Raw genomic sequence first — 72,089 nt, 5'->3', positions numbered from 1 at the left:
GCAGTGACAACAGATAGGTTACAACAGTCTGACAAACAGATCCACAACCTTATTACGCCACTTTTGAGTCACTTTTAACACGGGTAAAGTGATGCAAGAAACTAGTAAATATACGTCTGACATGTCAAGAAAAAATCTAAACTCCAGACTCTGCGACACAGTTTTAATGTTGTTTTCTCTCTCTCTCTCTCTCTCTCTCTCTCTCTCACTCTCTGTGACATCATTTCTCTTAAACTTTTAGACACTGTTGTCTGCTTGGACGTGTAGAAGATTTTTTCAAATGAAGTTGTGAACTCCACTTTCTTATGTGTTTGGCCGCAAGGTTTATACAACGGTAAGCACAGAGGCCTAGATCTACAAATCCTTCATAGCAATGCATTAGAAATAAGTTGGCATAACGGGCGTCAGTAACGCAGTAGGCACTTCCATATAGACACCACTTGAACACAGCACTATAACAAGTGAAATGTACCAGGTACACTGCACTCGCAAAACTGTAGTGTAACCTTTATTTGTGAAAAGAGAGAGGGCCATATTATCAAGCCTTGGCAACAAAATTATCGCCACTTTATCAGCAGCAAAGTGCCGCTAAAGTGGCGAAAATGAGTTTGATAATATGCTCTATGAAATTCCAATCCAAGCTCATGTTAGATGTGAAGGACAACTTTGTTTTACTGTTTTCTTGTGACTCGGTTCTAGCGAGGCACAAGATGGCTGCCAACACTTCCTGGTTTCGAGTGTTGACAGACAGTTCACAGCCAATCAGCATGCAGCTCGTGCTCGTAATTGAACAGATTTCCGTACGCGTGCTGAACTCCGTCTCTAGATATTGCTATGATTTTACTTGCAATTTTCTCAGATACTACTGAATGGATTTACACCATTTAACAAAAAGCACAATTTGCGAACAGAGCTCTACCTCTCTGCCAAATTTCGTGTAATTCCATTTAGCCGTTCGGGCTGTAGCCCTGGCTAAAGGTCCCTATGGAAAATTGCATGGGGAAAACACGTTTTGGGACCCCCCTTTTTTCTCGGCCCCCACTGGACGAACCACCCCCAACCTTTCAGGGAAGGAACGGAACCGAGCAGGCCATTTTCTTGGAGAAATTCACGAAGATTCGTCCACCGGCGCCAACGTTATTCCAAATAGAATGCTGTGGATTTCCTATGGAAACTAGGTCCTAACTATAACTACCTACTGGCGACCGCCAGTAGGTAATATATATATACATATATATATATATATTACCTACTGGCGGTCGCCAGTAGGTATATATAGTTAGGATTTTTTCTCTATGGGATTTTTGAAAATTCTATGTCTAACAACTTTGGCGTTTGTGGACGGAATTGGCTGAAATTTTCTGGAAAATGGAACATTTTGTTTCTGAGCAGCCCCTGAAGATTTGGGGGGGGTTCGTCAAGGGGGGGCCGAGAAAAAAGGGGGGTCCCAAAACATGTTTTTAACATTGAGTTTTCCATAGGGCGGTTGGCCTCACTTTTAGCCCGAACGGCTGAATGGATTTGCACGAAACTTGGCAAAATTGTAGGGACTGGTAGCCCGATGTGCCTTTTGTAGGTCTCAATATATGTGCTCCAGTGGATTTTGAGAAATTAACGTTTAAAAAAAGATATATATCTGTAACAGCGGACCGGGCAGCGCCCCGGTTCGCGGACCGGGGCGCGTACCGGAACTTCGCGTAGCGAAGCTGATTGGTTCTCTGGTGTCTGTCAACATTCTAAACAGTCCGGAGCGGCCGCCATCTTGTCTCTCGGTAGGATTGAGAGACAAGATGAGGCCAAAACAAAGGGGGAAATAACCATAAGGGGGCATAGTAGATCCTCCCTGACCCCCTAGGTTTAATGTGGAGGCTTTAAAAGGGCCCCGCGGGGCAAAAAAAAATAAAAAAAAATTTTGTTTTTTTGCGTGGGTAGCGCCCGGTCCGCGAACCGGGAAGCGTTCTGGGCAGCGTACTGCAATGAAAAATGAATGATAGACTTTTTAAATGCTGTATGTTAATTGATTGTTGGTTTTGTTGATTATTTTTTATTTTCTTTATTTTTTAAGCATTTTTTTTATTGTGATTGTGTTTCATAATTTATTAAACTTTCTAACATTTCATTGTCAGAAATTTCATAATTATCATTGAATATACATTGTAGTCTCTGAGGGTGTAAAATGTCCTCATTTTCAAGGAGGTTATCTACTGCTTGTACACATTGCAGTAGTTCTTTGTCCCAAGTTTCATCGAAAAATTCAATATCATTTTCATCAATGATTTCTTGGCTGCTCTCTTGCAGGACAATTTGAAATTCAACTTTCTGTTCGCCTTCCATTTTGCCTGAAATTTAGATTAAAAAAATATATATTAGTAGAGATAGGGCACTGTTGGGATTAATTTTAGATAGGCAGTTTTTATCAGTGAATTTATCTTTGGGCAGTGTATAGTATCAGAGTGGAAGTAGGAATATAAAAAAGTGTATGTGATTTAACGTAATTAAATTCATAATTATACAAGAGAAGCCTAACTCCATCCATAACTATAACAGAGAAGTCTATCTAAATCTATAACTACTACAGAGGGATAGTATATAACTATCAGAAAAAGTTTACCATATTAACTTATAGTGCACAATATACTTCAGTTTTAAAAATAAAAACTTACCTTTAGAAAGAAGTTGAAGGAATTAGTGAAAATACTATTGAAATGTACACCAAGAAGTAGTAGTCAAAATGGCTGTGTTTTCTTCTCTTCCTTTATATATATTCAGGTATATAACCAATGAAATGTCAGGTAAAAAAAGTAGAAAATGAAAGTAAAATATTAATTGGTTGTCAATTCCAACACTTCAGATGTGTTTTGTGAAGTAATTTACCTCAGGGTATTTAGAGAGGTCTACAGGCTAAATGGCTAAATGGAATTCCAATCAAATTTGTGAAAATGGTAGGGATTGGTATGTAGTATGAGCTAATCTATATTTGGTGAAATTGTCTCCAGTGGCTTTTCTGTGAACTACTTTCCCACCTTTTTTGATGGTGCGCTTCCCAGGGAGCGACCCGGTACGCGAACCGTTGAGCGCCCCGGTTCGCGAACCTTAAGCGTTACGGGAGTCCACCATTTTGTGTTTCGGTCGAATTAAGATACAAAATGGAGGGCAAATAATGTTCAGAATGGGTAGAAGGGGGCACGGTAGACTTATCTTGACCCCCTAGGTTTTGTGAGGGTGGCTGAGGAGGCTTATATGTGCGAAAAAAAAACATTTTTTTTAAAAATTTCGCGAGGTTAGCTCCCGGTTCGCGTACCGGGTAGCGTCCCAGGGAGCGTACTTTGTTGAAAATTAGTGAAAAATGTTAGAGTAAAATAATAATTGTGAGTGATCAGATGTAGGGTAGCTCTGAGAAGAGCTTTTGGGTTTATGGTACATTTAGGTACTTATAAGTAGGTACCAATGCACAGTCTTAAATTCAGAGTGAAAATTCTGTTGCCCTCATCTGAGAAGTGAACTCCATCTCCTCTGTAGATATCTTGCATGTAGTAACGCAAGTTATTGTTGTACAGGGAGCCCATTCCATGGTCTCTCATGTAAGCTGAAACAGATTTGTTTACATGCTTCCTCGACTTCTCAATTTGTGGTCAAAATTGGTTTGACCACCTCCATTTCTGTCTTTGGCATATATTTGAATATACCAAGGCAGTCTGAGGAAAAAGTGCCATCAATTGCTCAAAGGTGTCCTTTAAAAGCATTTCCAGACCTACACCAGTCAAAGTGCCCAAATCATTACCTCCACAGTGCACAATTAACAGGTCAGGTTTGGGCAAATGCATAAAGGTTTTCACCAATGGTATCAATTGGTGACATTTTAATCCTCTGTGGCCAAACCACTTAATTTCCACATCTTGTAAATTGAGGTTAGGTAATTTTCTGTTCTCAGCATACCTGTGAGCCCAGTGAATATAACTATGTCCAACAATCCAGACAGAAAACATGGTGAGAGGAGGTTCTCCTGCAGTCAGATGAAGTGTGGCAATGAAATGGCAGTTGAAAAAATGAGAGTTTAAAATGAAAAAAACTGTGGAGTTTCTGTGTTCATGAAGCAGTAACAGTGATTGGTGGATTTTGATTGCTGAAAACAGAAAGTTAGGGTGCATGGATGTGTTCTTTGAAAGATGTATTTTGAGTGGTCAATAAAAAATCATTAAATGAAAGATTGCAGTGGATACGCAGGTGCACTGAGAGTTCAGAGTTCAATTGCAACATTGTTGTGTGAACTTGCAAACACCAGAGGTCTTCCAAGAGGTGGTTGCTATGCAGAAAAGGCATGAAATGGCAGAGGGGGGAAGGGTTTTCATTTGAAAAAAAGTGAGGGAAGAGTTTTGATTGGGTGACATGAGAGATATGTGTGAAGAATTACAGCATTTCTGTGCTTTTGATAGCTGCAGACTCTGGAGTGCATACCTTTTGCTCTGCTGAAGACAAATTGGTGTGTTTCTGAGACTGTTTTCAAACTCAAAGTATTTGCTAAGGTGAGAAAATATTTCTTTAATTTAGATAGAGAATAGTGTGCTTTAAGGAAAAAATTATGCATTATGTGGCGCAAATTGCTTGTAAATATGCTCCCATCTGTGCATGGAAAATTTAGATTTTGAATGTTTGTGTTACATAGCCATGTTAAAAGTGATACAAACATGCTGCAAAGGCAATTAAAAAACGCTTTTATGTGTCTTAAGGACATTTTAAGTAATTTTCCCATGTGCAGTGTTTTGAAATTATGATTTGAAAATCGTTTTTGGGGAAAAGGAATTGTTTTTAAATTTATGACAAGGACATAATGGTGTATGCTTCTTTATACGGCAATTGACTGTCCCTGATGTTATTTTTCCCATTTTAATGTAAGACCTTTCTCTGTGGCGCAAATTGCTTGTAAATATGGTCCCACCTGTGCATGGCAAATTTAGATTTTAAATGTTTGTGTTACATAGCCATGTTAAAAGTGACCCAACGATGCTGGCAAGGCAATCAAAAAACACTTTCATGTGTCTTAAGGACATTTTAAGTCATTTCCTCATGTGCAGTGTTTTCAAATTATGATTTGAAAATCGTTTTTGGGGAAAAGGAATGGTTTGTAAATTTATGACAAGGACATAATGGTGTATGATTCTTTATAAGGCATTTCAGTGTCTCTGATGTCATTTTTCACATATTACATTAAAAGACCTTTCCCTGTGGAGCACATTCCTTGTAAATATGCTCCCACCTGTGCATGGTAAATTTAGATTTTGACTGTTTGAGTTACATAGCCATGTTAAAAGTGACCCAAAAACTTGCAAAGGCTTTTAAAAAAAACTTTCATGTGTCTTAAGGACATTTTAAGTAATTTCCCTGTGGGCAGTGTTTTCAAATTATGAATTGAAAATCGTTTTTGAGGTAATGGAATGTTGTTAAAATTTATGTGCGCCATATGCCCCCAAATTTATTTTTCAGGGGTGCAGCAGGGTGTTCTTGAGACACCCCTGCACCTTTGGAAAAATTCCTAATTTGCGATGAGCTAATTGCTAATCGCAAATTGCACCTTCATTCATATGGGCATCCTGGCCCATGGAAATGAATGGGTAATTTGCAATTAGCAATTTGCTCATCGCAAATTTGGAATGGTAAAGAATCGCTATTTATTCCTTAAAATTCGCTATTTAGCAAATAGTTTGATGGTACATATGGTGGTTCATCTGTAACAAGATAAGAAGCTTAGGGATACATTTATGATGACTGGCGAAATAAAGTGGACATCACTTACTTCATTGGTAGGCCTTTACATGTATTATCTCTTCTGTATTCTTCATCAAGCGTAACTTTAATCTGCAATCCTGAGTAGGCCTCACCTTAAACAAACCTCTGGATAGGCCACACCTTATCGTCTTCATGAATTAATCATTTAAAATGCTAGGGACAGATTTATGATAGGTGTATGACTCTTTTGCGCCACTTACAAAACACTGTCCACGGGGAAATGACTAATGTCCTTAAGACACATGAATGTGTTTTTTTAAAGCGTTTCCAATTTTTTGGGGTCACTATTAACATGGCTATGTGACTCAAACAGTCAAAATCTAAATTCACCATGCACAGGTGGGAGCATATTTACAAGGAATGTGCTCCATGGGGAAAGGTCTTATAATGTAATATGGGAAAAATGACATCAGAGACACTGAAATGCCTTATAGAGAAGCATACACCATTATGTCCTTGTCATAAATTTGCAAACCATTCCTTTTCCCCAAAAACGATTTTCAAATCATAATTTGAAAACACTGCACATGTGGAAATTACTTAAAATGTCCTTAATTCAAAATTTGCTATTCTTTATTTTGTGATTGCACTGAAGGATTTGCAAATTTTGCGATTACTTAAATGCAATGTATCGAACAAAAAATATGTAAAAAATAACATTAAGGATTTGGAAACTACCACCAACTTCTAGTTTGTGGTAATTTGCAAATTCTTTTCAAAAAGCATTTTTTTCCAAAAAACAAAAGGTGCCATATGACGCCAATACATGTCCTTAGGGCATGTATGTGCGCAATATGCCCCCAAATTTCTTTTTCAGGGGTGCAGCAGGGTGTTCTTGAGATACCCCTGCACCCTTGAAAAAATTCCTAATTTGTGATGAGCTAATTGCTAATCGCAAATTGCACCTTCATTCCTATGAGCCTCCTAGCCCATGGAAATGAATGGGTAATTTGCAATTAGCAATTTGCTCATTGCAAATTAGGAATGGTAAAGAATTGCTATTTATTCCTTAAAATTCGCTATTTAGGAAATGCAAAATAGTTTGATGGTACATATGGTGGTTCATCTGTAACAAGATAAGAAGCTTAGGGATACATTTATGATGACTGGCGAAATAAAGTGCACATTACTTACTTCATTGGTAGGCCTTTACATGTATTATCTCCTCTGTATTCTTCATCAAGCGTAACTTTAATCTGCAATCCTGAGTAGGCCTCACCTTAAACAAACCTTTGGATAGGCCACACCTTATCGTCATCCTGGATTAATCATTTAAAATGCTAGGGACAGATTTATGATAGGTGTATGCCTCTTTTGCGCCACTGTGCGTCACTTTTATGATGCAGCGGCGGTGCAAAAGATTTGCTATGAGGCGACAAAATTACAAATTGATGCATTTAGGCAGATATGTCATGGTGTAAAAAAAACGTACCACATGAAACCGATGCAGCAGTGATGCAAAAGATGCACCATGTTGCAAGACAGGCCTCACTTGGGGCCATATGTATCAAGCTAATTAGCATTCGCAAAGATCAAAATTCTGCGAATTTCGGCCTTTGCGAATGTTAATTAGACAAATGGTATGTATCAAACAAGTGTGATGCAAAATAAGGAGTAGCAAAATTTGCTATTCCTTATTTTGCGATTGCACTGAAGGATTTGCAAATTTTGCGATTACTTAAATGCAATGTATCAAACAAAAAATATGTAAAAAATGACATTAAGGATTTGGAAACTACCACCAACTTCTAGTTGGTGGTAATTTGTGAATTCTTTTCAAAAAGCTTTTTTTCCCAAAAACAAAAGGTCCCATATGACGCCAACACATGCCCTTAGGGCATGTATGTGTGCCATATGCCCCAAAATTTCTTTTTCAGGGGTGCAGCAGGGTGTTTTTGAGACACCCCTGCACCCTTGGAAAAATTCCTAATTTGTGATGAGCAAATTGCTAATCGCAAATTAAACCTTCATTCCTATGAGCCTCCTAGCCCATGGAAATGAATGGGTAACTTGCAATTAGCAATTTGCTCATTGCAAATTAGGAATGGTAAAGAATTGCTATTTATCCCTTAAAATTCGCTATTTAGGAAATGCAAAATAGTTTGATGGTACATATGGCGGTTCATCTGTAACAAGATAAGAAGCTTAGGGATAGATTTATGATGACTGGTGCATCACCAGGGATGTGTCAGTCATCCTGCGCCGCTGTTCCGCCACCCATGGTGTGCTGCATTTACAATGCGGGGCATCATGGGGCAAAAATGGCACAGATGCGTGACGTATCTGTGCTGTAAAGGTAGTGATTGCTGGAGTTGTATCGCAAGTGCGATGCAGCTCAAGCAAGGCTCAGGTGTGCCCCATCTCCACAATGTTGCGTCAAGACCTATGCCTGCTTAAAGCAGGCGCAGGGTTTTGACGCAGCTTTCTCCTATCTGATTGTAAATACGGCACACCATGGGTGGCAGAGCAGCGGTGCACGTTAACTGGTGCATGCCTGGGGATGTGCCATTTAACATAAATCTGCCCCTTTACATTTAAGTATGTGCAGGGGACACAGAGTCGGTGAGGCTTATCCAAGGTTAAGAAGAGATGAGTCCTGTTCACTGAAAAATTAGACATAGTCTTCACCTGCTCAGCATTGCTGGACATGGCTAAATAATAGCTGCAAAATATTACTCTTGTTAAACAATTTTACTATTATAATCTCTGAGATTTGTCTCTTACTCTGCAACATCTCATTGTTGTTATCTTTCTTTAAAGATAAAGACAACATCAACATGAGCGACAATCTGCAATCAGTTGATTTTGACCTCATCATTGAACTCGTAATTGAAACATCAGTGGATGTTGATCCCTTGGATGATTTAAATCCTGAGGATGAAGAAGAGCGTGATGAGGATGCAGATTTGTCCGAATTATATGACATAGGGTGGGAAGCTGACCTGCTTGAGCCTATGGAACTATAAACATTTATTTTTAAAATTTATAATTAATAAAAAGTAAAAATGTAAACCGTTTAATTTAAAAATAAAGACACCTTCAAAAACAGGTTATGTGTAGTGTCTTCAATAAAATATTAAAATATGCTCATAAAATTAGATCAGATTCACATATAAAATAGCACAGGTAACATAAATATAAATGTCATTTCTTTTCTGCTATTTCTGTATTGTAAATTTGCCAAGGACTAAAAAATCTTCTATTTAAAATGTCAAGTAGTGTGTTAAGTTTTTGATCACTGTTATTGATTTACTGTTTGGTAATAGTGGTTAATAAACATTTTTATTATATTTTACCACAGATTCAACTGCAGATCATTTCAAGATTTCACCATGCCAACAATAGAAAGACAGAGAAAGGCTGCAAAACGTCAAAGACAGCAGGTGAAACAAAATAAGCAGCAGTCCTCTAACAAAAAGATTTGTCAAGTCACGAAGAAAGCACCGGGTAAGAGCACAAAATATTTCATAAGAAATATGTGTAGTAAAAAAAATATTACTACAGAAAATGTTTCAGTCCAGAAAAAGAGAACCAATTCAAATGGAAAGGAAAGGCCAATCAAAAATGTTACTGCTAGAGCAAGAGATAACTCTGTGCATGATAGTAGAAGGAAACAACAGTTTAGGGACATTCGTAAACGAATGTTCCGCAACAGGATAATTGGCAATTTGTTAAAAAATATTAAGAAAGGTCAACAGAAAGTGGTTTTTTATAAGAGAAAAAAAAAAGTTGAGAAAGTTATTGATCAGGCATTTGAAATTAAACGTAAGTTATTTATTTTGATAATCAATAGAATTAGGAAGCTAAACAAGGCAATTTATGATTTCAAAAGAAATAGTAGATGGAAGAGAATAGTTAATCGTAGTAATTTTTGTGAAGTTTTTTCTGGAGAATGGATGCATAGTTCAAGCTGTGAGGCATTTTTTAATGAGGAGAGTTATTTCCAGGATAATGATTTGGTGCATGCAGTTGACACCAGTGGTCGTGCTTATGAAGTGAAAGATGGTTGTCCAGTTGAAAAAGAAAAACTTGTGACAACAGAGACAGAAGAGGTGTTAGGTAATGAGGTTTTAGGAAGACGTGCTAAGGGTCCTGTCTACACCTGGAAGTGTAGTAGTATTTGTAGTGTGCGACAGGATTCCATCAATTTGCTTTGTGATTTTGTACGGTCATTTAATAAGAAAAGTTTGAAGCAGAAAATAAGGTTGTTGCAAGAATTAGATCCTTGCAGAGTGAGAGAAGTGACAGGTTTGCATGGTCATTCACTGGCTTGTCTTTCCAGGAGAGTATGCCAGAGTGTTTTTCATCATTTCAGGATGCTAGCAGTGCATCATAATAAAGTGAGGAAATTAGTTAGAATGTTGTATTATGCTAAGAGTCCAGCAATTATGCTTAAACAATTATGCGCTGCTCTTTTGCATGGTTCTGAAATAGATGTGAAGAATATATGTGAAGAAATTGAGTTTTGTTACTTTGGAAGTAAAGAGGAGAATGTTGAAATTGACCAAGAAGAAGAGGGTAATGTGGAAGATAGTGTACAGGTTTCCAGTACAGATAATTTTCAGAAGGAAATTGCGACGTTTCAGGTGAAATCAAGTGAGAGGCCTAATTTCACTTGTGTGTGTTGTCGACGCACTTATTATAAGAATCAGACTAAGTTAGTGGATTTATATGCAAAAAGTGAAAGGGAAAATAATAGTGAATGGAAGGATTTCGCAACATACTTGATGGTAGAAAATTGTTTTGATTTGGGATTGGATCAACGTGTGTGTACTTATTGTTGTTGCAAATTAAATCAAAACCAGATGCCTGCTAGAGCAGTTCATAATAATCTGGAATTGGTTGAGATTCCTTCTGAATTGAAGGATTTAAATACTTATGAATCTATTTTGATTCAAAGTATCCATCCCTTTCAGGCTATTGTAAGAATGGAGCCAAAGACAGGGAAATTGCCTCCATCAGATTTACAGAGAGGATTAAAGGGAAGAGTTGTTTATTTGCCTCTAGATTTGAAGAAAAACATTAACACAATTGGAGTAGAAAAAGTGGAAGAGGAACCTCTTGTTATCTTAGTTAATGGGGTTCCGACAAAGAATAAGAAAATATGGCAAGATTTAGTAGATGTTAGGAAAGTCAAAAGGGCAACATTGTATTTGAAAAAATATAATAAATACTATAAAAATGTATATGTTGCAGAAGAGGAAGTAAGTGAGGAAGAGGACAGCGATTTGTGTGCTGGTCAAATTGAGAAAGTAGAACCCTGTACTAGTGAAGAAATATATGAACATTATAGTGTTCATCCTTTGCATTCCAAGGAAGTCATGGGGAATGCTATTGAGTTGTTTCAAATGAAACAAGCGAAAGGGAGTCCCATTAGTGTTTGGGAGGAAAGTTTGGAAGCTCGGTGTTTCCCACAGCTTTTTCCAACAGGTCAGGGAGGAAGATATGATGAGCGACCTCATCAAATTCCTGCTTCTGAATACCGGACTTTGCGATTGTATGCAGGAGATGCTAGGTTTCGACAATGCATTCCTTATTTGTTTCATCTCCTGTTTGAAAGCGATCTGTCTGGACTGTCATATGCAGTGAACCACATCTTGAAAAGTGGTATACACATGCAAAACATCTCGGCAAGTGACTTTATGGATAAAGTCAATGTCCAAGACAGTATTTTGGATTCTCACCTGATTAATCTCATGGCGTGTCAGCGTGGTACTAATGAGTACTGGTACCGTCGTCATGGTGATTTAAAATGTATGCTGAGGAACTTAGGTACTCCCACATGGTTCCTCACTCTGAGCTGTGCCGAGTATGGCTGGGAAGACTTACTTGAATTTCTACGAGAGGCAAATGCTAACGTAGATAACATCGAATTCAAGACACCCGGAGAACTGTGCTCTTTGGATCCAGTCAATGTATGTAGGTACTTCAATCATAGATTTGAAGCTATGATGTCTTTCATCATGAATAAGAAGAATCCACCTCTTGGAGAGGTGTTGGATTTCTTCTGGAGAAAGGAGTACCAAGCAAGAGGTGCTCCTCATATACATATGTTGCTGTGGATCAAGGATGCACCTAAATTTGGAACGGATCCAGAAGACTCAGTGATGAGTTTCATCCAACAGTATTCTACGTGTGCTGTTCCAAACGCAAAGGAGAAGAAAAGCCTAAGAGAAAAAGTTCTGCGTTTCCAAAGCCATCGATGTGGAAAGTACTGCCGTCGTAAATTCAGAAACAAGGACAAGTTCTACACCAAATGTCGTTTCGGCTTTCCACGACCGGTGATCTCTAAAGGAAGAGTAAACAGTTTGATGTCTTCGCTGCGACATAATGTGATGAAGAAATCACCTAAAAACACATACAATTTGAAAAGGAACGAAGAGTCCAAGTACATCAACGACTACAACCCAGTGATTTTGTCCATGTGGAATGCTAACATGGATATACAGTTTGTGGCTGATAACTGTATGGCTGTGGCTCGGTATGTGACATCTTACATCACCAAAAAAGAGAAGACAGAATTGAAGGATATGTGGGAGGACATTTCCCATGAAAAGAGCCTCAGCAAGAAGTTGTACAGTTTCAGTCTGAAGATGTTGTCGCATCGAGAAATCGGATCTTACGAATGTTCTGACCGGTTGTCTTCAGCAAGTCTCTATGCCAAGTCCAGGAGTATTGTTTGGGCGAGTCTTGGTCTTGCTGCAACGCGTAATCGAGTTCTCAAACCTGTGCGGGAAATTGAGTATTTGGCAGAAAAAGGAGCCAAACAGTACCGACATTTTGAAGACCAACATGTTGGATACATATTATCCAAATCGAAGCAGTCACCTCGAGAATGTTTGTCTGTATGAGGTTCTTCAAAATTACATATTCAAGAGGAACATCAAAGAAGATACTGAGAAAGGAGTGTATGCTGTAATAGGAAGTGAGGGATGTCTGGTCAAGCAAAGAAAATGCCACTTGGTAAACCATCGAAAATTGAGTGGCGAATCTCCTGAAAAAAAGGAGTTTTTCTATTTAGCACTTTTGCAACTTTTCAAGCCTTGGCGTGCAGAAGAGGAACTGCTTGGAGATTTCCTCTGTTACGAAGACTCTTTCACTGCCGCCAAGGAGACCATAGAATGTCCTGCTTTTCCCAAATATGTAGAAATGTTGAATGCGGAAATCGAGCAGGAAGCAACGATTGCAGCCGAGATTGCCAGAGACAGTTCTCAGGACAGTCAGAGTTCTGTTTCATTGAGTCAGGATCCACTAGGAGGACCTGTTATCGAAAATGAAGCTGCCACTGCCATGAATGAAGTGGAAAGAGCCATGGCACATGCTCAGGAGGATGCGGTTAACTTAGAAGACTTGGAAAGACAACTCAACGTTGAGCAGAAGAAAATATATGACGAAGTTACCAAGCAAATTGATCATGGATTAAGTCATGAGAAGAAAGAGTGCTCATGTACGTCGTTGAAGCCTGTCCGACTGTACGTGAGTGGAGAAGCGGGAACTGGAAAAAGTTTCCTTATTAAAGCAATTTCATGTTATTTGCAGGAAAGGACAGAGTCATCGCTGTCTTGTGTTGTCACCGCTCCAACTGGACTGGCAGCACATAACATTAAAGGGATTACTTTACATCGTTTACTGATGCTGCCAGTGGAGCATGACAACAAATTACAATATCACAAGCTATCTGGAGATGCTTGTTTTGAAGTTTCAAGAATCTTGAGGAAAATGAAACTTCTTATCATTGACGAAGTAAGCATGGTTTCCAATGTCATGCTTGCCTTTGTGCATTTGAGAATGCAAGAAGTTCTCAAAACAGAGTATGATGTGTTATTTGGTGGCAAACACATCATTGTTTTCGGAGATCTTTTGCAGCTGACACCAGTGAAAGGGCAACCTGTGTTCAAAATGCTCACGCATGAAGATACCAGGAAGTGCCTAGGGAGCATTGGCAACGTCAATATATGGTTAAACTTCAATTATGCTGAACTGCATGAAAATATGCGTCAGGCGAAGGATGAAGTTTACAAGACTATTCTACAAGATGTTAGAATTGGAAAAGTGACCGAGCATGGGAAAGAAGCTTTACATGCACGATTACTGTCAAATTTATATCCAGAACAAGATGTTGTGCCTGAGAATATTTTTCCGAAAATTACTGAGAAGAAATCTGGAATATGTTTGATGCCAACTCTTGCAGAATGTGCCAAATTCAACAACAAAATGTTGCATTTAGAAAAGCAAGAGATTGTGAAACTGGAAGCTATTGACAGAGTAGAGCATATGGGATCAACAATTATTTTGTCTGAGAATCTGAAAACAAAATTGGATTCATTAGAGAAGAGTATATCTAAAACTGCAGGTTTTGAAAAGACTCTGAATGTGTGCTTGAACTGCCGTATAATTTTAAGAAGGAATTTACATGTTGAAAGAGGTCTGGTAAATGGATCAATGGGTAATGTTGTTGATTTTGTGAAATACAGAAATAGAGATGGAATTGAATTTTTAAAAATTAAATTTGATGGCATTGAGGAAGTACAGCTAATTGGTCGTTGTTCTGCTAGATTTTTGCTTGTAAAAGACTTATATGTTCCCCGTAAGCAGTTTCCTGTTTGCTTGGCATATGCGGTGACAATCCATAAATCGCAAGGTTTAAGTGTAGACAGTGCATTGGTGAATATTGGCAGTTCTGTGTTCAAGGAGGGTATGGCATATGTGGCATTGTCACGAGTTAGAACTTTATCGGGATTGTACTTGATTGAGTGTGATGTCACAAACATTTGTGCGGATCTAGATTGTGTTAAGGAATACAATAGGTTAAGAAGAGAGTATGCGCCACATTTGCCTCAGTATCCTTTGTTTGAGAAACGTGTGGTAGGCCGGAAACGAAGAAATGTGACCAATACTGGGGAGGTTGTAGCAAAAAGACAAAAAGTCAATGAACCTAAAATTACAAGCAGAAACAAAAAGGATTCTGTTGAAGATGTTGTTGGTTTTCAGTTTGAAAACAGTTCTGGTGTCAACTGCTATGCTAATGTAGTGGTTAATGTTTTGTTTTCTCTAGAAAATGTAAAAGAAGAGATTGTGGTCAATTCTGATCAAACATTTTGCAGTTTGTTAAATTCTGTGTTAGAGAAATGTAGCACTGATAGAACAAACATAGAAAGTGTGTCTGAAATTCGAAATCTGTTAGACAGATGTTCAGGCCAAACACAATTCTCTCAAAATATTCAGCAAGATTGTCAGGAGTTTTTAATGTATATGCTTGATGTATTACATGCTGAAGGTGTAGATGTAGATCAGCTGTTTGGGCTTTCTTATCAATGGCAGCATGACTGCGAGAACTGTATGGTATCAAGTACTACTAGTGTAGACTTTGCCAGACAGTAAATCAGTCTCCTTTAATAAGCTAGTAAAAGCAGCTGATCACAACATGGAGTGTAGCCAATGTAAATCTGAAATGATGTCCACATTATTTATACGAACATATGGCCAGTATGTCATTTTAATGTTCCAAAGATGTAGGCCTGATGGAACAAAATTGACAACTTTAATTAAAAATTTTGTAGCTTCGCAGTTGTCAATATCAGGAAGGACTTTTGTAACTGCAGCAATTATATATCATGACGGTCCTTCAATAACATCAGGACATTACACAGCTTATTTAAAGTCTAGAAATGGCTGGTCATTCTGCAACGATTCTGTTTTAATTTTCAAAAAAAAATTGCCGTATGACCTTAAAAACTCTTACCTGGTGTTTTTAAAACCAAAATTTTAGGGAAATAATCTCGGGATGTGCTCTGTGGAATTTCAAGAAGTTCTAATGGCTCCTACACAATTTGGCCTTGAGGATAAGTGTAGTTCAGAGACATAACTTCTAACCATAAGACTGGACGTCATGGAGAAATAAGTGCACTTTGAATGAGTTCAGAAAAACTATTTCTTTTTATAAGCTAATTGAAGCAGCCAATCAAAACATAAAGTAGAGGGAATGTAAGTCTGCAATGCTGTCTACTGTTTTACATTGCTTTGTGATTAAAAGTGATGTAGAGAATTAAATAATTGTAGTAGTCATAGAGGTAGTGTAAGTCTGCTTCATAGTAAGCAGTATCAGTGTCATAGGAAATGTAGAACATGACTGAGCAAGAAGGGGAAGATATTACTATTCCAGGATTGTGAAAATGATCTTCAACATTTTAATTCTGAAAGTTGCGGAAATGCCAAATGACGGGATTGGCTTACAAGAAATCCAAGAGTTATAAATGGGTCTGACAAGATTTGGCCTTGTGGAAACTTGTGGTAGAGAGCAAGAAGTCATTTATTGCATGTAACATGTTTTTAAAAACGATGGAGATTTTCTTTCAGAAAGCGGCGGGCTGAAAGTAATAACAGCACAACAGAGTGTAAGCTGTTCATAGGACATCCTTTGACGTCATGGAAAGTAAGTTAACTTTAAGGAGTTCTGAATTCTGATTTGTTATGTTGTATGGGTTTTTTAAACACAATCATTTTGATTGTGGGTTTTTTTCCCCGCTGTTATATGATGAATACCTTCAAGTCACTGTTTTTAGTGAATTTTGATACATTCTGAGAACAGCAAAAATAAACCATTTAACATGTATAATTAATTCTGTACTGTTTGCATTTATGATGTATATGTAGAACTGTGTAGGAGGCATGGAGAAGGTGAGGCTTCTGTAAGTGTCAAAGTTGTTGCATGCAGTGCTGCACTTCTGCGTATTCTTTCATATGCTGGACTACATCTGCACAATGAGATACCTAAGCAAAGGAAACACAAGTGATGTGATTGTGAAATGAGCAAAATAAATTGCACGTATTTCATTTACATCACCTGTGTTTCCTATCATTATGAATCACATTGTGCAGATCAAGTTTAGGTCTGTCCAGGGAAACATAGGAGGTTTGGACTTTGTTCAAGAGTGCAGTGGACATGACTCACTTCATTGGTAGACCTTCACATGTATTATGTCCTCTGTTCTCTTCAACAACTCGAAATTTCATCTGCAACCCTGAGTAGGCCTCACCTCAAACAAACCTCTGGATAGGACACATCTTATTGGCATCCTGAAGTAATCATTTAAAATTTTAGTGTCTTGCGACACTTTTCTGAGACAACAGCAATGCAAAAGATGCACCATGTTTTAAGATAGGCCTCACTTCATCTGCATCAAGATACTGTTAGTTTAAAATGTATATCTTTAGGACTGTGTAGGGGGCCTGGAGAAGCAGAAGCTTCTGTAAGTGTCAAAGTTGTTGAAAAACTGTTTGTCCTTCAATCTTTTCCCTTATCTTTTGTAATTTTTAAATACATGTTTTAATATTTTTCAAATGTTTGTTCTCTCTTTCACAGATTGAAAGTATAAAAACAAAAAGTGAGTAATTTAACGACAATTATAAGGTAAATGTTTTGTACTCTTTTCATTACATTTCTATCACATTTAACTTCTATTAGTTCCACTGCTTCATTTCTTTAACCCTCAGTTTCCTGCCTTTGCTACTTTCCTCATTCCTTTCTCTATTACCTACTTACTCAACTCCTTCCACTCTTTTTCTCAGTCCCTCTCTTCTCATAGATCCTCACTCTTGTTCACTCACTCCGTCTCTATTACTCTTAGTGTCTTTGACTGATCACTCTATCACTACTTGTTCATTATGCTTTCTCTGTGTAGTTGAAGCACACTAAGGGGCATATTATGAACACAGCCAATAAAATTATTGCTCTTTTTATTGGCAGAAAACTGGTGCAAAAGTGGTTTTAGCGGCAGTTTTCTGCCGCAAAAGCAGCTTTAGCGACACATTTCTGCCAATAAAAGCTGCAAAACTTTTATTGCCTATGTTGATGATATGGCTCTATGTTACTTACATTTCTTTGCTGTTTCAATTAATCTTTTTCTGTTATTTTTTGTTTTCTGTTTTCTATTTTTTCTCTCTGTTATTCCTCATGTTTTAATCCTATTTTGAACATTCACTCACATTCTCCAAGAAACTCTTCTTTGTTAATGTTATACTCTCTTTTTTTTTTCTTTCACTTCGTTATCTATTTTGTTTTTCACAATTATACCCTCTTCCGTCTTTTCTTCGGTAAATAGATCTATTAAACAGTATCTCTTCTTTACTCCCTATAGCTGTCTTTCTTTTAACATCACTCTCTGTTTACTTTCCTTATACTTACTCTTTTTTTTTTTTTTGGTTAGCTCCCGGTCCGCGTACCGGGAAGCTAACCGGGAAGCGAACCAAAAGAAATAGAGCTTGCCAGAGTGCTAAACATTCTAGCAATTTTTTTTGAAAGGGAAGGTAGTTCTGAAAAGAACTTTTTTTTAAATATTTTTGTTGTTTTATATTTTTTTTTTATTTTTTGAACATTTTTTGTTTTTTTTGTATTTTTTGAACGATTTTATATTTTTTTTGGTTTTTTTTGGGGGGGGAAACAACAAAAAACAGGCATTGAAAAGGGCTCAACAGGAGCAAAAAAAAAATTACTGGGGGCGGTTAGGGCAATTATGGTGTTCATACGCCAGGTTTATAGCATTTATGCTCATGTTGCCACATGCTAACAACGCACGACAGTGCATACAAGAGTGTATCATGTGGCCAAAATTTTCTTGTATATTTGGCACAGTTTCCCGTGCCTCTGCTGGTGTCAATGAAATGGGTATTCTTGATCTGGCCACAGGAGTTGATCTTGGATTTTCCTGCAAATCCCGTATTTCCGCCCGGCTATAATTGAGTGGATGCTTCCTTGTCATGTGCCTGTGCATTGTATGATTTCCGTAACTATATTTCTTATCCGTCCCTCTGGATAATTTTTCTTTACAGATGAGGCAGGTGACATACCTCGCATTGACTTTTTTTTGGCCAGGAGGGATCGAATAAAACTGGCAGATGAAACTGGCTTTCTTATCTGAAACCCGGGGCACCTCTTCTAAGAACTGTGGTTCTTCTCCCTCCTCTTCATCCATTTCTTCCTCTTCCTCCTCAGTGTTGGTCATCACCTGGGGAGGTGGTCCTCTCTTCCCATGAGGAGGTGGAGGTGGTGGTGGGGGTCCACCAGCTGAAGCAACTACTGAAGCCATTTCTGATATAGTAATGAAGGTCTTCCTCTCACAATGATGAAAGTCAGAGTGAGGAAAGAAGGAGGGGTTTTCATCATTTGGGAAAAACAATACTTCTCAACCAATGAAAAGTGTTACTTTTAGGTCACCTGACCTAGCCTTACATCATTATGAAACCAAAAGTGAAATGAACCAATGAAAAGTTTTATTAACAAGTCACATGACCTCTCACGCTCATGTTACGCGCTGCGGAACGCGCCCCGGTTAGCTTCCGGGTCGCTGAGCTTCGCGCCTCGGTCCGCGCCCCGGGACACTTCCGGGTGCGCTAACGCGGTACGTCACAAGACGCATTACGCGGCAACGCGATACGTCGCGCTTTCGCGACGCGCCGCGGATCGCTTCCGGGGAGCTGCGTTTCGCGCCTCGGTCCGCGCCCCGGGGCACTTCCGGGTGCGCTAACGCAGTATGTCATAAGACGCATTACGCGGCAACGCGATACCGTCACTATGTTGATTTCTTACCGGTTCGCGGACCGGGTCGCGGCATCAAATTGAGCTAACGGGAAGCTTCCCGGTTCGCGGACCGGAAGCGAAACAAAAAAAATATTTTAAAAAAATTATTAATAAACATATAAAATATATTTTTGGATTTAAAGAAGAATACATTTTACAGCTATAGATATTAGCTTTTAAAAAACCAATGAAATTCACTGAAAAAACCATAGGTTATAGACCATATATAGTTAGGAATTAGCATTTACAAAACCTTGAAAATTCACTGAAAAAACCATAGGTTATACACCATATATAGTTAGGAATTAGCATTTAAAAAACCTTATTTTACTCACACAAAACCATTGAAATTCCATATATAGTTAGTTGTACTAACTATATATCGCGCACCCGCAATCCACTGCTGATCATGTCACATATTACATCATTCATGACATGGTCAGTGACATCACTGATGACATCACTGATGACATCTCAAATGACATCACTGATGACATCACTGATGACATCTCAAATGACATCACTGATGACATCACTGATGACATCTCAAATGACATCACTGATGACATCACTGATGACAACATCCAGTGACTGTATGTTTCTGTAAAGTTAAAATATGTCTTACATATTGAAGAATGAGTGGATGTAGAAGTGTCTGAACAAAGGATTTAGTAGGTGCATGACTGACTGTATGAGTGAGTGATTAAATGTGTCTCACTGAGTGCATGGGTTAGTGACTAAACTGTCTTAATTTGTGCATCATTATGTCTGTTGTTCTGTAAACTGCTGCATGTGTTGATCAGTAGCTATATGATTAACTATATGGGTTATTGATTGGTTGCCCAAGTATTTGTATGGGAGACTGAGAGTGTGTATGGGTGGCTGGGAGGTGTATGACTCTCTGCATAGATGTATGGGTTCAAAAGTGCAAGTGGAAACAGCTGTATGGGCGGTTGACTGTGTGCATGACTGTATTGGTGAGTGAATAGATATCTCAGTGCTACATGTCAAAGTAAGTACATATGTAAAATACAGTACAAGTGAGAGTTGACATATATAAATAACTGTGCATAAGAGCCAGTGAATGTGTGAGTGGCTGTATGGATCATTGTGAACTTGTATCCAGGATTGTATAAGTGAGTAAATATGTTTTAGTATATGTTTGAATAAGTAAGGTGTGTTTAACTGTATAGTTAAGGAAATGGAGGTGTGATTGATTGTTTGCATGACTGACTAGGTGTGTGTGTAACTTCATGGATGAGTGACAATCTGCGAGTCTGTGTTTACACTGAGTGTATCTAAGGTTATATTAGAGTCTGAAGAGGTTCATCGTATTATCACATGAATGATGTCATCAGTGATGTGATCAGTAATGTCAAATGAGATGTCATCAGTGATGTCATCAGTGATGTCATTTGAGATGTCATCAGTGATGTCATCAGTGATGTCATTTGAGATGTCATCAGTGATGTCATCAGTGATGTCATTTGAGATGTCATCAGTGATGTGATCAGTAATGTCAAATGAGATGTCATCAGTGATGTCATCAGTGATGTCATTTGAGATGTCATCAGTGATGTCATCAGTGATGTCATTTGAGATGTCATCAGTGATGTCATCAGTGATGTCATTTGAGATGTCATCAGTGATGTCATTTGAGATGTCATCAGTGATGTCACTGACCATGTCATGAATGATGTAATATGTGACATGATCAGCAGTGGATTGCGGGTGCGCGATATATAGTTAGTACAACTAACTATATATGGAATTTCAATGGTTTTGTGTGAGTAAAATAAGGTTTTTTAAATGCTAATTCCTAACTATATATGGTGTATAACCTATGGTTTTTTCAGTGAATACATATATATATATAAATATGTATATATATATATATATATATATATATATATATATATATATATATATATATAAAATCCAACCCTACTCCTCACAGAAAGGGCACGCACGCGAAGAGTGCTGGGTTAAAAGGCATTTATTTCATTGAGCCTCCTCCGACCCAATAGCACAGAGAGAACGCATTTTCGGCTGTCACAGCAGCCTTCGTCAGTCTGGTAAGCGCCATTTTGTTAAAACTATATATAGTCTACATGAATGTATTGACACAGAAAACATACTGCTTTCGTTTTTGGAAATGTAAAAAGACATACTCACAGAAAACACGAGCCCTCATATATAAATACAAATAAATGAAAATTATATGTGAAATGTGCAAAAAGGATGTTACAAAAAAAATATATATATAAAAAAATAACATCAACATGTAATCATGGTGTCTGATGCAATGACATGCACCTATAACCTGCATAATGCGTCTATGAACCCACCCTAATTGCCTGAGGTCTTCACTCGTGGTTCACATGCTTTCAAAGTCTCTTAAATCATAATTTTTAGGCGCGTGCAATGTAATTAAAACAATCTGATGAATTGCGCGTTTATAGTGCAACAAAATAATTGAAGTAAATATGATTGACTATCCCTTTGATCAGATTTGGAGAACAGTCAAAGCACTACGGGCGGCTAATGTGAGGATGTGTTACGGCATGCGCTGATCTAATGGGTCATGCAGAGGTGTCTAATTAATAATATACATCAGCACAGTAATTGTGGTTAAAAAATGCCACTGCAGTCCCTTATTTACACAGCAAAAACTTCACAGGACTGCACTTCCCACAATGCCGCATTTCAGTTGTATGGAAGCTGTAAGAAATGCCAGTCAGTCTGAAGCCTTGGAACCAATAGTGCGTTCACATGGTCCCTTGAAAACCTCGCCTCCCTGTCCAGCAGGCAATTGGCATTGTTCCTCGCTTAACTGGCATATGCAAACACAACCTCAGCTATGCCGCCGTGCTCCCAATCATGGCTTGTTAAAGTACTTCTTGAAGTCAAAAGGCGTAGGAGTAGGGGCACCACTACTCCTACAAATGTCAAACCCATTACATTAAGTGCACCATGCGCAATCAGTCAAATAAAACTTAATGCAGGGAGAGCAATGTTCAAAATTAATTTTTCCATGCAAACCTCACCATACCAGCGTCGGCTGACACAGTGCCTAGTCACCAGGGATCCATGGTCAAAGTGTGAGGCATTTTGAGCCAGGGGAAAGTTGGGGACCCCGCGCTGAATGCCTTAAAGACCTCCTCGCATCGGGATCACCACCATCCACACTGCTGTCATCCATTATCCTCGTTCCAGCGGAAACCCTGGGGGCTGATCAATAGCACTCACATGCTCAAACTCCTCCAAATTGCGGTCGTCGGATCTAGCGAGGCACAAGATGGCCGCCAACACTTCCTGGTTTCGAGTGTTGACAGACAGTTCACAGCCAATCAGCATGCAGCTCGCGCTCGTAATTGAACAGATTTCCGTACGCGTGCTGAACTCCGTCTCTAGATATCGCTATGATTTTACTTGCAATTTTCTCACAAACTACTGAACGGATTTACACCATTTTACAAACAGCACAATCTGTAAACAGAACTCTACCTCTCTGCCAAATTTCGTGTAATTCCGTTCAGTCGTTTGTGCTGTAGCCCTGGCTAAAGGTCCCTATGGAAAATTGCATGGGGAAAACATGTTTTGGGACCCCCCTTTTTTCTCGGCCCCCACTTGATGAATCACCCCCAACCTTTCACGGAAGGAGTGGAACCGAGCAGGCCATTTTCTTGGAGAAATTCACGAAGATTCGTCCACTGGCGCCAAAATTATTCCAAATAGAATGTTGTGGATTTCCTATGGAAACTAGGCCCTAACTATAACTACCTACTGACGACCGCCAGTAGGTAATTTATATACATATATATATATATATACAGCTTCAGGACTATCGAGAGATCGGTACTCTCCGATGACCGCCAGAGGACACAGATCATTACTGGGGAAAGCGAGGTACTTTACTTCGGTGGGGCGATACAGTCCGCATTGACTGCCCTGACCCAGCAGCCTGTCTGTGTTGCGCTGGCTGTAGCGGCCATAAGGGGACCCAGGACTACGGCCGTTGACTTCCCTTCATTGTGAGGCATTGTACCCATCACCACCTACCTGCCAGCCAGCGGGACCTACAGTCTGCCTCACTCCCCCACGCCATCAACCCAGTCGTGCCGGTCCAGTGCCTTCTGGGAGTTGAAGTCCAGCATCAAAACGGACTCTAACAGAATGTGTCGATCACATTAGGGGGAGGAGCATTATGTGCTGGATCAATTTAGTGAGCAGGAAGGATCATTTGTGAATGGACATGCTGCAGTGTTGGGCGCTGAGGAAGGCTACTGATGCCGAAATGCATTCGCCGCCATTGCTGTAATGGGAAATAAACGTGCTGTTTGACCTGTAACCCCCTTGGCCTCCGCGTTCTTCTTCGAGGGATGTTTGCTCCATATATATATATATATATATATATATTTTTTTTTTCCTTCCAAGAAGCATCAGATGTATTCCCCAGTTACCGGGGCTCATGGTCCTTCAGGGTGGTCTCACGAATGTGGGCACGGGGCAGCCCACCAATTCCTTCCTAGGACAACAAACAAGTAAGACCCAATGCAGCAACAGAAGGCTTTATTTCAAAATCACAGCGCCTACTCCATGTGTCTAACGTTTCGGCGTCATGCCTTGCTCACAGACTGGAACGCAAGCGCGCAGGTGTGCTAGAGTCTTTAAAAGCGGTGCAACACGTGACTGTAGGGATGTACTTCAATGCCCAGAATGCATAGAGCGAGATAAGTCAATGATGGGCAACAGTTCCAACACAGCGCACATGCATGTTTATAAACTTGGGTTATATTTCAACAGTCACGGCAGTGCAAAGATTACCGCTATTCTTTTGTAGATGCATTTGACTCCGAAGAGGCCAATGAAGCCGCAAGATCATGACAGGAAGTCACCCTGTCTGAATCCCTTCCACGCGTCAGCCTCTTTCCTCAGTGGGTCCTCAGTGGGTTTGGGAGGCGCGAGTGGACCAGTCTCCTCAATAAACATTTCCAAGAAGCATCAGATGCATTCCCCAGTTACCGGAGCTCATGGTCCTTCAGGGTGGTCTCATGAATGTGGAAACGGGGCAGCCCACCAATTCCTTCCTAGGACAACAAACAGGTGAGACCCAATGCAGCAACAGAAGGCTTTATTTCAAAATCACAGCGCCTGCTTCATGTGTCTAACATTTTCTCGGCCCCCACTTGACAAATCACCCCCAACCTTTCAGGGAAGGAGTGGAACCGAGCAGGCCATTTTCTTGGAGAAATTCACGAATATTCGTCCACCGGCGCCAAAGTTATTCCAAATAGAATGTTGTGGATTTCCTATGGAAACTAGGTCCTAACTATAACTACCTACTGGCGACCGCCAGTAGGTAATTTATATATATATATATATATATATATATATATATTACCTACTGGCGGTCGCCAGTAGGTATATATAGTTAGGATTTTTTCTCTATGGGTTTTTTGAAAATTCTATGTCTAATAACTTTGGCGTTTGTGGACGGAATTGGCTGAAATTTTCAGGAAAATGGCACATTTTGTTTCTGAGCAGCCCCTGAAAATTGGGGGGGGTTTCGTCCAGGGGGGGTCGAGAAAAAAGGGGGGTCCCAAAACGTGTTTTTAACATTGAGTTTTCCATAGGGCGGTTGGCCTCACTTTTAGCCCGAACGGCTGAATGGATTTGCACGAAACTTGGCAAAATTGTAGGGACTGGTAGCCCGATGTGCCTTTTGTAGGTCTCAATATATGTGCTCCAGTGGATTTTGAGAAATTAACGTTTAAAAAAAGATATATATCTGTAACAGCGGACTGGGCAGCGGCCCAGGACGCGTACTTTTCGCGCAACGGAGCTTTGTGAAGCGAAGCTGATTGGTTCTCCGGCGTCTGTCAACATTCCAAACAGTCCGTAGCGGCCGCCATCTTGTCTCTCGGTAGGATCGAGAGACAAGAGGAGGTCAAAACAAAGGGGGAAATAACTATAAGGGGGCATAGTAGATCCTCGCTGACCCCCTAGGTTTGATGTGGAGGTTTTAAAAGGGCCCCGCGGGGCAAAAAAAAATAATAATAATAATAATCGAACGGCTGAATGGATTTGCACGAAACTTGGCAAAATTGTAGGGACTGGTAGCCCGATGTGCCTTTGCTAGGTCTCAATATATGTGCTTCAGTGGATTTTGAGAAATTAACGTTCAAAAAAAGATTTATATCTGTAACAGCGCACCGCTTCGCGTACTTTTCGCGTTACGGAGCTTTGCGAAGCGAAGCTGATTGGCTCTCCGGTGTCTGTAAACATTCCAAACAGTACGTAGCGGCCGCCATCTTGTCTCTCGGTAGGATCGAGAGACAAGAGGAGGCCAAAGCGAAGGGGCAAATGACCATAAGGGGGCATAGTAGATCCTCGCTGACCCCCTAGGTTTGATGTGGAGGTTTTAAAAGGGCCCCGCGGGGCAAAAAAAAAAATAATAATAATAATCGAACGGCTGATGACCATAAGGGGGCATAGTAGATCCTCGCTGACCCCCTAGGTTTGATGTGGAGGTTTTAAAAGGGCCCCGCGGGGCAAAAAAAAATAATAATAATAATAATCGAACGGCTGAATGGATTTGCACGAAACTTGGTAAAATATTAGGGACTGGTAGCCCGATGTGCCTTTGCTATGTCTCAATATATGTGCTTCAGTGCATTTTGAGAAATTAACGTTCAAAAACAAGATATATATCTGTAACAGCGCTCCGCTTCGCGGAGATAAAATTATATGTGTATTACCTAGCTGTTGCTAACACCAGTTAGCGACGGCTAGTAGGAGATAGCGACCATCTTGGGTCCCACTTTGCATGTGAGTGATATTTATCACTAATGACATGCAAAGTGGGCATGCCAAGATGTTAGCGACTGGAAACAGTCGCTAACATCGCTATCTCCTATTATCAACTTTTGGAAATATTCGAGATAAGCGCGAATATCTCCAAAAAGTAACAGCTGCCCTGAGCAGTTCTTAGCCATGTTATCCAATGGGAGGTGGATAACATGGCTAAGAGCATTAGCTCGGTAATGCATGAATATCGCGGAGTTTTCAGCGACATTAATGCATTGCGCTCGTTTTTTATCGTATTTGCGATAAACCTTGATAATAGCAAGGTTTATCTGCGATAATTTCTGACGGTAAAAAAATCTTTGCAATGCATCGTTAGGGATAAATATCGCTTAACTTTGGTAATATGCCCCAACGTCTGTTAACGTTCGATTCGAAGGAAATCAGGAATTGTTGAAAAACATTGTGTGCGCCATCTTGTCTTTTTTCAAATGCCACACTTTTGTCGTGCACGGCAGCCATTTTAGATGCCTTGACCAGATCCACTCTGTGAACGCTGTCGATCCTTACCATGGCTCCCCACCCTCGCAAGCATCTCCCCCAGGCAGTGGTCACCCCCGCTCTCTGTTTTATGCATGGGTAATAAACCTCCCCCCATCTGCGCTGTTCTTCCCTGAGAATCACACCCTGTGCCCGCCCGACACCTCCCTTTCGCCCTATTCACTACCGCACCCTCTGACACTCCTTTTCCTCTGTGTCCGATTGTCCAGGCCGGTCCTAGGCTATCAGCTAGCCCTGCAGATGTAGTTTATGGCCACAGCTGTAAAGAATCACCCGTCTTCAAAGGAGTTATAGTAGATCAAGGCCCACACTCGATGAGATCCGTCACAGCAGAAGCGTTGCTATTATCTGAAAACCATCCTGTATTGTGATTGGGGAGGGGACCGAGCGTGAAGCGGAAGATTCCAGGGATGACTCTTTGTACATCAAAGTTTTTACAATTATGTGTCACATTAAAAATATATAGCACTCCGACAAAGTAGTAAGATTATAAAACTTTAATAATTTATAAATATATACAAGAAAACAAAAATAGTAATAACATATAAACATTTTTAGAGAAAAACAACGAAGTAGCGGTCGGCTGTGCGAATAGTCCCAACGCAGCACAACGTCCAGATTTCCGGCGTGGGGCGTCGCGGGGGGTGGGTGATCAGTAGCAAACTGTTGTGCGAATAGTTCCAAGGCAGCAGAACGCGCCGAAATCTAGATGACACAAAAGTGATGTCTAGTAAGTTGCCACCCAGCAAATAACGGCGTGGGGCGTCGCGGGGGGTGGGTCATCAGTAGCAAACTGTTGTGCGAATAGTTCCAAGGCAGCAGAACGATGGCACCAAGGTGATGTCCAGTAAGTTGCCGCACTGGTTTTGGTATCCTACAATGCTGCTCCGAATAACGGCGTGGGGCGCCCCGGGGGAGGCGGCGTGAACGGGCCTCTCCAGGTGGAGTGTCATCTGTTGTAGTGGGGCGCCCCTTTACCGTTTCAGTTGCCATTCCGTCCGCTTTTGGTCCACTGTGTCAAAATCCGCCATTCAGCTGAGTTGCGCCCACTCTTGCGGTGCAGCGATAGGCGGCTGCCACAGGACTCTCAAAATGGCGGCAGGCTGTTTCCTTTTTGGGCCTGGTCCACTGAAATGGCCCTGGGACACCTTGGAAATCGGACGCTTGTCTGCTAGGTCTTGGACCCCATTCTCGAAAGCGTCCCCTCCGCCTTGAGAATTCATCAAAAGTTTTGGGGGCCCCGACTCCTGCAGGCTTCTGGTGGGGAGCGGCTGCCATGATTGCTCGCGGAATGACCACGACGGAGCTACGAGATGGTGGTGCTCTCATGGTGACGCCAGCTTCAGTCTGAAACATCCAGAAACAAGGTGGGGCTTTCATCGTTTGGGGGGAAAAAAAAGTTTTCATCCAATGAAAAGTGTTGTTTTTAGGTCATATGATCAAGCCTTCCATCATTAGGAAACCAAAAGTAAAATGAACCAATGAAAAGTTTTATAAAGAAGTCACATGACCTGTTATGCGGCATAGGGTATAAAATGTGGAGAAAATACGTTGGCACGTGAGGCGGTGTCAGTAGCGGACCGATGTGCGAATAGGCCGAAGGCAACACAACGCGCCAAGATCCGGATGGCATCGAGGTGGTGTCATAGTTGAGAGTTCTGAGCAGCGGTTGTAACACTGTCTGAAGCTTATTTGCAGCTGCTGCAGCTTCACTACGCGCGAAGATCCGGATGGCACCGAGGTGGTGTGTAGGAAGTTGCCGCACTGGTGTGGCCATCCTACAATGCTGAAAGTCGGCGTGGGGCGCCCCGTTGGCCTGTGAGTTTGCGTCAGTAGCGGACCGATGTGCGAATAGGCCGAAGGCAGCACAACGCGCCAAGATCCGGATGGCACCGAGGTGGTGTCTAGTAAGTTGTCGCACTTCTGTGGCCATCCTACAATGTTGAAAGTCGGCGTGGGGCGCCCCGTTGGCCTGTGAGATGGTGTCAGTAGCGGACTGATGTGTGAATGGGGCTAAAGGCAGCGCAACAATATTTTCTACTATATTTCCGGTGTAGAAGAGACCACAAGGCGCTGAGATGCCAAGATCCGGATGGCACCGAGGTGGTGTCTTGCAAGTTGTGGTACTGGTGTGGCCATCCTACAATGCTGAAAGTCGGCGTGGGGCGCCCCGTTGGCCTGTGAGATGGCGTCAGTAGCGGACCGATGTGCGAATAGGCCGAAGGCAGCACAACAATATTTTCTGACTGACACCACAAGGCGCTGAGATGCCAAGATCCGGATGGCACCGAGGTGATGTCTAAGTTGCGGACTGGTGTGCGAATGGGGCCAAAGGCAGCGTAACAATATTTTTTGTATGGAAGATACCACTAGGCGTTGAGATGCCAAGATTCGGATGGCACTGAGGTGATGTCTAGCAAGTTGGTGTGGTCATCCTACAATGCTGAAACTCGGCGTGGGTCACCCCATTAGCCTGTGAGATGGCGTCAGTAGCGGACCGATGTGCGAATAGGCCGAAGGCAGCACAACGCGCCAAGATCCGGATGTCACCGTGGTGGTTTCATAGTTGAGAGGCACTTCATCTGCAGTGGGGCGCCGAGATCCGGATGGCACCGAGGTGATGTCTAGCAAGTTGCTGTACTTGTGTGGTCATCCTACAATGCTGAAACTCGGCGTGGGTCGCCCCATTAGCCTGTGAGATAGCAGTTCTTTGGATTTGCGAATAGGCCGAAGGCAGCACAACAATATTTTCTGACTGACACCACAAGGCGCTGAGATGCCAAGATCCGGATGGCACCGAGGTGATGTCTAAGTTGCGGACTGGTGTGCGAATGGGGCCAAAGGCAGCGTAACAATATTTTTTGTATGGAAGATACCACTAGGCGTTGAGATGCCAAGATTCGGATGGCACTGAGGTGATGTCTAGCAAGTTGGTGTGGTCATCCTACAATGCTGAAACTCGGCGTGGGTCACCCCATTAGCCTGTGAGATGGCGTCAGTAGCGGACCGATGTGCGAATAGGCCGAAGGCAGCACAACGCGCCAAGATCCGGATGTCACCGTGGTGGTTTCATAGTTGAGAGGCACTTCATCTGCAGTGGGGCGCCGAGATCCGGATGGCACCGAGGTGATGTCTAGCAAGTTGCTGTACTTGTGTGGTCATCCTACAATGCTGAAACTCGGCGTGGGTCGCCCCATTAGCCTGTGAGATAGCAGTTCTTTGGATTTGCGAATAGGCCGAAGGCAGCACAACAATATTTTCTGACTGACACCACAAGGCGCTGAGATGCCAAGATCCGGATGGCACCGAGGTGATGTCTAAGTTGCGGACTGGTGTGCGAATGGGGCCAAAGGCAGCGTAACAATATTTTTTGTATGGAAGATACCACTAGGCGTTGAGATGCCAAGATTCGGATGGTACTGAGGTGATGTCTAGCAAGTTGCTGTGGTCATCCTACAATGCTGAAACTCGGCGTGGGTCACCCCATTAGCCTGTGAGATGGCGTCAGTAGCGGACCGATGTGCGAATAGGCCGAAGGCAGCACAACGCGCCAAGATCCGGATGTCACCGTGGTGGTTTCATAGTTGAGAGGCACTTCATCTGCAGTGGGGCGCCGAGATCCGGATGGCACCGAGGTGATGTCTAGCAAGTTGCTGTACTTGTGTGGTCATCCTACAATGCTGAAACTCGGCGTGGGTCGCCCCATTAGCCTGTGAGATAGCAGTTCTTTGGATTTGGGCCTGGCTCGTCTGCTGTAGTGGGGCGCCCCTTTACCGTTTCAGTTGCCATTCAGCTGAGTTTCGGCTGCTCTTGATGCTACAGCGACAGGCGGCTGCAACAGGACTCTCAAAATGGCGGCCTGTTCTTTGGATTTGGGCCTGGTCCACTAAAATGGCCCTGGGACACCTTAGAACTCGGACGTTCGATTTTTTTTTCCTTTCCTGTACATGCAAAAAAAGGTAAATGCCCGGTACGTTACACGCTTCATCTGCCACGATGAACTCTCTAGAGGAACCGAAAAAAAATATAGTTGTGGTAACTATACCATGCATCGTCATATGGAGAGGTGGCAACAATTAATTATAGTGCTGCATAAAAGAGAGATTTGGAGGAGAACCCCTGACCTGCTAGTACATTCATCAAAGAAGTGGCACTGAGAGCTTCAGAGGCAAGGGAAACGGTCCCAAATATTTAGAAGAACTTTGGAAAGATTAAAATGACATGTTTAGATTGTGGCAAATTTATTTCATGTGGACATCTGAGTGTTACTCTAATAAATACAGCATATGAACATCATCATAGTCGATGGTTGGTAGAGACATTTTGACTATATCCTGGACCTGCCCGTCCTCGCCCAAAATGGCGCCAGAATAAATGGGACTCGTAACTCCTTGTTGTGTACTGGTTGCAGAACCTTGAAATCACGAGATACGTATGCAGTTTTGAAGCACATGGCGGGCGGGGACGAGAATTGATTGAATATTTCGACATCCCTATTGATATTAAGTTCTGATGTGTTATTGATTACTGTACTGTTGAAAGTTCGAATTAACGTCACCCATGGTACTTGCCCGCAAATGTATATCTAGATAATTTTATTGTAACTGGCCCTGTCGTATTTTAATTATAAAATGTACGTCCACCGATTCCGTAACTGTTAGACACCTTAGTTCTTGCAACCTAATGGCCCGCCCGTTACGTTCCTCTACAGTGTAAATGTCTATTCATCATATACGATTACAGTTTGCTCCGTGGCCGGCCCACGTGGTTATAGGCTCGTATTTGTATAATGAAATTTTCACAATAAAGGTTTTTAAAAGAAAACATGGTAGTAGTATATACATTGGTAAAGTTTTTAATAATAGTCACTGTTTTAGAATCATTAAAAGGCAAGTGAAATAAAGCAGACCAATTACATGAAGGGTAAAAGGTATAATACGAAGGAACGCAGTAAAGATAAATGGTCAAGGGCTGTTGTGTTTTCTATTCCTGCAATATAAAGTGATCGATAAGAATCTCATATTCAGGCGTATCGGCGACTAAGACAGCAGGTCGACCCTCTTTTGCTCAACGGCTCCGTCATGGGACGAAGAAACGCTCTTTTTCTCGAAAAAAGAATATATTTTACTTGCAGGACAGTTGTAAAATTTCCGGGAAAGTACATTAGCCTGGAACATTATAACATATATTTAAGAAAAAATAATGTTCGGAAGTAATGAAAAGCGTAATTTTTAGGTCATATGATCAAGCCTTTCATCATTACAATAAGAAAAGTAAAATGAACCAATGAAAAGTTTTATTAACAAGTCACATGACTTGTTATGCTTACGTTACGCGCTGCGCGCCCCGGATGACTTCCGGATGCGCTAACGCGGCGCGTCATATGACGCATTACGCGACAACGCAGGTACAGAATATAGTCAAAATGTCTCCACCAACCAGCGGTCGGAACACAACCCCTTTCAGCAGGCTAAATAGTTCTGTTAAATGACAACAGAAGGGACAGGCAACAAGAACCATCAGTCAAAGAGGGGAGGGCTAGTTCTTCTCTACCGGGTTACATTGGGGCGCTACCGGAACTGATCGAATTGGTAGTCTACAGTGTTTCTGGATGTTTCAGACTGAAGCTGGGGTTAGCATGAGAGCAGCACCATTTCGTAGCTCCGTCGTGGTCATTCCGCAACCAATCATGGCAGCCGTTCTTTATCGTTATTTTGGGCGGGGTGGGTGGCGGAGCCGAGCTGTTTTGCAGCCATCATTGTGTGGAGTTCAGTTCATCTCACTAGTTTTGTATTTGTCATGAGGGGTTGTTCCTAATGTTTCTATTTTTGCGAGGTCAAAAAGAGATCCCATTAGTGGCCTACTGATTTTGCTCGATTCTTTTTCTTTTTTTTTACACGATTTTTCGTTATCTGCAAAGACTAAACAGAGTATTGCGACTCTGTGTTTGTTTGTAAATAGAGAATGAACCAAAGAGAACTAATTCTAAAACAGTAAATACTTGGATAACAATGAATCAAATGGAGAGAGAAGCAGGCACGACGGATTACAATGGGGGCAAAGACCTGCGTTAACTACCTTTCACTATCTGCAAAGAGAGAGTACTCCTAATAGAAATGAGGGGGGGGGGGCACCATTCAAAGCAGATCAGTGTGCATAAACACGAAAATGTTTTCACTTACCACGTACTTGACATTCGACAGCTTATGATATTTGCTATTAAAAAACCATTGAAATTCACTGAAAAAACCATAGGTTATAGACCATATATAGTTAGGAATTAGCATTTACAAAACCTTGAAAATTCACTGAAAAAACCATAGGTTATAGACCATATATAGTTAGGAATTAGCATTTAAAAAACCTTATTTTACTCACACAAAACCATTGAAATTCCATATATAGTTAGTTGCACTAACTATATATCGCGCACCTGCAATCCACTGCTGATGATGTCACATATTACATCATTCATGACATGGTCAGTGACATCACTGATGACATCACTGATGACATCTCAAATGACATCACTGATGACATCACTGATGACAACATCCAGTGACTGTATGTTTCTGTAAAGTTAAAATATGTCTTACATATTGAAGAATGAGTGGATGTATAAGTGTCTGGATGAAGGATTTAGTAGGTGCGTGACTGACTGTATGAGTGAGTGATTAAATGTGTCTCACTGAATGCATGGGTTAGTGACTAAACTGTCTTAATTTGTGCATCATTATGTCTGTTGTGATGTAAACTGCTGCATGTGTTGATCATTAGCTATACGAGAGGCTATATGTGTTATTGATTGGTTGCCCAAGTATTTGTATGGGAGATTGAGTTTGTGTGGGGGTGGCTGGGAGGTGTGTGACTCTGTGCATAGATGTGTGAGCAGTTGATTCACTAGGTGTATGAGTTCAAGAGTGCATGTGGAAACAGCTACATGGGCAGTTGACTGTGTGCATGAGTGTATTGATGAGTGAATGGATATCTCAATGCTACATGTCATAGTAAGTACATATGTAAAACACAGTACATGTGAGAGTTGGCATATATAAATAACTGTGCATGAGAGCCACTGAATGTGTGAGTGGTTGTATGGATCATTGTGAACTTGTATCAGGGATTGTATAAGAGAGTAAATATGTGTTAGTATATGTTTGAATAAGTAAGGTGTGTATAACTGTATAGTTGAAGAAATGGAGGTGAGATTGTTTCTTTGCATGACTGACTAGGTGTGTGAGTAACTCCATGGATGAGTGACAGTGTGTGAGTGTCTGTATACACTGAGTGCATCTAAGGTTATATTAGAGTCTGAAGAGGTTTATCGTATTAGCACAAGAATGATGTCAAATGAGATGTCATCAGTGATGTCATCAGTGATGTCATTTGAGATGTCATCAGTGATGTCATCAGTGATGTCACTGACCATGTCATGAATGATGTAATATGTGACATCATCAGCAGTGGATTGCAGGTGCGCGATATATAGTTAGTGCAACTAACTATATATGGAATTTCAATGGTTTTGTGTGAGTAAAATAAGGTTTTTTAAATGCTAATTCCTAACTATATATGGTCTATAACCTATGGTTTTTTCAGTGAATATATATATATATGTGTGTGTGTGTATATATGTGTATCTGTGTGTGTATATATATGTATGTGTGTGTATATATGTATGTGTATATATATATATATATATATATATATATATATATATATATATATATATTATATATATATGTGTATGTATATATGTGCCAGAGACGCGTTACAGAAGCCCCTGACTCACAAGCAGGCTTGGACTAACCTGGCATCCGCTTCGGCAAAACTGTGTTCAATGTAAATTGAAGGTCGCAAGCCCGCCTGCACTTTCAGGACTCTAATTGGCGGTACATTGAGGCTATTAGCCTCGGTAGGGCGTGAGGCATTGTCTTTCTGTCCCTGCCTAATTGAAGATCGAGCGTGCGGGCTGAGTCAGCTCTGTGGGGACCCGAGGAAGCAACCGGAGTTTCAAGTTGCATGGGACATTGCTTTCAACGCTATGCGAGTCATCATGCCTTCTGCTCAACATCGCTGACATTGTGCAGCACACTCCGTGCACCACTTACCTGGAGGGCTCAAGAGTCATCCTGGGAGTCGTGGTCCACCGGGACCGCGTGAACTGTTAAGGTGCACATGACATCAAAAGGGGTGGAGCAGACATTCACCAATTGCAGTGGGGCATGATGGCATTTAAACCGCACTTTGCAAAGCCTACTGAAAAAACCCTGGCACTGATGAAGGCCGAAGGAGGCCGAAATGCATTTGCCAAACAGCTGAAATAAAGGAAGTTTCCGATGTTCCCCATGGGTTTCTGCTCTTTCTTTGTGAGGAGTACTGCGGATTTACATACGCGTCGGCCAGAGACACGTTACAGAAGCTCCCGACTCATAAGCATGCTTGGACTAACCTGGCATCCACTACGGCAAAACTGTGTTCAATGTAAATTGAAAGTCGCAAGCCTGCCTTCACTTTCAGGACTCTAATTGGCGGTACATTGAGGCTATTAGCCTCAGTAGGGCGGGAGGCACTGTCTTCCTGCCCCTGTCTAATTGAAGATCGAGCGTGCGGGCTGAGTCAGTTCTGTGGGGACCCGAGGAAGCAACCGGAGTTTCAAGTTGCAGGGGACATTGCTTTCCACGCTATGCGAGTCATCCTGCCTTCCGCTCATCATCGCTGACATCGTGCAGCACACTCCGTGCACCACTTACCTGGAGGGCTCAAGAGGCATCCTGGGAGTCGTGGTCCACCTGGACTGCGTGGACTGCTAAGGTGCACATGACATCAAAAGGGGTGGAGCGGACATTCACCAATTGCAGTGGGGCATGATGGCATTTAAACCGCACTTTTCAAAGCCTACTGAAAAGATCCTGGCACTGATGAAGGCCGAAGGAGGCCGAAATGCATTTGCCAAACAGCTGAAATAAAGGAAATTTCCGATGTTCCCCATGGGTTTCTGCTCTTTCTTTGTGAGGAGTACTGCGGATATATATATGTGTATATATATATGTGTATGTATATATGTGTATATATGTTTGCGTATATATATGTATATGTATGTGTATATATGTATGTATATATGTGTGTATATATGTATATATGTGTGTATATATGTATATATGTGTGTATATATGTATATATATGTATATATTCACTGAAAAAACCATAGGTTATAGACCATATATAGTTAGGAATTAGCATTTAAAAAACCTTATTTTACTCACACAAAACCATTGAAATTCCATATATAGTTAGTTGCACTAACTATATATCGCGCACCCGCAATCCACTGCTGATCATGTCACATATTACATCATTCATGACATGGTCAGTGACATCACTGATGACATCACTGATGACAACATCCAGTGATTATGTGTTTCTGTAAAGTTTAAATATGTTTTACATATTGAAGAATGAGTGGATGTATAAGTGTCTGAATGAAGGTTTTAGTAGGTGCGTGATTGACTGTATGAGTGAGTGATTAAATGCGTCTTACTGAATGCACGGGTTAGTGACTAAACTGTCTAAAAGTGTGCATCAGTATGTCTGTTGTTGTGCAAGCTGCTGCACGTGTTGATCAGTAGCTATATAAGTAGCTATATGGGTTATTGATTGGTTGCACAAGTATTTGTATGGGAGACTGAGTGTGTGTATGGCTGGCTGGGAGGTGTGTGACTCTGTGCAGATCAATGTGTACTTGTATCAGTGATTCTATAAGAGAGTAACTATGTGTTAGTATATGTTTCAAAAATGTAAGGTGTTCTGTGTTTAACTGTATAGATGAGAAAATGGAAGTGTGATTGATTCTTTTCAGGACTGACTAGGTGTGTGAGTAACTCCATGGATGAGTGGCAGAGTGTGAGTGTCTGTATAGGTGTATGAGTGCATATGATAGTGTTGTAAAGATGAGTGATTGTATGTATGAATGATTGTATGAGTGAATGTGTGTGTAGACATAGGAATCAGTGAGTGCGTATGTAGTAACTAGTATTGGTGTGTCAATGGTTTCAAAAATGATACTCTCTATTTAACACTGGGTGGAACGGAGGTTATATTAGAGTGTGAGGAGATGCATTCTATTATCACATGAATGATATCATCAGTGATGTGATCATTGATGTCAAGTGAGATGTCATCAGTGATGTCATTTGAGATGTCATCAGTGATGTCATCAGTGATGTCACTGACCATGTCATGAATGATGTAATATGTGACATGATCAGCAGTGGATTGCGGGTGCGCGATATATAGTTAGTGCAACTAACTATATATGGAATTTCAATGGTTTTGTGTGAGTAAAATAAGGTTTTTTAAATGCTAATTCCTAACTATATATGGTCTATAACCTATGGTTTTTTCAGTGAATTTTCAAGGTTTTGTAAATGCTAATTCCTAACTATATATGGTCTATAACCTATGGTTTTTTCAGTGAATATATATATATATATATATATATATATATATATATATATATATATATATATATTACCGCCTGACGGTCGTCAGTAGGTATATATAGTTAGGACCTAGTTTCCATAGGAAATCCGCAACATTCTATTGGGAATAACTTTGGCGCTGGTTGATGAATCTTTGCAAATTTCTCAAAGAAGATGGCCCGCTCCGCTCCTCTCCTTCCCTGAAAGTTTTGGGGGGATTAGTCAAGTGGGGGCTGAGAAAAAAGGGGGGTCCCAAAACGTGTTTCCCCATGTTAATTTCCATAGGACCTTTAGACACGGCTACAGCTTGAACCGCTGAACGGAATTACACCAAACTTGTCAAAATGGTAGTGTCTGGTACGCAGATAACGCTTTTCGTTAAATAGTGTAAATCCCTCCAGTAGTTCCTGAGAAAATTAAAAGAGAAAAAAATTATATATCTGTAGGCGCGCACCGTGCGCACACCCCGTGATTTCTCAGAAAAAAAAATTGGGGGGGGGGTCTCTTGGGGGGCTTCTCTCTTTTCTTTTAATCTTTTTATTTTAATATCGAGGGTGCCCACCCCTCGTTTTGCCCCCCGAGATCACCGCCGCGGCCGGAGCCGCCTCAAGATGGCCGCGGCCTGGTTGTGGGCGGGGCCGGGAGGACGTGGTTTCCGCTTCCCCCTGCCTGGGGGAAGCCTTCGATGTCCGGTCCCCCGTGCCGAGGGGGAGACCGGGTCATGCTGGCCTGAGGAAGAAGTGTGGGCTGGTGCGGGGCTCCCGTGTGCTGAGGGAGTCCCGGGAGAAGAGGAGACGCCGCCAGCGGGCCCCCGTGGTGTTGGGAGAGCAGTGGCGTAGATAGGTTGGTGCGGGGGGGGGCGGCACCATTGTTGAGGCGGCCGCGCGCACTGTTGTATGAATCACCTTGCACTTAGGTAAGATGTTAGCATGAAGCTCTCACTTGGTTCTGCTGGTTTGAGGTCTGTCACTCAGATGTACTGACATGCTGCTGGCGGCTCTGTATTGCCTCGTGCTGTTAGCGGTTCAGGTTCATTCTCCACAGCCGCCAGGTGAATGCCTGTCACGCAGATTACAGAAGAGCCGGAAGCCTACTGCACAGATCACAGAAGTTGCTGAGATCCGGGATAAGGGTTGCGTCATACTGTAAGTGCTCAAAAAGGCTGCATAGCTGCATAGCACTCCTATGGGGCAGTTGCTGGGTGAAAGTTTGTCACGCAGCCTAAAAGCAGAGTGGGCAACAACACGGCTCATGGTCAAACTGGCTTTCATGCACCAATTCGGGAAAGCCGGAAGGCTTACAGCTCAAAGAGAAGTTCCAAAGCCGAAAATTCAGAGGTTTGAGGCTTTGAGAAAAGTTACAGAGCGAACAATAAGGAAATTGCACACAATATCGCTGCATGATTCACAAAAGCAGGACAGCGATAAGTATAGGCCTCACTGGTGAATGCAGCAGTAGTTAACATTAGTCAGCTGATGATATCCTGCCTCATTCAGAGCAAAACTGCCACTTCCGCCTATACCGCAAAGCGATGGGAACAGGCAGGCAGGCAGGCAGGCAACAGAGTTGGGTATAATCCCACATCAGTGCAGCATGCAAGAGCAAGTCCTGGGAGGTACAATCCAATAGTGATCTATCTGCTAAGTGAAGATAACTTCCACAGCTGTCAAGACAAACAGCTAGGCAAGATCTTCGCCGGCCCCCGTGGTGTTGGGAGAGCAGTGGCGTAGGTAGGGTGGTGGGGTGGTGGGGGGTCGCGGCACCATTGTTGAGGCGGCCGCGCGCACTGTTGTTTGAATCATGCTGCCTTGGATTACGCCGGTAAGATGACTTTACCTGCACTCCTATTAACTTTTTGCACACCGGGCTAACGGAGCCCGTCGGGTTCTTATGACTTTCTTTACCCTTCACCGCACATCGTTTTCGTTGGCACCCTGGGAACCCTATTTGCTTGCACTATGCCTTAGTTCATTATTTTACACTTGTTGCATGCATTGCGCTTTTGAACTAGAATACGGCTCCCTGTTTGCCCGTATCACTTTGGATTGTCATCCCGCACTTACTCATATTGTTTTTCACCCGATGCACGTCTTGCACCTTTGTTCTTGTTTTCGACCCATCACTAAACATTATGCTTTCTGTTTACTTTTGGAGACAGGTTTATCTTTATTACTTGCTAGCACATGCGCTCCCTATATTGCCTTTTATTTTTTATGTGCTTCTGTTCCTCTGTTTTTTTCTGCAAAGGTTCAACATTTGTTTGGGCTACGAGCTAGCTGGTTCGACTATGGCATGATTATTCCCAAAATGTGCCATTGGTGTCTATTGGGTCACACTGCCCTCTGATGCCTTTTATCACCCGAGTCATTCCCTGTGAGTTTGAAGCTACTGACGAGTACTCCCTAGGGCCTACAACTAGTGGGGTGGACTCTTCACAGAGACCAACTAACAATAGCCCTAAAGTGGAGACAGGCTTATCTTCATGAAAACTATTACATTTTCCAAATTTCCAAACTCCAAGTCAGTTCACAGTTCCTCTGCATAGTTACTGATTCACTGTTCAACAACTGCCACTATGTGGTATTTGTTTTGTATTTATTTATGTGTAGGTGCAAGGTTGTGTGCCTGCAGTCTAGCATAGGGTGTGTATTTGGAGAGTAACGTTCAGTACAAAATACTATGCTTAAACATATGTTAAAATGTCCCCCACATTGGATGTGTGCTGCCATAAACTGTTGCTATTTTGTGGAGCAAAACCCTGTCTACCATTGTTAGTAGATAGGGCTTTACGTCAAAACCTACAGGTGAATGCATGGGAACACCCATGTACCACCTATGGCACGCCCCAATTTTGCAAAGTAGCTCAATGTAGTTCATAGCTGAGAAGTGTAAAATTAGCTTATAAGAATAGCTATTTTAAATAGGCAGTACATTCCACAATTCTGCTTTCTAAAACTTCCCCTCTTGAGTACAGATTATGGAAGGCTGGTGACTATTTTAAAAAGTGGTGCAGAATTGTATTGTATTGCATTTTGTTGTGTTATCTGCGCCTGGAATGGATGGGGCCAAAAGACAAATACTTGGTGCAAAATAAAGCTTCATTTTTTAGAGCAGTAGCAGTACCAGGGAACAACTGCCTGCTTCGTTCAAATGGCGGCGACCAATGGGTACTAAACATGTATCCCACAGAGAACAACTGCCAAATTAAAAATAATTAACATCTGCAGAGATGAGCGAGTGGCCAACAAATACCATGCACACGCAACACATTTACATGTCTCCTTGCAAACTGGAAAGTGGGCGCAACGTGTGAAAATTGCACTGTGGACATTAGACAAGGCAAATATTTTTCCGTTCCTACATTGCATTTGAGACTTTCATTTGCTGAGACAACTTGTCCACGATCTTGAGTGCGGGAAAGTACTGTGTGGCCCAGCTGGTCTAGCGGAGTTTCCAGGCACGCTGCAAAGTGAGTGCCCTAGGGCTGGGACGGTCCAAAAATTGGATCCCGAGGGCTGCTCGGGTGGTCCCACAAGGATATTAACATATTTAAACGTTATCCGCTAATAGAATTAGCATTTTAAAAACCTTGCAAATTCACTGAAAGAACCATAGGTTTCAGGCGTTATTTAGTTAGGGATTAGCATTTAAAAAACCTTGTAAATTCACTGAAAAAAACATAGGTTTCAGGCCTTATATAGTTAGGAATTAGCATTTAAAAAACCTTTCAAATTCACTGAAAAAACGATAGGTTTTAGGCCTTATATAGTTAGGAATTCGCATTTAAAAAACCTTGAAAATTCACTGAAAAAACCATAGGTTTCAGGCCTTATATAGTTAGGAATTAACATATAAAAAACCATTGAAATTGCTCCTATATAGTTAGTTGGACTAACTATATTTGGCGCACCCGCAATCCACTGCTGATGATGTCACATATTACATCATTCATGACCTGGTCAGTGACATCACTGATGACATCACTGATGACATCTCAAATGACATCACTGATGACATCTCAAATGACATCACTGATGACATCTCATTTAGTGACCCCCAGGGTACCGGGGTGGTGCTTCGAAACGCGTCGGGCAGATCCCGTACGGAGTGGCGTCTACGAGTGGATCCCCGTCCTCACCTATACATAAACCAAGCTGCTGTTCGCGTGCTACTCAAAGGTGGACACCTTCGAGCATTGATTTATACGCAGCCGTCCAGCCGCGGAGTATGCACCACCCCGGTACCCTGGGGTCACTAAAGTGAAGCAGCAGTCGTACTTGGAATCGAGGACGGGCCCACTTGTGGAGTCCATACAGGACTTGATTGTGTGCTTCCCGGATCACACTTCCCAGAATGCACAGTCTCATTTGAGCCTCCCATCGGTGGGTGTGTTATATATAAAATGGGGAAGTGGGTCGGCGGTTGCACACACCGCTTCCGTTAAAGCCCCTGAAGAGAAGCATATGGAGCTTCGAAACGCGACGGCAGATCCCGTATGGAGCGGCGTCTACGAGTGGATCCCCGTCCTCACCTATACATAAACCAAGCTGCTGTTCGCGTGCTACTCAAAGGTGGACACCTTTGAGCATTGATTTATATGCGGCCGTCCAGCCGTGGAGTATGCACCACCCCGGTACCCTGGGGGTCACTAAAGTGAAGCAGCAGTCGTACTTGGAATCGAGGACGGGCCCACTTGTGGAGTCCATACAGGACTTGATTGTGTGCTTCCCGGACCACACTTCCCAGAATGCACAGTCTCATTTGAGCCTCCCATCGGTGGGTGTGTTATATATAAAATGGGGAAGTGGGTCGGCGGTTGCGCACACCGCTTCCGTTAAAGCCCCTGAAGAGAAGCATATGGAGCTTCGAAACGCGTCGGGCAGATCCCGTACGGAGCGGCGTCTACGAGTGGATCCCCGTCCTCACTTATACATAAACCAAGCTGCTGTTCACGTGCTACTCAAAGGTGGACACCTTCGAGCATTGATTTATACGCGGCCGTCCAGCCGCGGAGTATGCACCACCCCGGTACCCTGGGGGTCACTAAAGTGAAGCAGCAGTCGTACTTGGAATCGAGGATGGGCTCACTTGTGGAGTCCATACAGGACTTGATTGTGTGCTTCCCGGACCACACTTCCCAGAATGCACAGTCTCATTTGAGCCTCCCATCGGTGGGTGTGTTATATATAAAATGGGGAAGTGGGTCGGCGGTTGCGCACTCCGCTTCCGTTAAAGCCCCTGAAGAGAAGCATATGGAGCTTCGAAATGCGTTGGGTAGATCCCGTACGGAGCGGCGTCTACGAGTGGATCCCCGTCTTCACCTGTACATAAACCAAGCTGCTGTTCGTGTGCTACTCAAAGGTGGACACCTTCGAGCATTGATTTATATGCGGCCGTCCAGCCGCGGAGTATGCACCACCCCGGTACCCTGGGGTCACTAAGGTGAAGCAGCAGTCGTACTTGGAATCGAGGACGGGCCCACTTGTGGAGTCCATACAGGACTTGATTGTGTGCTTCCCGGACCACACTTCCCAGAATGCACAGTCTCATTTGAGCCTCCCATCGGTGGGTGTGTTATATATAAAATGGGGAAGTGGGTCAGCGGTTGCGCACACCGCTTCCGTTAAAGCCCCTGAAGAGAAGCAAATGGAGCTTCGAAAAGCGTCAGGCAGATCCCGTACGGAGCGGCGTCTACGAGTGGATCCCAGTCCTCACCTATACATAAACCAAGCTGCTGTTCGAGTGCTACTCAAAGGTGGACACCTTCGAGCATTGATTTATACGCGGCCGTCCAGCCGTGGAGTATGCACCACCCCGGTACCCTGGGGGTCACTAAAGTGAAGCAGCAGTCGTACTTGGAATCGAGGACAGGCCCACTTGTGGAGTCCATACAGGACTTGATTGTGTGCTTCCCGGACCACACTTCCCAGAATGCACAGTTTCATTTGAGCCTCCCATCGGTGGGCGTGTTATATATAAAATGGGGAAGTGGGTCGGCAGTTGCGCACACCGCTTCCATTAAAGCCCCTGAAGAGAAGCATATGGAGCTTCGAAACGCGTCAGGCAGATCCCGTACGGAGCGGCGTCTACGAGTGGATCCCCGTCCTCACCTATACATAAACCAAGCTGCTGTTCGCGTGCTACTCAAAGGTGGACACCTTCCAGCATTGATATATATATATATATATATACATATATATATATATATATATATATATATATATATATATATATATATATATATATATATATATATATATATATTTATGCCAAGATGTATTGAAGTATGAGTGGGTGTATGAGTGTCTGAATGGATGATTTAGTAGGTGTGCTCCTGCCATGCCATAGCAAACAAGTGCTCCGCTTTGAGCAAGTGAGAACATTTTCCTCTCACTTGCACAAAGCAGAGAACACTTTGCTTTTACACAAGGTGGCATTCCCTGGTGGATTGGGTCCTCGGGCCGAATATTGGCCAATGAGGGGGGCTGCTTGGCCCCTTTCCTTTACATAAATATATATATATATATATTCACACTTCAGATGTCATGAGTGATATCATCAGTGACCATGTCATGAGAGATGTAATATGTGAGGTGATAAGCAGTACGTTGTGGAGGTGCAAGTTATAGTTAACTCAGCTAACTATAACAGCTGAATTTCGTTGGTGTTGTATGAGTAAAATCTGACCCTAACTATAAAGGTCCTTGTAACCTTTGTTTTTTTTTAGTTAATTTCTATGTTTTTTAAATTATATTTGCTTACTGTAACATACTTGTAACCTTTGGTTTTTTCAGTGAATTTCTAAGGATTTTTAAATGCTAATTCCTAACTATAACGTCCCTGTAACCGTTGTTTTTTTGTGTGAATTTCTAAGGTTTTTTAAGAAGCAATCACGTTTGCAAAATGATGGAGAAAGAGGTCTGGCCCTCTGACCAGCTCTCAGGAATTCCACTGCATAGGACTTACAGGAGGTACCATGAGGGCTTCTTGATCCCCAAGGTCCCTCTGGAGCCAAGGGGACTTTATCCCCAACTAGTAGTGCACCGGGAGGCATGTTTGCAGAGTGGTGTAGAAAGGGGGTGTGGTCTCTGAGCCCTTCTCAGCAATCCTGCTGTGGAAGAAATTAGGATTGGAGACACCTCCCTGGCGCAAAGTAATGCAACACAGCGCTTTGCGCTGAATTACAATACTCAAGATTTATGTAGCCACACCTGGTCATGCATGGTTGTCTTGCTTGGCATCATTAGTCTCTTTTTAGAGTTGCGTCGCTCTTGCACCACACTGCGCAGTGCAAATGCGATTTACTGGGTCTTGTAAATATGCCCCTGAATTATCTGACGGGTATAGTTATAGTACACAAACCTGTGAAAATGTGTACTGATCTCTGAGACCTTAATCATTCTATGTGGGTAGACAGACATCCACTTCCCAACATTGGGGTAATACTAATCACAATGAGAAAATTAAGGGCCCCTGTGCTCCACCAGAACGCATTATTGATTTCCTGGTGGTGCACAGTGTAGTGTCATATCTACAAAGCAAAGTAAAGTGACCCCCTGCATGGCTGTTTACGGCCTTGTAGATATGGTGCGAGGCAATGCAGTGCAAGTCGCTGCGTTGCCGGGTACATTGCGATGGGGAGGCGTGCCATGGGTGTTACGGTGGGTGTACCCACATAACACCCGTGGCATTTGACACATTCCCAGACTTATAGCATTCTGTAAACCCGGGCATGCGGCAAAAGTAGAGGAGGCACAAAGAAAAGAAATAACTTTCTTTCTCCTTGTTTTTCCTTCTTCTATGTGTGCTGCAATCAGTAGCACACATAGAAAGAGGAAATCTCCTCCAATTATTGCTTTTGTCCAGGAAGGTGTCCTCTCCTGCACAAAAACAATAATTCCCACAACGCACACACCCTTGCACCATGGTGTAAAGGTGCCTGTGTTGGCGCATGGCCGACAATTGTGCACCAGCTCTGGGGAAGAGGACAGGAATGCGCCGTATCTATGAGATACGGCACATCAAGCGCCAGCAGATGCAGATAGTTTTTCTGCAGGAGACACAACTTACCACCAGGGTGCTGGGTCGCCTGCGTAAGTGCTGGAGAGGCATTTTCTACACCACTACCTACTTGGTGTACGCGCAAGGGGCTATGATGTGAATTAGTCCGAGATCCCCTTCCAGGAAATTTGCAGGGTGGTTCACACAGACGATTGGTAATCCTAGCCAGTATCTATGCGCCCAACACCGATGAGGGTAAATTCTGGCAATCCCTCTCTGGCACATCGGCCCACTATACAGCGCCACCATGCATACTAAGGGGGACTACAATTGCATGCGTGACCTATCCCTAGACAGGTTCCACCCTCCCCTTTCCCACTCCCTGCCCTTCAAGCAGACAGAACGCTTCCGTGCCTGAGCACACCACAGGACACTTACGGATGCTTGGAGCTCCTATCAACCCACATCTAAACTATATTCTTTCAATTCCATTCTGCATAACCATTATATGCATCTTGACCACTTTATCTGCTCTCCCACAATTGTCCCCTTGAGCCAGTATATGGATTATTTAGGGAGGGTTATTTCTGACCACAAAGTGCACAATATGACCTTAAGTGGAGGCCCCCCTTAGCTCCCACACTCGCATGGAGGCTGCCACATGATTGTCTCAAGGATCAGGTGTTCCACAAGGAGCAGGAGATCAGCATCTGCCGTTAGTTTTCTGAAAATCACAACATGGCATCCACCAGGATGCTGGAATGGGACACTTTAAAGTAGTGGCTAGGGTAACCTGCATCCATCAGATAGCGGGGTCTGCAGAACGCTTGAGAGAGACTTGAAGGCAGCTGACCGCATTTTGGTTACCCTTAGCAAGGCGGATGATGCTACTCTGGCACTTGGATTCCAGTTGGCAGAGGTGAAGACCGCCTATGCAGTCCTCCTCGAGAACCTGAGGTGCTGCTACTTTGAGGCCCACACCGCCACAATGCACTGAGAGGATGATAGATCTGGAACACTCTTGGCATGGCTCCTCCACCTGGACACAATGTCCTGCCCCATTACAGAAGTGATCCCCTTCACTGGCGACAGTGTCCATACCCAAACTGACATTTTACAAGCCTTCTACAGTTATTACTCTGTCATATATCGGGTGCCGCTGAACAATCAGAAGGAATCTACAGACACGTACCTAGTTGACCTCACCGTACCCTACTTTCCCATTCTCAGGAGGAGTTCCCTAGATGCAGAGATCACACCAACTGACATGAACCAGGCAATTCTTTACCTTGCCCAAAACAAAGCCCAGGGTCTGGGCACCTTGTCTCTAGAATACTAAAACACTATTTCAGCCCTCCTGTCACCTTGGCTGGTGGCAATGTACAAAGCGGCCCTGAAAGATAGGGAGCTTCCCCTCTCCCTTCTACAGTCCCTTATGATCTCAATCCCAAAACCAGACAGAGATCCCACCCAGTAAACCTCCTATAATCCAATTGCTCTACTAGGGGCAGACTAAAAAATTCTAAACAAAATACTAGCTGACCGATATGCCCAAGTCCTCCCAGGAGCTTGTGCATCTAGACCAGAACAGCTTCCTTCCTGGCCGAAGCACCTCCCCAAATATCAGTCACCACTTCCACATCCAGGATCAGGTAAGGGGTCAGTTTCCCCACACCGCCTGCATTGTCCTTGATTTGGAGAAGGCATTCAACACCCTGACCTGGCCTTATCTATTTGCGGTACTTACTCATATGGGGATGGGACCTAAACTTTTAGCGTACACATCGCTACTGTACTCAAACCCCATCTCCTGGATTCGGTTGGCTGTCACATCTTGGCTTCTGTCCCGATAGGCCAGGAACGCATCAGGGATGCCTGCTCTACCCCCTTTTATTTGCACTGGCTATGGAGCCCTTAGCCAAACACCTCCAGAAAGGGGGACTAGAATGGGGTATCCCTCTGGCGGGCGAGACACACAGTGTGTCCCTGTACGCAGATGTAAACACAGGGAGATGATGGACAGAGTACTGAAACTTTTCAAAGACTCACCCCCAGTCACAGATCTGGGTTTAATCCATCATCGTTCTTTAGTACACTTCGCCACCCCAGCTCAGACCCAGCCATATGCAAATCAGTATTGACCCTGACCCTTATGGGAACAGTCTAGCCTGAACTGCCAAGCCAGGTCTTTCCTGGACTGGAAACAAGCATCCTAGGACTGGTTTCGGGGTTTCATCCCTCATCGGCAAGGATAGTTTGAATCCAGTGGCAAAGTAAGCAAGGGACCCACGTCTGGGCATACCCTGCCAACTTAGGGCGAACAGAGCAAACACAAGGAGATGATGTACGGAGTGCTGAAACGTTTTCAGACACTCACCCCCAGTCAGAGATCTGGATTTATTTCATCATTGTTCTTTAGCTCACTTAGCCACCCCAGTTCAGACCTAGCCAAATGCAAATCAGTATTGAACCTGTTCCTTCTGGGAAAGGTTCAGCCCGAACTGCCAAGCCAGGTCTTTCCTGGACCGGAAACAAGCATCCTAGGACCGCTTTCGGGGTTTCACACCTCATCAGCCAGGAGAGCTTGAATCCAGTGGCAAAGTGAGCAAGGGACCCACATCTGGGCATATCCTGCTATCTTAGGGCGAACAGAGCAAACACGAGGAGATGATGGACGCAGATGACCTACTCCATTACATAGGGACATAACGGCTGATCTCAACCCCCCTAAGCACCACGCTAGCGGACTTTGCTGCCACAATTGGACTGTGAGCCTACTAGATGAAGTCTGCCGTTTACCCACTCAGCCTCAACCTCCCACCATGAGAAGTGCACATTGGCGGCTCCTGTCTTGCCTGGCATGCACAGGCCCCTCGCTACCTGGGAGTCCACCTATATCATACTCCCGCACTCTTTACAAGGGCAACCATCGCAGGGCCTTGGCAGGCATATGTTCCCAGGTAAGCTTGAGGGGGACACTTCTCCCAGCCCCCATAGGCAAGATCACCCTGGTGAAAATGGTCATCCTGCCCCGCCTTCTATACTACTTTGCAAATCTTACAGTTATCCCACCCATTCCTTTTTTAAAGAATTGGACACACTTCTGTGCTCACTCATATGGGGAACTGGATGCCAAAGAGTTGCATTGGCCAAGCTACAGCTGCTGGTTGACTGGGGACCTGCAAGCAGGGTGTGTAATTTAACTGTAATTATTACATATTTTGGTGATTTCTACCACCACCTATTGGGATTGGGGTTGGCTGCTTTTGTGCACAGGAGGGATATGATGTTCCTGTTCCAGGGAATCAAATGATTGAGGTTCTTTCAGGATGCAAGGTTGCTTTATGGAAGAACATTTTAAAAGCATCATGGGCGACTGCACGTGGAGCTCCAAAATATTGTGAGATTGTGGTATGTATTTCAGAGTGGATAAGTGCAGAATAAGAGATGATGAGAGAAATGACGTAACACCTAAAGAGGGGTTGACAACTGCTGGTAAGGATGCATCAGTACCAGGCACTCTGAAGTTCCTGGAGAAAGTGAAAAACAGTGATATAGTATAGTGCAAGGGCCCCCACAGCGTGAGGCCCACTAGATACAAAACGGGATCAATATTCTTGGATTGGACGTAGATTGTCTCAAGAAAGTTAAGGAATTGGAGGTAGTGCCTGCACTTCTGACATGAGTTTTCCCAAAACGTCTACGGGCAAGAGTAGGATAGGGCATATTATGACCACTGAACTTGAAATGTGGTTGAACCCAGAATGTCTTAGTGGTTGCAGATCTTTTTTGTGGTGATTGGGTGTGTGCATAATTAATGTGTTGACACCCGCCCAGTTACTGATATATTTGCTAGTGGTATGGAGGGTGCTTTCAAAAGAGAAAGTTATTATTGTGATATTCTGCAGGAGAACGTATTTCAGGTGCATTGATACGAATGAAGCAACAGTAAGAGTACCAAATTAGGTAAGGTGTTACTTTCTCTTTCTGGGTGCTATCAAAATATTTTCAACTAAATTGCACACTACAATATTAATGTTGGTTGTTCATCCTTGTTTCCATTGTCATTTACTGCTAAAGTTAGAAATATATACAACATGCAATCGTGCTATATTATTTTGATATCCATATTCTTTATTAAAGCAAGTGATACAAATAAGCCTGGGAAATGTGAAAATGTGGTAGTCATAAAACGCACTGGCATATTACCAACAACTAGCGATAATTATCGCTAGGTTGGCTTAGCGGCAATAATTTTATCGCCGTGTAGCGACGATTTTTATCGCTTAGGAGCCTTGATATTATCAAGGTTTATCTCCTAAGCGATAAAAATTGGCCGAAATGCATGAATATCGCTGAAAAGTCAGCGATATTCATGCATTACCGAGCAAATGCTCTTAGCCATGTTATCCACCTCCCATTGGAGAACATGGCTAAGAACTGCTCAGGGCAGGTGTTAGCTTTTGGAGATATTCGCGCTTAGCGCGAATATCTCCAAAAGTTGGTAATAGGAGATAGCGATGTTAGCGACTGTTTCCAGACGCTAACATCTTGGCACGCCCACTTTGCATGTCATTAGTGATAAATTTCTCTGATATGCAAAGCGGGGCCCAAGATGGTCGCTATCTCCTACTAGTTGTCGCTAACTGGTGTTAGCGACAGCTAGGTAATAGGGAGATAATTTTATCTCCGCTTTCTTGGCTTTTAAAGCCAAAAAAGTGGAGATAAATCCCTTGATAATATGCCCCTTAGTCCTCAGAAAAAATAACCACAATTCGGCTTTATCTGAGCTGAAAGCTCAAACTATATGACCCCTGCTATAGAAAAGTGCTCCACAGTAGCAATGCCTGCAATTCGCTAAATGACAGTTTTGCAACGGCAAAACACAGAGTTGCAATGTGTAAATGAGTCTTTGTCTGTCAGAAATGTTTCTCCGACATAAACAGAGCAGTTTGTAACTTCTTCTGAAGATAAATGGAGCATGGCATAGGTGTCCCCCTTCCCATTTAGAACCACAGTGGAATGTACCAATAGCTTCCTATTACAAACCAACCCATTGATAGAATAGCAAACTGTCAAAGCAGGCTGTTGCGATTCAAAATGCAGAAGCTGCCCGTCAGATATGGCTTCTCCGAGTTAATGTGAACAGTGTGCATCAAGAGAGCCTACAATAGTCTAGGGCAGAGCTTCACCAACGTTTTAGAACCACAACCCACTTTTTAGAACAACAAACATTTGCAACCCATCTAGCTTTAATGGACATGAGGCAAGCGATTTTTTTAATGTAACTAAAGCATTGTGTGGCAGCACACTGCCGTTTACAGACAGCACATTTTCCATTGAAATGGCCACTAAATTCGCCGACATACACTTTTACTGATAAAACTATTTTATATACTAATGATAATGTGTAGAAAATGGGTTTCAGTGAATATTTATCATTTGTGCATCACCAAGTAAAATGTTTTGGTTTGTTTTGATTGAATTTAAATATTTGCTTTCACCACACTTCAGAATTGAAACAAAATGTACTTCATTTTTGCTTTCCTAAGTGCTTAATGTGTTACAATAAAATGAGATCTTACACTCCACTGCTTAATTTGTAAAACAAAATTGTGATAGGGTTCTTGTTAGGAGGCCACTGCAGCTTGCACCACACATTGCAAAACACATTGCCCCTGCTATTCTGCCAATGATAGTAACAACACTACTATTAACTTTCACACTCCTACAAGCGTGACTATTAGGACTATTTCAGGCCCCAAAGCTATTAGAATGGCTTAGGCAGCAGTAAATAGTAATTGTTAATGTATATTAACTTAATAATTAAGTGTTGCTGTGGTCATCTCAAAATTAGCCAGACAGCGCCACCTTGTGGCAGACTGTCACAAGTGCCAAATAAGTGCCGGTGCTGAGTACCGGAAACCAGTGGCTCAAATTAAGCACTGCTACAGCCTTTCCTTTCACACTCTTGGTACCCCAGCATAATTGTTACATTATTCATTTCCCTTTTTTTTCTCTGACTATAAAGTGAGAGAAGTTTCTAAACAGCAATCCCCATATTAAAAATAATAAGCAACAATTTTTCAGAAGACATAGTCTGGCAGTTGACCTCTGTCTTTGAAGGGTAGCAAATGTGACACAATAAATATGGAATTTAAAGACATCTTTATTTATTGCTTGGACTTTCACGACCCACACAAGAAAATCTTGAAACACACTAATGGGTTACAACCCAGAGTTTGGGAAACAATGGTCTAGGGTACTGGAGAAAAATGGGTTATGCCCATTTTGTTTGCATGGATTTTTCACTTTTTGATCACTTGTTTTTTGGATCTTTACTGTTGATGGGTCTCACTACTGATGTCTCACCCAAGGTAATCACATGGTAATTGGAATGTGCATGGTTACCGTCAGGGTCCATCTTACTGGGCTGGTTACATGTGAACTTGTGTGCACCCATGTGTGCACAAATGTGCGGGCTGTACCTTTGAGACTACCATCGTGAGCAGCCTGGTAATAGTGCACAAGTAGCTTGGTACAGTGGGGACCCTGCAAGGTTAAAACATTGGCTGGGGTAGGTAAGGTAGGTACGGTCAGTAGACTTTACTGGTTTGTCTACAGTGTCCCTGTATTATGCACATGAGGGAATTCTTCCTAAAAAGGCAGGTTCATCTCCCTTAGGCCTACACAATCCAGTGAGGTATCAAACTGTGATGAAACATGTACGCTAAGTTTGAATATGCAGGTCCCAAGAAAAACATGTACACCTTATGGGTCATCCAGAATTGTCATATTTTTCAGACTCTGCTCAGAATTAGATTCCAGGCCTTTCGTCACCTTGCTGGGCCAAGTTAATTATTGTACTCCCCAGCAGAGGGGACGAAGGCCTCCTCATACAAATGGAACAATTATCAGTGCTTCACTCAGCTCCTGAGGAGGAAGGGGTAGGAAGGAAAATCTACATCTGGTAATTAGCTGTCACACTGTACCATGGTTGCCTTTGCCCAGGTCCACTGAACAAAGCAAGACACCCAGACATCTGGAGCCAACGCAGTAGATGGCTCCCTGTTGAAGGTTTGATGAGAAAGTCCCTAGCAGTGCGTTTAGCTAGGGTTGGTGCTACGGCCCCCAGCCGAGATGTGCACAGAGAACACTAGATGGCACCATATTGGATATTCCCAGAATACTGTGCAGGAGGGTTGGAAAAAGGGTAGAGGATGATGTGGCATCCCAAGATTGGCCAAGGGTGCCTGACATCTAGAAATTTGATACAAACTTTGTGTCCTTCCCTGTTTCTATAGAGAAAAACTTTTTTAATTGTTTGTCCCGTAGAAGGTGGAAGAAAGCAACATTTTACTGTTCACCATAATACCTCGTTGATAACAGTGTATATTTTTAATTACTGATTTGGACAGCTGTGTATATTTTCAATTATTGAATTTGTGCATTTGAGTTGTTGATGTGAATGTACAATGAGTGACCTTATAGTCATGTGTAATATGTGATGAAGGAATTTTAGTTAAGTTGTACTTCAAGAGTTACATATGTCTGGTTTTTAATGTTAGATTTAGTGTATTCTTGATTTATCATAAACCATAAGAAAACAACTTTTTTTAAAAATTAAACAAGAATGTATTCATATAAGCCTTGTGGTGTATGACATGTATTGAAGGACTCTCTCTTTTTTGCAAACTTTCATCCATAGTACCTACCTATTAATAAGTGTATATTTACAAAACAAAAAAAGGGAATGTATTCACTTTTCTTGTTTTACACTACCCTGCCCCTTTTCTGCTATAAAAGGGCGACTCTCTTGTGTTTTTTGAGTAGTTTATATTTGCTCTTCACCACAGACCCAGTTAGCTTCAATAGTTTCAGTCCTGTCATTAACAGAGTTCTAATTCCCGGAATGTGAAAGGTCTTTAGGCTCTGCTTGTATGTCTCTAGATGGGTGTTTTTTGTGCTAGGAGATGACACCACTATTACTGCCCTTCTTAAGCTTCAAAATTGCTGCTTACTACTCAGTGCGGTGAGCATCAGGCTCGGCCACTGACTCGGGTACATGCCACACACTCACAAAACAGTGGGACTGGGACCAGTAAAATAAAAGTGGGTTATTGAAGCATGCATCTCCTCACACCCCGGATCAACTTGGTGCAAGCCAACAAAAAAAACCTCCTCGCCATGCCACCATGCCAACTTAAAAGTACACATTTGGATTAGTCTTGGTAAAAAGGTATACCATGCAACCTGCAGGCCAATGCACACTGTTTGTTCTAAACCAAATATAAAAGCATTCAGGACATACCTGGGGCATAGATAAGATATGAGTTTATCTGTGGGTTCCTACAATGCAGTGTTAACATAGCAGATGAATAATACTCCTGGGTGACGTAGAAGATCCTGAAATGAAAAAATTAGATTTTTGTCCCACAGTTTAATTAAAATGTTCATCTTATGGGAACCCCAACCCCCTAACACACCTTCATATGGACAGAGCATTTATGTATACCTGGCACAAGTTGAGTATTGTGCTACACACAAAGGGCCTCATTTACAAGAAAGTGCTGCAGCATGGCACGCCGTGGTACTTTCAAGGCACTGGGATGAATCTACAAGGATATGATGGATCCCTTTGCTCTCCCCTGCGCTGGCGCACAATAAGCTGCCATTCGCCGACTCAGGTACTCTTGCACCATGGTGCAAGGATGCACAATGATAAAACAATGACTAATATATAAACAAATACCAGAAAAAAGATAACAAAAAGATAAAATACGATCACAATGAATTTAAAATATCATTACTCAGTAGTACACAAATATGGTCACGGGAAACAATCGTAATCAGCGACAAGTAGAGGGCTTTCATTCCCAAATAGTAATATATGTGTAAAAGCTAATGCAACTAACCTCTAAGTCTGAGCTTCGGCACAGTCATTAGACAAACTCCAAAAGTTTTTTGGGTGGCTTCTAGGGGGAAGTAGTTCACTATATACTTCAGATTGTGTGTTGCAAACAACACGTCTCTAGACCATTGGGATAAGGAGGGGGGAGCCACGTGCCCAATGCATTGCCACCACCCTTTTAGCGACCAGAAGACCCATGTCAACTAGGCGTCTGACAATTTTCCTCAGTTTTTTTTAATGTCTCAGGGTAGCAAGGAGCGGGCCGGGGTGTAATATGTCCTTTATAATATCGCTTAATCTAGAAAACACTTGTATACAGAAGTAGGCGATGGGGGGCAAAGCCATGCCAGGTGTATGAAGCCTGGTGCACCCTCTCCTCATCTCTCGCAGCTGTCTGAATCTCTTAAACCAAATCTGGGTATTCGGACAGGTGTGTGGTAAATGCAGTTGAGAAATTTGAACTGTATGAGACAATGCCTGCCATTAAGGGAGATGCGCTTCGTAGCCTCACTGCAGTACTTCCACATGTCATCGTCTATGGTCAGTTCAAGATCAATCTGCCATGCTAATCTAGCCTTGACATGATGGTTGTAGCGTAGTGCTTGGGTCTTCTAATATATGTGGGAAACTAATCTGCTCGGGGAGTCGGTGCGAAGCATGATGGAAAGGGGGATCACTTCAGGTGGTTCCAGTAGTTCTTCTCCAAGCAAAGCGCGTAACGCGCTTCTGGCTCTGAAATAATTGAACTGGGTCAAGGGGGGTGGTGAGTGATCTGCAGGTAGCAGTTCATTCCAATCTTTACCCTTCCCATCTCGGAAGGAGCCAATATTGTCTATTCCCAAAGCATGTAAGGCGTCCACTATTTCTGGTGAAGTGAGAACTAGAAGCCTTGCAAACCACGCAATGGGAGTAAAAGGAGAATATAGGATGGAGAGTGCATGGCGATTCAGAAGGTTTTGCCAGGCATGAGTTTTAGCATTAATGGCAGGTTTACCATTTCTCGTAAATCTGGAAGTGTATCAGGTTCCATGGGTGTTGCATTGGGAACACCAACCGCAACCCCCCTGGAACGCCCCTTTCATGCAAATTTCTGCGTGTAAAGGAGCCGTATTTACAAGGAAGGGGAAAGCCATGCAGGGCGGTTTTTCTTGTCCTTGTAAATATGGGGCAGCAGAATGTGATGCCGGTGCGTAACAAAAAGTGAGGCACCGGCAGCGCAAGGGACTTGTAAATAAGCCCCACAGTTTTTGTAGCCCTGCTAATCTTTCCCAATCTGCTCCAGAAAGCTGCCAACCAACGAAAACAATTGTGAACAATACAATAATTGATTACACTTGTAATATTCTACAAACTTAGTCAGCCTAGAGTAGTAAACTTACACTACCTGACCTCATATGCTTTCAGGGGGGGTTGTGTCCTTTAATGTTCAAGGTATACATTACTTTTGAGATCATCTTCTATGCTATCCATTGTTCGACTGAAATAGTAAAGGTTTTGCCACATAGTATCAATTACATATAATCTACAAAGGCAGATTTAATTTATTTAGTTGGCTATCCCTGGATGACTGATTGCTTGAAAACGTTCCAGAAAACAGGAAGGCAGAGAGGGATAGAGTGGTTGAGGAAGGGAAGCAGAGAGAAATTGAATAGAGAGACAGAGATAGAGAGAGAAGGAGAGTTATTGAGACAGAGACAAAGTCAAAGAGAAACAGAGAGGAAGTATCTGTTGATGTCATTACAATTTGCCTTTCCTACACATTGGTAACTGTTTGTCATGTACGTAGTTTGTGGACAGTCTATTTTTGGCGAAAATGACCCCCAGCATGTTATGATAAGGAAAGATGTCGTTTTGAACACTATTTTAAAATGACACATTGCTCCTTTAACTTCCTTACTAAGGTTCTCACTAAGACCAGAGGTGAAATTTGAAATGTGGAAGCAACAGAAATATCACAGAAAATGACTGCATCTGATAATATTCGTTTTTCTGTACTATACCATGTATGACAAGACTTCAGATGTGCAAACACCTTGGGCCTCATTTACGAGGTTTTGGTGCAGGGCAGAGTCACAAGGAATCTTGTTGCGCTGCCCTGCCTCAAAAGAAAAGGGCAGGAAGGAGCCATATCTATGAGATACGGTGCATTCTTGTCCTTTTCCCCTGCGCTGGCACACAATGGGCTGCCATGTGCCAACTCAAGCACCCTTGCACCATGGTACAAGGGTGCCTGCATTGCGGGGCTGATTGATTTTGTGCAAGAAGGGACACCTTTCTGCCCAAAATCAATACATTTAGGTGATTTCCTCTTTCTATGCGTGCTGCACAATTCAGCACACATAGAAAGAGGAAAAAACGAGGAAAAATGAAAACATTTCTTCTCGTTGCGCCTCCCTAACGCCACCCCTGGGGTAGAATCTGGCGCATCCCCAGGTTTACAATTTCTCGTAAATCTGGGAATGCTTGAGATTGCATGAGAGTTGTGTGGGAACACCCACATAAACACCCATGGAATGTCCCTTTCACACAGTGTTCTGCGTGAAAGGAGAACATATTAACAAGACCATGAAAAGCCACGTAAAGTGGCTTTACGTGGGCTTGTAAATATGCTGCAGCACATTGAGCCACCAGAGCGTCAAAAAAGTGATGCTCGGGTGGTGCAAATGTGCCGCAAGTGGCCTCGTGAATGTGGCCCCTTGTATGAAGCAAGTCCTCGTACATAAAATCAGGCATATTTAAAGTTGCTCAATAAGGACAAAAACAACCAGAAATACTAAACACAATTGCTACCATCTAAAAGGCACAGTTAAGCTCGCAGGAATTAAAACAGTATGGCCAGAAAACGAACTTCAGTCAACATGCTGGAAATCTTGAATGTAACAATGCCAATATCACAGAGTCACATCTCTATATTCTTGTAACTGATGAACTGAACAGCATTTGGACTGAATTGTATGCTAGTATAGGAACAGGGTGTTTTCACAGTGTTACTCTAAATGCAGCTATTATTATGTACTGCTATTGACTTGTTGTCCTGTGATATCGACACATATTGAATTGTAGTGTTTATATTGTGCTCTATACCCTGTTGTGGCATGCCAAAGCACATTTTTGAACAGGTAGTGTGTTACACTGTGGGGGAAAGCAGCAGGGGTGGCTCCTCCCTTATGGTGGAGGAGCGTCAGCCCCCTGCTGAAAGCCAGCAGAGGCAACCAACAAAAATAAAATAATAATAAAATATTTTTACTACCATGTTATTTGTTATCGTACAGGCTGCGAGCCGAGGGACGGGTGGGGCCATTCATCCTGATGCTGCAGCTGGAGCACCAGGGAGGAGGGGGGAGTGGTAGGCACTGCCAAGTGGGCAAGACGGTTTGGCCGGCCCTCTGGGATCAGCTGAATTGTCATGCACACTTAACCTTTCTCCATCTAGCTGTGTTGTACAGCTGGGTGGCAAACCCAAACCAGGCTTCCAGGCCATGCCTGATCGCCGAACCGAGGTGCTCAGACCAATCCAATAGCATTCCCAGCTTGTGAACAGCGCTGGGATTTGGAGCTAGGAACCTGCGCAGTGTGCAGCAGGTCCTGTGCATCTGGTAGGCAAGGATCGGGGGGAGGGGGCGGTCGTCGGTGCAGGTAAGCGTAGTTTTAATATCTATAATTCTTTTTCCTTTAATTTGTATTCCCCCTGCCCCCGCCTCACCACTTCACAATACCAGCAACCGCTATCGAAGAGCAGAGCAAATATACTTTCTCTTTCATTAACTGCAGTATTTTTTCCCCACAGAATCACTTCATTGGTCCTTGAAGTGGAACTCTGGGTCTTTCTTCTAACTCAGCAGGAGTCTTGGCACACGTAAGTACTTTCCCATGACTTTCTCCTAGCCTTGTTTAAGAACTAACCTTTTTTGTATTTATTGTTTATGTTCCTTTCTTTTATTAACCCTGATCCTTGTGCTTATCTATTCACTCCTATGCTGCTGATGACCTTACTTTAACCAGAGGTTGAAACGCCGACTACAGAAACATTATTGATTCTGACTGACCCCGTACTGTAAAGTACATCCAGAGTCAAGGGGCATACGTCTTCTTTTTCATTTGTATGCACTTGTCACTTTTTTATTCACTTTGCGTGCTTTTCACCATTTGAGCACTTGATTTATGTATTATTCTCCACTTCTAATATTAATCTTCCTTTTGTAAATAGATTGTATCAATTATTCCTTTGTTACGGTTGGTTCCAATACCCTTGGATCACGCTCTTAATGCTTAATTGCACACTTTGATTAATGTTTCTATTGTGGGTTCACGCTACATCCACCAGCTTTTTAAGTATCGCTTTTGTAAATAAGTCTACGGTGAACCCAATTAGGTCTCACACGGGAGTGCCAAGGGATTTGTTAATGGGCCTCTAAATAATCTAAATAAGGCTTTATATAAAAGATAGTAGCTTCTTCAATATAAAAGATGAGCTGTTAGCTTCGTGGCTAGTAGGTCACAACTTAAAAAATACCAACTGATTTTCAAAATGCAATTCATGTTTTACTGCATATAACTTCTGTGGTTTACTGCTACATTGTTAAACCTGTTACATTTTAGTGAGGCCTGTAAAGTATTGTTTTGCCCTTGTCACTAGGTGCCCTTATATAAACATCAATAATAAAATACACTAGGTAATGTGCTGTTATATAGGATAGGTATCTAAGGAATTGTGTTGCAGGAGAACAACTTGCAATAATGATGCCCGGTGAAGCTATAAAAACATTCCCTTCTGTAATTGCACACAACAAGATATCGATTTTTTTATTAGGGCAGAAGGGATCTTGTTGAGTGAAGAGACAGTTAATAAGAATCAAATAGATATAAGATAGATAAATTCACCATATGCTAAATGTTACCATTCACATTTAAATGTCTGGTGGCAATGATATAAAGGTATGCATGGCCACAGGGTATGACTTTTAACAACAAGGCAAAAAGTAAACCAAGAGAGGTTTTGCTGTTGTGAACAACAGATAGGAAGTGGCATTATGATCAGGTCATAAAGGCACAATACTAACTGCAAAACATGGGAAAGGATAATTGTTAGACCTGGCACCTTGGTGTGGGTCTCTCTTTCATTGTTGCTGTTGCCTCATGTGTTTTTGCTGGTGTTAGATGCTTTGGGCACTGTGCCACTGCTGTCCAGTGCCACAGTGCAAGTGCTCCCTATTGTAAATTGATGTATGGATTAGTGATTCCATGATTGGCTGGTTTGGTTTACCTCTCAGACCCTAGTACAGTGCACCAGGAGTGCCAAGGGCTGGTAATCCAAATGCTGCTAGTGGGCTTGCAGCACTGGTTGTGCCACCCACAGAAGCAGGCTGTAAAAGTGTGTCTAAGAACTGCCATTGCAGAGCCTGTGTGCAGTCTGGTACTGCCATGCTGACTGGGCCAGTGCACTCACTTGCCAGTCCCTAAACTTTCCCTTTTCTTCATATCAGACACCCCTATTGTAGGGCCAAGGGCAGGGTGTGTTGTAAGTATAAGGTAGGACATGTCCTGGTGTGTGTGGCATGTCCTAATAGTGAACTACAGCCATTTTCGTTTTTCACTATTGCAAGGCTACCTGTTCTCCATAGGCCAGAAAGGCAGTTAGATTATTTTATTTTATAATCCTAACTGACTCGGGGAACATGGTAGAAATTCGAGTTTAGTATGCCTGAATTCAGAATGTTAAAATACATCTTTTAGTGAAGTTGGTTTTATTATTCTGTGTTTGAAAATACCACTTTTAGAAAGTATGTATTTTCTTGTATAACTATCCAAGTCTGCCTCTGCTAGGTTTTGTATTTCTTGTCTGGAGTTTGAGTGACAGGGGGCTGGGGGATTCCAGGAGACAGGGTGAGTCAGCCCAGTGGTGAATAGAGTGATCTGCATTTAGATGGGAGGGCGGAGTTGCACCTGGGACCTGAATAGGGCTGTGCCTTCCCTCCACAATGCTGGCTCCACCTCATGTGGTGCGTCTGATGTCTCTGCCCTGCACTGTGAAAGGAGAGTAGGAATCATGCCAACAGAGTGCTCCAGAGCTGTGCCTTCCCTCCACAATGCTGGCTCCATCTCCCGTGGGGCGTCTGATGTTTCTGTTCTGCACTGTGAAAGGAAAGAAGGAGTCATGTCAACAGAGTGCTCCAGGACTGACCAGAATTGGTTTGGACTAGGCAAGGCCTCTCTGCCTTCAGAAAACAAAGACAAAAGTAGAATAAAAGAGGGGACCCAAACCCCAGAAATCATGGAACAAGGGTGTCGCCGCTGTAGCTGTTGCATTGCGCCGCAGAAGCGCCTCACATCCACGGAGAAGCGTGCCGCCGAGGGAGCCACTGTCGTCACATCACGGAACAAGGGTGTTGCCGCTGCAGCTTACGAATCGAATCAAGACTTCTCGCAACATCGGAGAAGCGTGCCGCACCAAGAAGAAAATGACGTCTTTATTTCTTTGCACCAAAATGTCATCACATCGCGACGTTGCTCACCGTATCGCCCCGGAAACGCAGGAAGGAATGAACGCATCACCATCTTTGCAACACTTTCATTGCCCTGCGTGTCGCATCTTAAGGTACATTGACTCAAAGTGTCGCATTTTTAGATCTTAAGAGAACTAAGTTAATTCTACCATTTTAAGTACAGTATTGTTGATTTTTGTCATTTGTGGTCTTGGGATAAGTCTATATAAAGAATACTTATTTTTAATATGCAACTGTGTGGTGTCCATCTGTAGTTTTGTCACTGGGAAATGCTTTACACACTGCCTCTGAGAAGAAACCTGTCAGCTCGTGCCAAGGGGGTAAGAAGGAGTTATTTTAGGAGTCTACCCCCTTACCCTAACAAGAGGCAAGGGTCCCTATTTGTCACAAGTACCTACCTGTGCCAATTAGAGACCCTCAAATCTAACAATAACCACCTTGAATTGTATTGTTCAAAACCAAAAAAAATCATGTTTGTTTCGTTTGAGGCTCAAAAAGAGGTGGTGCTGTGCGGGCTGGCAAGATTAGAACAAATGATACAATAAACACATTATTGTTGCTGATAAAGGGCAATGAAACCTTAGCAAGGCAGCCACAAGTCTGATGGAATATTGTTTTGGGCAGCCCATAATGATATGAAGATCGTTTTTACATTGGGAAACTAGAAATTTAACACATTAGCAATTAATGAAAAACCTACATTAACTGCGAGCTGACATCAAGTAATAGCTGAACATTTGTAAAAATGACAGCGACAGCCTGGGTCTGCCCGCTTAAACCGTTGCAATAGAAGACGCTGTGTGTGATTTATAGGCGCCCCTAACACCGCGTGACACATTGTGGAATTGTGGCAGAGATACAAGCTCATTATCTACGTGTCGTGGAAATGGGCAACCACCACGTCTATTCTGGGCAGAAATATTTAAAAAGGAAATGCTTTAATGAGAGTAGAAATGCAATCTGTTCATCTGGCACTACTAAGAGGTTTTTGGAATGTGAAAAAACTGAACAGGGGGGGAGGGGAGCGCTGTTTGGAATTAAGAGAATTGAACCACAATTTTACAAACATATAATCTGATTTCACTATGCAAAAGATAAGTGGGATGGACAAACCCTTTAGTGTGAGTGTCAAAAAAAGGATTGACAGTCAGGAGAGGATTTACTAAGGGGCAGATTTATGAGGGCCTTGCGCCTCTTTGCGCCGCAATTGCGTCACTTTATTTGACGCAACGGCGGCGCAAACAATGCGCCATATTTACAACGTGACGCATCTAGGAGATGCATCACGTTGTAAAGCCCTGCGCCATAAGGAGGCGTGCCTGCGCAGGGGGGGGGGCGTTCCTGCGCAGGAACGCCTCCTAAAAGTGGCTGCGTGAAATCTATAAGATTTCACTCAGTCACTTCCTACGTCAATTCCTTACGCCTGCTTGAAGCAGGCATAAGGGTGATGCCGCATTGAATGTAGGGGTGGCCCCTGTGCATTGCAGGAGTCATGTCGCACTTGCGACATGACTCCAGCAATGCGCCGCCCGTACGCCGAGAGATGCGTCACGCATCTTCCCTGGCTTGCACCATGGGTGGCGGAGTTTTGGCGCACTGTGGTGCACATTAACTGGCGCATCCCTGGAGATGCGCCAGTTAACATAAATCTGCCCCTTAGAGTCCACGCAGCGCAGCAAGCAAAGTTGCTGTGCTGCGTTGTCTGAACTGCAGAAAGCAAAGCTGTGCCATATTTACAACAATATGGAGCCATTCTGCACCAACACAGCCACCCTTGCGCCATAGTGTAAGGGTGTATGCGTAGTGGTCTGCGTAGTTTTTGTGCAGGAAAGGGTGCTTTCACGAACAAAAACTTTGCTGAAATTTCCTCTTTGTATGTGTGTTGCAGAATTCAGCACTCAAGCAAGGAAGAAAAAACAAGGAGAAATAAAACTACTTCTCGTTTGCGCAAGCCTCAGGGAGACGCAACGTTGTGAAGCAAATCCATAGCTACCAGTCTTTATAGATATGGATTTGCATCAAATCCATGGTAGTATGCATGGGAATGCCCACACACCACCCATGAAAGGACTCCTACACGCAAAGTAACACAGGTCGGCACACTGTGCTGCTCTGCTTTATTTTGGGTTACAATGCAAAGCACATCGTGATTGTTGGACTGTAAACACCAATCCAATACTTTGTTTTGGGTCTCTGCTATAAAGAACAATGCAAACCAGATGAAAAGTATTTGTAAATCTGGGCCTCGTGCCTAAACAAATGAATCTGACCTTGTCTAACATAATCTAGAAACAAAGATTGGGTGAAATAAAGGAAGGGTGAAAGAGAACGAGCAAAGTTTGAAGGAAAACTTTAAATAAAGAGGGAAGGGAGAAGGGATCGGCTAAATTTTTGATAGATCAAAGGGTAAAAGGACAGATGGAATGGTGAAAGTATGAAATAAGAATCCATACTAATATTATAAAGAGAGACCCCAAACCTTGGAGGCGGGTAATCTCAGTAACCACAGCACCAATCACAACACCCAGTACAGCGTTGGAAAGGGCAGTTGCAGCAGAAGGACATAGGCTATTCAGACAGCCACCATATACATTTAAAAGGTAAAAGAACCGTGCCAGCGAAGTAGTCCCTTGTGGGCGTGTCTGCGTTCTGCTGTGGGCGTGTGCTGGGGGCGTGACAAACGCTGGGGGCGTGTGGTACGTTCTGCCATTCATGCCATGAGTCGTAATTGCGCCGCATCAAGGGGCATGCTGGGGCCGTGACAAATGCTGTGGGCTTGTGTCCGCGCTGTGGGCGTGTGTCCGCCCTTCATGCCATGTGAAGTTCCAATTACGCAATTGCGCCGCATCAAGGGGCACACTGGGGGCATGGCAAACGCTGGGGGCGTGTGCTACGCTCTGCACTTCATGCCATCTGGGTTGGACATTAATCAGATCGTCTGCTGTGGCCGTGTGCTGGGGGCGTCACAAAGGCGTTCACCTCGAAGCGTGGTAAGTAACCATTCACAAGACTCCCTTGGGGGACTGCCCGTTTTCCCACACATACTGGGGGTGCCGAATGCAGTGTGTGCCTTGGCCTGGGTGCATCTGAAAGGGCCGAACGCAGTGTGTGGCTTGGCCTGGTTGCGTCTAAAAAGCACTCGGGACGAAGAGCGTCGGTGTGGGTCATAAAAAAATAAGAACAGCGGGAAACAATCGTTCAAGACTCACACAATTCTAATTGTTAGACGGTCGCCGCTGGCCCTCAAGCGGGGGCACACGCGTCTGAGGGTGTCTGCGGGGACAATTACTGCAGCCTGTCATGCGCGCTGTTACTGAACTATCACATTAAACCAAATTACACGCGCCTGCTAACATCAGCCAGGGCTGTAGCCGGGCTCAGGCGGGGGATCACTACACTAAGTACAGGCGCCTGCTAACATGATCCAGGGCTGCAGCTGGGCCTCAGGCGGGGGGACACGCGCCTGCTAACATCAACCAGGGCTGCAGCTGGGCCTCAAGCGGGGGAACACGCGAATGACCGTATCTGAATACAGATATTACACACATTCTATTTCACACCCGGACAACGTCGGGACGGGCTGCTAGTGTACAGATAAAAGTATGGACCTAAGGGTGAAAGGATGCCTGCATACATCAATGTGACTGGGTGTGGATGGAAAAATGAATGGCTGGGTGGTTGCACAGAATGGTGGTTGGAAAGGAGAATATAAAAAATCGATGAGTAGATGAATGGAAATGTGAAAGCATGTGTGGAAGTGGGGGTGGATGAAACATGAAAGGCTGGATGAGTGAACGGAAGGACGAGGGATGGATGGGGGTCTGGATGGTTAATGGAAGGGTCAGTGGATGGATGGATGGATGGATGCATGGGTCTAAACTTCGTATAATCATGGTTAATGTAAATGGCATATTGAACAAACAAAAATATGGTGGGTTAATAAGATGGCTAACTTCTTTTTCACCACAAGTTTTGTTTCTTCAGGAAATCCACCTCAAAACAAATACTCCGAAGCGCTTTATCCCTAAAAAATGTTTTTTTGCCTCTTTCAGGTTGGCAATAAGGGGAGTAGACATCTATTTCTTAAGGTTTGTCAAGAAAATTGATAAATGGTCACTTCTCCCTCTTACACTGATAGGCTGTGTCGCCCTTATAAAAATGTTGATTTTACCTTTACTGATTTTTCTTTTTACAAATGTCCCTAAAAAAATTCATATGGCTTATTTTAAAGAGCTGGAAACAACCTTTCAACAGTTTATCTGGAATAAGAAGGCTTCAAGGGTAAAACTCCCTGTGCTTCAACTTGATATCAATCAGGGAGGGCTCACACTTCCCCAAGTTTGTAAGTACTATCAAGCATCCATCTTAAACATAATAGTGCGCTTAATTGACTGCAAGGAGTCTTTTGATTACTTTCTTCTTCATTATATGGTTCAGGAAGCCGGATCCCAGATCCCGGTCTTCAATAAATAAAGCAAAATGTCCCAACAAAACTAGATACAAGACATTGCAGAAGTATCATGCTAGACTTGAGGCATTCTACTCCACGAAGGCTCATTACGCAGAGTATGAGTACTTGCAGCTTACAGAATGTAAAAGCCTGAACCTCCAAATCCAAAACAGTTATCTAAAGTTTTGGAAAGCTAACAGTTTTAAAGAGCTGGGTCATTTTATAGATGGTGGGACATGTATTAATTGGTAAGAGGTCCAGGCTAGGTGTGGAGATCAGTGCGATCTTTTCATTTTTGGGTATCTTCAGATTATACATCTGTTAAACAAGTATTGCTTTCCATCTAGTATAGGTCCCACACCGGTTGTGGCTGCTCTCTTTAGAACAAAGTTAAGGGGGGTGGGAAATTGGTATAGTCTTCTACGGGCCCAAGGAGAATCCCTTGTGTTTAACAATTTTTTAGAGAGGGTCACTCAGGAAACACAATGTACCTTCTCAGACCTCGAGTGGCAAGCCATCTCGTAACTTGGTAGCAAGGCTTTAATAGCGGCAACTTTTAAAAGTATGTCATTTTTATCACTCTGGATGGCATACTATACCCCCAAAGCACTCCATAAGATGCATCCAGAAATTGAGAATAGATGTTTTCGTTGTCACCTATTGGGTGAGGGAGGCTGGCTTTATATAGTTTTTTACTTGTCCCATGCTAGGACTATTTTGGGAGAGAATCTTTGACGCTCTTAGTCTTGGTTTACAGAAAAGACTGGAATCAAGGCGGAAAGCAACATTCCCAGTAATTGCTTCTTGGTTGCATGTTCCCTGATTCTCCAGAACTGGAGGACCACCAAAGTACCAGCCTATTTAGAATCGCACAAGAAAATGATTCGAACAAAAAAATTCGAAGAGGCATATGCTAAAAGGGTTGGCGCCATTAAAAGATATACAGCGATATGGAGATACATGGAACTGGTAGAAAGCCGGCAAGAGTAAAAAGAAACATTTAACACTAATTTATTATATAATTGCAACTTGTTTTATGTATGGTTCGTAGCCAGGGGCTGTATATGAGATGATTCACTTTATTAAAGGATGAGAATAGTCGTATTAGGGGATAGGAAAAAAAATGCACTTTATGGGTCTTGTACCCACTGCACTTTATTAAATTGTACCTCATGTTGTTTGATCAATGCTTACTACCGTATATAGAAGATGATTCGAACAAGAAAGCACTTTCTGGGACTTGAATGCACTGCACTTTATTAAACTCTATCTGAGGTTGTTTGATCAATGTTTACAACCTTATATAGATATTTTGCGCACTGCACTTTAGATAAAGAATCAGTTGAGAATATAATAATTTTTGTAAAAATGGATTCAAATATTTAAGATAATGTTGACTATTTGTGAAATTCACTTTTTGTAATTGACTACTGGATCAATCTGTTTCTGCTCAATAAAATAAAAAAATAAAATTTTTAGAAGAGATTCACAGAATCATTACTACACTTCCGTACCAAAACTGAAAACACACTTGTTTAAACTACATGTAGAATGAACAATGTCAGTTGCACTGCTAGACTGCACTTAAATCAACCTCTGCCCCTATACCTCTTCCTCTTCATTTTCCAGACTTTTGAGGCAGCCTACCACATTCTAGGGTTGCATCTCATGTCACACTTCCTAATGATAATGATATTATTTCCATAATTTTATATTGTAAAGTATGGTTTTTCAATGTTTTAAATTTCTTCTTTGTAGAATGCTATTGTACTATGTTGTTCGCATGTACAGCATGTGGATACTACTTGATCTAGTGATTTATATAAGAATACTAAAATAAATAAAAGGTTGACGAATGAAAGGGTGGATGGATGGATGGATGGGTACGATGGATGGATGATGGGTGGGTGGATGGATGAGTGTGTGGATGGATGGATGGATAGATGGATGGATTGATGGATGGATGGATGGATGGATGGATGGATGGATGGATGGATGGATGGATGGACGGACGGATATGAAGGACAGGTGGGGGTATCGATGGGAAGGTGAAAGGAAAAATGGAAGAACATAGGATTGATTAGCAAGTAGGTCGATAGACGAAAGGTCTGGAGGATGGCAAAATGATGGATGCTGAATGAAAGTTTGGATGGGTGCAAGGGTGAAAGAATGGGTGAATAAAGATATATAATACTGAAATGGTGAGAAGATCAAAGGTGAAAGGATGGATAGATGGATAAAAGAAAGATTTGAACCGTGATCAGAACCCTTACAGAATAAACTGGTCATATTTGAGTCACTGACACAGTGTCTCTAGTGGTGTGGTTCAAAGTGGGCAGCATTTTAAATTTCAGGCATGAGGTACACCATGAGGAAAAGAGATTGGAGATGGCAGAGTCGGTGCCATTGTGGGTCAGTCATGTTGGTTACGTCATTTCAAAGAAAGTCTTGGCATCCAAATTTTCTGGTTCTTCACACAGCCTTCAGGTTGACCTCCTGTCCTGTTGACTAAAACCCCCACTTCACAAATCAGTTCTTTGTATGGATACCATTTCAGGTAACACAACAAACCTTTGTTATTAGCATGTAAAACTACTGTGTTCTATGTAGAGCAGGTACAGTCATTCAGGTCTCCACACATGACGATGTTGTGTGAAGAAGCGTCGTTGAACTCTTGTAAGATGTCAAGAATGCAGCAGACATCATGGGTGCACCTTTATTTAAACTAATCCCAAGCAGACACCATGGATTGGCTTTCAGAATTCCCCGGTTGTAGTTCCTGTGGTATTTTCTTGCCCACCTAGTGTCCTGTCGCATCACTGATCCGCCTGGTCTCGTGCACTACAAATGTACATCATGAAAACTATAGAACTCACTCCTCAAAAGCATAAAGTGAGAAGGTTACCTCTGCATGTGCTTTTTTCATGAAAAACCGTGCAACAGAAGAGGTTTGAGGAACGAATATTTGACCAAGTATTCGTCCAAATGGAAACATTACAATTTTCAAAGGCCGAAAGGAAACATTGAAAAATTCAAAAGTCAAACAGAAAAAAACTTAAGTGCATTGTGAAGTAAGGTGTTTGAAGGAGCAGATGAGGCAAACGCAATGCTTGCTTGCTTGGTTGTGAGGCAACTGCTTTCATTTTGTTTTCTTGGCTATATAGTAACAGCTTCTTGGTTGGTGCATAAACATAACAGATGCCAGACTGTGCAGTAACAACTTATTTGGATTGGCATCATGATAAGTCCAACTTTTATACCTTTATGTGTTGAAATCCTTGTTTAAAGCAGTTTTAATTAGTTTATGTTTCTTTCCCAATGGAGTCAAAACAACTATTGGAAACAAAAGGTCAAGGTGCATGGTATTTTAAAAGTAGGACATATATACATTTAAAGTTTTACATGTTCTGGCAGAGAAAAGCCTGCCAGACCTGGCATTCTTGGCGTGGTTTCCCCTGTCTTTTTGCCTCCACCCCTTGTAAATTTTTATGGTATGCTGGACTTCAATTTTGCAGGTTTATGTACTCTAGGCTCTTTACCACTCTGTAAATTGTCATTCTGATTGGTTCTCCATGATTGGCATATTTGATTTACAGGTAAGTCCGTAGTGAAGTGCACCCTGTGTGCCTAGGGCCTGTAAATCAAACGCTACTAGTGGTCCTGCAGCTCTGGTTGTGCCACCCAAATTAGTAGCCGGTAAACTTGTCTCAGGCCTGCCACTGTTAGTGTCTGTGAGTGCACTTTAAAACTGAAATGTCGACCTTTCAAGTGGACCTACTTGGCAGGCTCTAACCTTCCCTTTTACTACATGTAAGGCACCCCTAAGGTAGGCCCAAGGTATCCCTATGGGCAGGATTGGGTGCATGTGAAAGGTAGGACATTGTCTGGTGTGTTTTACATGTCCTGATAGTGAAATACTGTCAGTTTTGTTTTTCACTATTGCAAGGACTAGCTCTCCCATAGGCTATCTTTGGAGCTGCCTTGTAACATTTTACAAGTGTAACTTTCAATTGAGAACAGCAAGAGATTTGGAGTTTGGGGTCTCTCGGGCCAGACTTTAAAAATGCTTCTTTTAGTAAAGAAGTTTTTTTTTTTTTATTGTGTTTGAAAATGTCATTTTTAGAAAGTGGGCCTGTTCTTGTTTTACCAACCTGTGCCTCAGCCTGCCTGTTTAATCCACATCTTGTTTAGACTGACAGGGGCCTGTTTGTGCATTCACTCTAGACAGTCACACCAAGGGATTGAGGTGTCTTGCATATCCTGATGGCCCATCACCAGTCTGATGGGCCTTCCTGAGCTACAGTGATGGGAGTAGTTGACACATACACCTGAATAGGGCTGCGCCTGGTCTCTCACAATGCTGTCTTCAACTGCCTGGAGTGTGTACAGAGCCAAAACCAGGCAGGACAAGAACTTTTTCACTACACAGACAATCATTTGAAGAATGCCTACTTTAATGGCCAAAAGGGGTATACCTAAAACCCCAGCATTTTAGAATACTTCTGGATCGAGCGGAGACTCTGTCAAGGAGAAGAGCCGAAGAGCTGTTAGGAGGAGTACTGCCCCTTTGCTGTGTGTTGCTTTGCTGGGAGGCTTGCAGATGCTGCTTCTGCTTTTGAGAGTTTGGAGATTAAAGGGACTGGACTTCGCTTTGTATCCTGCTTGTGAAGTTTCTTCAAGGGCTTGTTATGCCTGCCTCCTGTTAAGAAGCCTCAGGGTCATCAAAGACTTCACCTGAAGCATCCCTGAACTCCACTTCTGGGAGTTCTGACCTGCCAAGTGGTGCCAATTCCAGTACTGTGCCCTTGGAGGTTGTTACTACTAGACAAAGCTACAAAAGATTTCAGTTCAGTTCATAAATCTTTATTTGAATTCCAAGAATTCATAAAAGCACAATCAGACAATTTACAATAATGTAATAAAATCCTTATAAAAAAGTTATTAGACAGTTCATTTGAAACACCATAACAAATCATCAACCAATTTCGCAGGGTTCTCATATAAAATTAAGAAATCAAGGATTATTCATAGTCGTACGGGCTCTGGTGGCAATTTTCAAGAAAGTGCAAGTGCAAAAAAACTAGTTCTTCGTTTTCTAAAGAAAGCAGCATTCGATAGGCTTTTTCCAGGGGAACAGGTCTCTGTTTTAAAAAAATTGAGTTAAAAGCCATTTCACATATTTTAAATAATATTCACAAAAAAAGAAAAAATGCAGATCAGTTTGTATGCTCACCCCATCACAGGGGCCGAAGAGGCTGAAATGCCAGAAACCGGTCCCCGGTAGCTTGTCTCCTTTCTGGTGAAGAATTGGCTTGGTAGTTTGGTCTGCCCTGTTCCCATGATGCACTGGGCCAGGGTCAGACTAATTTGCATATAGCCAGGTTCTGAGCTGGGATGGGGCAGTGAGATAAATAACGGTGATGGATCAAGCCCTGATCTTTGGACTGGGTAAGAGTGGTCTGCTTAATTCAGACACTCTGTTCATCACCACCCCCTTTTCTGAATCGTTTTTGGCCACTATAGGTGTGGCAGGGTATACTCAGACATGAGTCCCTTTCTCACTGCTCCATCAGGATTCAAGCAAGCCGGGCCGAAGAGGCTGAAATGCCAGAAACCGGTCCCCGGTAGCTTGTCTCCTTTCTGGTGAAGAATTGGCTTGGTAGTTTGGTCTGCCCTGTTCCCATGATGCACTGGGCCAGGGACAGACTAATTTGCATATAGCCAGGTTCTGAGCTGGGATGGGGCAGTGAGATAAATAACGGTGATGGATCAAGCCCTGATCTTTGGACTGGGTAAGAGTGGTCTGCTTAATTCAGACACTCTGTTCATCACCACCCCCTTTTCTGAATCACCCCATCACAGGGGCATAATTTCTTTACAAGATTAGGCCGATAGCCAGGAGGGAAGCATAATAAAGATTTAACAGTTCCTGCTCTTAACCGAAATAAAAGGCTCCTTTCCCAGTATGTCAAGGGCAAAATAAGATATATTGGTAGAGGGTGCCTATACAATTCTATATTCATATAGCTTAGTACGGAGGATTTCTTAGATTCCATACTGATCCTTTGTGAGTTGTAAAGTGTATAAAGTGCATTTTTCAATTCATTGTGAAGTGAGTCGGCTATACTCAGGTCTAAAAAAAGACTGCCTTTATCAATACTACATAAACTCTGGTAGACCCCCGAGAGCCAGGGAATCTCCATTCCTCTCTCACATTTAAGACAATCACTTATGATTTCTTTCGACAAGGATGCAGATTTGTTCCCCCAAACTGAACACCAAAATAGAGCAGGACGAGCACTAATAAAATCACAAATAAAATTTAAGTTAAGTTCCCTATGGCAGATATATTTGGAGGTGGAAATTTGTATGCACAGCAGCTTTCTACAAAACCTATTTTCATCCTGCTGGATGCAATGGCTGTTCGCCAGCCCCCAAATCTCAGCCCCATACGTGGCTACTGGAACGCATTGCAATTTAAAAAATATTTAAATGGCTAAAATAGCACCTGTTTTCTTCGGGCGGGGGATACTTGCTCGTGGAGTGGGCCAAATGCCCAGTCCACAAGCTGTTTGCAGCAAAGACCATCCCTAGATAGGGAAAGGTAACAGTGGACATTAATCTATCACTCCCTGCCAATATAGAGTTAAGCTGGAGTTTCCCTGGTCCACATGACATGATAAAGGATTTTTTTAAATTAACACGTAGGTCCAGACCGTCCACATACTCAACAAAGGTCTTTACCAAAGTACGCAGAGAATTTGGTGTGCGGCCTATAAGCACCGCATCGCCTGCGTATAAAAGTACCAGTAGCAATTTACCATTAATTGTCGGGACGTCTACAGTTGACAATTTCAGAGAATCGCTCAGCCCATTATTATAGATAATAAAGAGCAGGGGTGCTAAAACGCACCCCTATCTAACTCCCTGCCCACCTTGATGGCTCTGATACCTCACCACCCACACCAATCCTGACTTGTGCTTTAAGATCTGTGTGGAGGTATGCCAAAAAGTG

This window comes from Lissotriton helveticus, chromosome 11 (assembly GCF_964261635.1).
Source record: "Lissotriton helveticus chromosome 11, aLisHel1.1, whole genome shotgun sequence".
Classification (NCBI taxonomy): domain Eukaryota; kingdom Metazoa; phylum Chordata; class Amphibia; order Caudata; family Salamandridae; genus Lissotriton; species Lissotriton helveticus.
This window is presented reverse-complemented; position numbering follows the sequence as displayed.